Raw genomic sequence first — 62,597 nt, 5'->3', positions numbered from 1 at the left:
TAAAATATCAATAAGGTAAATAATATATATAGTGTGTACACTTCTACATGCACTTATGAATTATATATTTATAGCATATGCCAAATGTGTAGTTAAACACTTCAGCTTTCCACACAGGCTAATTTGAAGTGTGTTGGCATCGGATTAAAATTTAACATTTCAGCTGCAAACAATCAAAAATTCCTATTGCAAAATGTTGATATTACTGATAGTGAAAACATCATCAAGCTTCACTTACTCCTCAGAAACATAGGATGCTGGTATTTTCTGGAAGTGGAAAAAGGAACTTCCAAACTCTTCATTACTTATCAAAAACATCCTGGTTTCCCTAAAGAAAACCACAAAAGGGTTTTGAAGGGAAGGGATTTGAAGGAAAGGGTTGGGAAGGGAAAGGGGAAAATAAAGATGAAAAGGGAAAAGGTGAAAAGGGCAAAGGGAAGGGGAAAAGAGGAAAATGGCAAGGGCAAAAAAGGGGGAAAAGGGGAAAGTGGGAAAGGAAAGAGAAAGAGGAATGGAGGTGGGGGGAAGGGGAAAATAAGGGGAAAAAGGGGGAAAAAAGGGGGAAAGGGAGAGGCTGCTCCTCCTGAAGGGGAGGTGGAGGTGAGCTCCTCGTGCTGGATCAGGTAGGACATTTGAAGCCTTCCCCCCCTCCCTGTGCCATCCCCAGAGGTGACACCACCACTCTCTTGTCACAGCCCAGCCCACGCTCCCGCTGTGTTGCCAGATGTTTCCAACCAGCTGCTGCTTCCAGGTTCCAAGGGAAAAACCCAATTAACTGCACAAGTGTGGCAGCTTCATTAAAACAGGCACAGCCAAGTGTGATGTGGTTTTATCTTTTCCATCAGTGGAATTGTAATTTCAGGGCCGTCAACGTCTCTTCAACACAACAATATCTGCTCCACCCCATCCACTCACTCCTACAGTTGTGCCCAAGAGGAGGCCTTCAGAGTAAATGCATAATTTGGGAACCCTTTGGAGTGACACTAAAGGAACATGTGAGCTGGTTCTTCCCCATCTCCTCCCCACACCAATTAGTGGTGGTTTTCCTCTCAGCTGGCATAAGTGGGCACTCCCCTTGAGCAGGGAAGGAGCTGCTGTCAAATTGCAATAGTTCCATGGAGGAAGATCTGAGGCAAGGGAGGAGGTCTGGGAGTGAACAGCTCGCTGCTGATATCCTTCAGCCACAATGTGAGACAGGAGGAAAGGCAGTCATGGAACAGCATCTTCCAAAAGGCAAAAAAAAATGGGAGCATTTAGTCCACAAACCTCAGAAATATTTATAAAATTGTCTATTTTTGTAGCTATAAAAATCTCTTGTGGAAAGCTGCAGTTTTCTGTCTCCTTCTCGTATAGGAGTGATATCAGGAATTAACCCTGCAGCTGGAGACCTGCATCCTGACACAAAAGCATCCTGGAGATGCTGGAGTTTTATTATTTTTTCCGTAGGGTTGGAGTCAGAATGTGTTCAAGGTGAGTCACCCTCTGGTTATTACAGGACATTCCTCTGGAACACCCTCCAGCTCCTCACCTGGCAAGGGTGTGATTTAGAGCTGCCACCTCCATAGTGCTCATCCTGGGCTTGCTGTTAGAAAGAAAACTCCCAACTATTTCCAAGCTTTTCCTCCTTTGAAGGATTCTTGGATCTTCCGCTTCCCAAGCATGGGAAAGGTAATTAGGCTGGAATACCACACGTTGCTACAGTCACATAAATCACAGAACCAAGATCTTTGAGTCCAAACTACAGAATCACATAAAATACAAAGAGAAACTACTGAATGAGCAGGAGGCTGCAGAGAGGTTCAATAGTCTTGATATTAAAGAAGGAAAACAAGTGAAATGAAATCCCAGTTTTGCCTTTTTTTTTTCCTGTTTTCTCCCTCTTTCCTACCAAAAGCAGAGCTTTCCTAACAGAGGACAAAGATATTGGGTGGGAAGTCATCCAAAAAATTCACCCTGGCCTTGGAGGGATCTGCATAACCACAATAAGCTTTTAAGTGCAGTTGCTCTACACAGCCAAGTTACCCAAATCCTTTCCATGTCAAAGCTGGAGCAACTGGAAACCCAAAGTTTTAGGGATCCACCTGTGAGATCTTGGCTACTGAGCTGTTTTACCACAAAATTTTGAGGCAAAAAATAATCATTTAAATGAATGTCACAGTCATTAGAACTTACTATGACCTCTGACAGCAGTTTGTTCCCATCTAATTTAATTGTAAACGTGCTTTACCAGTCTCTTTAGATCATCTGCACTCTTGGGATACAGAGAGTCTTTAACACGAATTACTATTATAGTAAACATACAACAATGTTCCCTTCAGTGAAATAAACACTCAGAGATAAACATTCATTAGTTAACCTTGAAACTTCAGGTTTACTTTTACAGCTTCAGGTCAAAACACCAAGAAACCAAAATATCTGGCTAAAAAAAGCATACAAAAAACGCCAACTTCAAATGTCTTTTGCAAATATCTTCGTATTTTATAGATCAACAACTGGAAACATTGCTTTGTGCTAAATCAGTCATCTGAAAACATTTGCTTTATCTGGTCTTAAATACTTCTCCATGGCAGTGGCTTACATAGGTATAATTACAATTAAAGTTAAATATAGTACAGTTATGGCCCCAAGTCCATGCAGAGGTAACATCAAGTGTGTGTTTTTTACAAAACCTGGGATTCAGGAAATTGGCCACAATTCTACTCCATGAGAAAACAGAGTTTTACCTCCAGTTCTCAGTTTTGAAAGATTAAGTTAGTCTGAAGAGCCACAGTGATTAGAACACATATTTTGCTTCCCAGGGAGACACTGAGCTCAGCCTTCAACACACAGAATATACCTGAATATGAACTGACTGTACTGGTGTGTTTTTATAGTAAAAAAGTATTCTAAGATGAAAAAAAAAAAAAAAAAAGCTGCTTTGAAAATTGAAAAATTGAAAGAGAGTTTCAAAACGTGAGAAGATTCAGTGTTGTGGTCGACGTTGTTTTACAGGCATTTCAGCTCCATTGCAGGGTGTAGTTCTGGCCTAATTTCAGCTCAAGCCCAGTGATTGTCAGGAGCTGGGAATAAAACAGACAAAATGGACAATTAGTAACTTTGCCCTGAACATCCACAGTGTTTTCTGTGTTCCACAGAGATACTGGCTTCTCTCGTTTTAAACTACGATTTATTCCCCTTCCTTTGCCTTTGTGTTTGTATCACTATAAACAGAATTTAAGCAGCACAGAATTAGGAGTCTGACCGTGGTGCTCTGATCCCTTCCTTCATTCAGAGGCTCTTTCAGAACTGAGGTTCCTTTTATTTTTAAAATAAAGGAATTTTTGAAAGGTAGCAAAACTTGGAACGTGCTGTAATTCAACCATGCATGTGGATTTTTTTCCATCCAAAAGTCAATGGCAGAACAAAACACTTCCATTCCCTTTTGCATTTTTAGCTCTCTTTTTTTGTTGTTTTGTTTTGGGTTGGTTCTGTACAACACTTCTATAGCTCTGGCTTTCCACTGAAAGAGAGGAAGAACTAAGTCTTAACAGAATGCTGAATTTTAAAGGAAGGGGAGGAAAATCCCAGTAACTCTCCCTCTGTCAGAAAACCAGAAAGACAACATCTCAGCAGTTCTGTTCATATTTGGAAGATGTTCCAGAGAAGTTGCATCTCAAACAACAATAGTTAAACAGATTGCTTTCAGCTGCCTTTAGAAGTGTTGGATTTTATTGTCTGGGAAGGTAAGAGATGATGCCTTGGACAGGCACAGCCCATGGAGATAGAAACCCCAGCACTCAGAAGCTGGTGGAAGGTTTGTCAGTAACTTTAGAAGAAGTGGGATTTGTCATCTATGGTGTAGGAATGTCTACAGCTGAAATGGGACCTGACAGAACAAGAAACAGTGGGAGGCAAACAGGGCTGGGAAATGGAACTGTTGTCAGACAAGACTGACAATAACAGGGTCGTGTAGAGACTCTGAAAATACCTGGAGATGCTTTTCCTTCTCTCAAATCTCACAGGTTGCAAGTAAAGGTATTGTGAAGAGTGGAAATCAAGCACAGACCAAAATCCACCACTTTTCCACCTCCGGAAGTGGTTTGGGTTCCTCAACAGGAATTTCTGTGCTTAAGGGCTCTACCACACCCAGTATTTCCTATATCCATTATCTGATGGTAGATTATGTATCTTGTTGAAATGTATTTCAAATCTGGTATTCCAGCTGAATCTCCAAAGGTTTAGGAGCACAAATGCAGGTGTGAAGGTGGCATTACCCTGCAAACATCATCTCACCTGCTTGGTGCTGTTGTAATTCGAGGCATGAGGTGATTGGATTGTCCCACTGTTCTGCAACACAGTCACCTGAGTGACACTGCTGGGCACCCCCAGGACTTTAATGTCAGTAAAATTTAAGTTATTTGGGTCAGTGTAGCCGTTGTGCAAAACCCTGATATCTAAAACATTCTGAAAAGAAAAGGAAAAAAACAAATATCAGAGACTGCGATTAGATTGGTACAAGTCCAGAGAAGCTGTGGCTGCTCCATCCCTGGAGGTGTCCCAGGCCAGGTTGGAGCAACCTGGGCTAGTGGAAGGTGTCCCTGCCCAGGGCAGGGGGTGGGACTGGATGAGCTTTAAGCTCCCTTGCAACCCAAACCAATTTATGATTTTATGAAGTCCACTTGAGCTTTTCACTTGCTGTTCTCACTGCCAACTTTTTAAACTTTGTTTTTCTAATACCTGTGTATTATTATTATTTATTTTTCAAATGCTGAACCCTTCAGTTTTCTTCACATTGATAAATCTGGCCAAATCCTGGGCTCTGCTGTGCCTTTAATTGCCACTCAGCTGAATGATGTGAAGCAACACGAAACTTTTAACCCCTGCCACGGGCAGCAAGTGCTGCAGGACAAACCCCTCCTGCACTTCCAGCTTCTGGGAGAGCTGCTCCAGGCTCTGCTCTCCCTGCTTTGTGCCCTCCCAGAAGACCTCCTGCACTCCCATCACCCCCTCAGCACTCACAGGTCCCCTCTCATTCCCAGTCACTGTGATTTTAAGTATATTCCAGGCACACAATTCCTTTAGGATGTGCCCAGATCCCATGCAAATGTGCTGTGACACAATTCTGCATATTTAGTGCTTAGAATTACTTTTACTGTGAGTGGTTTTCATTGTTGGTTGATTCAAGACCTTTTTAATTAAGCTTTTTCTTACCAAGTTTTTGTAAAAAAAAAAAAAGAGAAAGGTGCATTTACTTTCTAATCTCCTTACAACTGCAAATACTGAGTATTAGCAAAACAAACTTCTCTTCCTGAGCGATTAACACCCTTTTATTTGACAAAGAGAGAATTAAATGAGAAGAAAGAACAGTGTGGATAAAATTAGAAGGCATTCTGACATCCTGGAAAGCTAATGAAATAAGAAAGTGTGTTTTCTACTACAATAGAAAGAGCATTTCTTTAAAATCAAAAGTCCATATAATTAGAGTCTAATTTTATTCCAGTTATTCACATAATAAAAATTGAAATCTGACAATGCCATAAATGTACAGCCTACTTAACAAAACACTATAATTTATAATTCAGAATCATTCCTAAATTCATTCTCAGCACAGTTTAATCATATAATTTGTAATTCATTCAATTATGAGCACAATTTAATGTTGGGGGGATATATAGGTACTATAAAGATCCAAATTAAAATACCCATAGTTAAAATACAATAATAATCACCTAAAGTGATTATTCAAATAATGTGAGCTGATGTGACTTACCTGATTAGCAGTGAATGATGTCAGCAGATATTGACCATTTTCATATGCATCTGTTAGAAAGAAAGAATAAAGTAAAATGTATTTTCTAACCTCCTTATTATCAAAATTTCAGTTCAAGAATTGTGTCCATATATTACACACAATTATATGGTATGTATCTATATGTAAATAAAGAGAAGTTGTGCATTTCCAGAAGATATATTAGATATCAAATACTTTCAGGATTTAATGTGTGCTGTTTAAATGAGGCCAAAAGAACATTTTAGAGGTAAGTATATATAAAAAAAGCAATGAAACAGCATTAGGAAGATCAGGGATGTTTAGACTAGAAGGAGAAAGACGTTTCTTTCTCACTGAAGATTCATTTCCCACACCCACCTCTATTCCCTGTCCAATTCCATGTGACACATGACCAGGATAAAGGCTGATCCATCTCTGAAATTGTTGTTGCATATTTTACCACTCCTATTATTCAGCCTTAAAGGCACTCGGAGTAGTGCTGAGAATCACTGGAATGAGGTTCCTGCCTCTCCTGACTACTGAAAACAGATCACAGGCACCTGCTGAGATGCACCTTGTAACCTGAGTGAATTCATTTGGTCATCAGACTTCCATAAGTGTGGCCATCATTTCTGAATTCCAGTGCTGACAGGAATGTTGGGTGTTGTGAAGCCCCTCAGGATGCACCAACAGCATCCTGCAAACTTCCCTCCACATCATCATGCAAAACAACCCCATTTTCTGCATTCCTTGCAGTAATTTTGGGTGGCAGTTTATTGTTATTAGAGGGGTGATGCTCTCTGGATGGAAAGGACAAATGATATTTAAATATCTCTTATCTGAAATTTAGTGGTGTCGAGGAAATTAGCTAAAGCTCCCACATAATCTCTGGTTATGGCTCCCATAGGTTTGAGGATGAATCTTTGTTATCTGTGCTGCCTTAGACCCAGGGTACAATTTCATTTATACAACATATTAATTCTGTAAATCGTAGCATTATGTGGAATAAATCGGGAAAAATCATGTTTCTATAATGGTTTAATTTCAGTTTTGCCTCTGAAGGCAGGTTCAAGTATGTCCTCCAGAAATGTGATGGCTTTGTCCAGAGTCCATCATTTCCCTCTGCTCCTAAAGCTTCTCCTCAAACACCCCACACCACTGCAGAGTTTGTTTCCTGTCTCCTCACTTCTCATCCTCGGGTTTTGTTTTATCTGTTTTACTTTGGGTTTTGAATATCTCCAAGGGTGGAGGCTCCACAGCCTCTCTGGGCAACCCGTTGCAGTATTTGACCATTCTCACAGAAAAAAAAAAAAATAAAAAAATAAAAAGGGTTTTATGAAGGCAAGAAGCACCAGACATACCAATCATAACCCCATCATCCCAGTAAAGGTGTCCTTCTGCAAACAGACTGTCATCCAATGCCACCGTGAGTCCCATTGGGTTTTGCCGGCTGTGGAAAACACAATAATTTTCCCTCCGTTTCCTCAGCAAATCACATTTCAGATTTCTCTGATGTTACAATTTGTAAAGGGATACTGCACAGCACCCAGTTCACCTCCCGTAACCATCTTCCCAAGCCCCATGCTATCAAATTTCAGGGAGAAGAGCAAAGAGAAAAAAAAAAACAAATTTAAAAATTTTCGGTTGATCTTACCTGTAAAAAGTTGTCCTGGCAGGATTTTGCCAAGGAAGGATGTGTCCACCTCGGATATGCAGGTTGATATGATCCAAAGGAGCTGGGAAAACTTGGTATTGTCCCCCCCCAAAGCCAACATATTCATCCTATGTACAAAAAAGAAGTTTTACAGGTGGTTGTGTTTTTTTTGATTTTGGTGGTTTTTTTTAGAATGAAAAGATAATGTTCTTCTAGACAGATTAATTAGTAGTTGTTACTGCAGGAGCAACTACTAATGCTTTTAAGAGAAATTCTGAAATTTTTGGCTGTATGAAAGACTTGGCTGGAGGTGCAGCAGCTGAACCAAAGGGGCCAGTCAGGTGAAATCCAAACCTGTGGTTAATGAAGTTTGATCCCTGCTCTTTCTATGACCAAATCTTTTATTATTTTCCAAGAAAGATGATGAAGCTAAACCTACTTTGTCTTTCTATGTTCCAGGATTCCATTACAAAGATATTCTGTGTATAATCTGAAGGTTAAAAAAGTCAATTTGGCTCTAAATTAAAGGTATTATTTCACTTTTTAACTTACCCTAACCCTGGGCAAGTTATTATACAGGAATCAAGGATTTATTTTTAATCAGCTAAGTAGATTTTATATTTCTAGGAACTTATGTTAAATGCAAATTAAGCAGGAGAGTGTTCCCACCTCCCACCACCCTCAGCACTGGGAAGAAGACATAAAATATAGTTTTTAAGTGACTTACAGTGTAGTAATCATACCAGCGGGCACGGGGCAAGTAACCCGTCACTGTTACAGCATTCTGGAATTAAACACACGTGTTTTAGGCACCTTAAATCAAAAAGTGAAGCTTTAATATTTTCATAACTGCTTAAAATCAACCTACCTGTTGCAACACAGGGGTGATGAGCAGGGCAGGCCCCCAGAGGAACTGCTCATGTATGTCCCAGGTTGTTCTGTCGTCCACAAACCTGTCACAATTAGACATTGAGAGGTGAACTTTTCCAAGGTGTTCCTTCTTTAAGACATTTTTGTCAGCCATTGAACCTACTCCTCCTACTATCTACCATTTCCTCATCTTTATTTTAGCATTAATAATGCACAGATTAATTAATGGTTGCCAGGAATGCATAAAGATCCTAATGTGAGCCTCATTATTGAAATGCTAGTACTTAGCTTTATTTTTTTTTCCATTTCTTTGCTTTGGCTTTTTGGTGGATTTAGACAATAAAACTCTGAAGGTTTGTTGTGCCTGCCTGGTATGTGCAATAATAATCATGGGAACCACTTTTTAATTTGTGCCACTGTTTTCTTGGACAGTTGCTTTGGAAAAATCAGGTCACCACGTGCAAACAAATCAGTGTTCCTCAGTCAACACTTGTTTTTTAATGAAGGGGAAAATGCTGAAATGAAGAGAAAACTTAGAGGGGTCTTCACTGAGGAAGTTTTAATGGGAATTCCTGATAAGGAGAGCAGAGGAGTTGCACTTACTCATGCAATACAGGACGGACCACAGTGCTGCCGTTGGCATGGGCATCATGCATTAGAGTGTAGAGATAAGGTAACAGGGTGTATCTGACATTCAGCACCTTCTTGGAAGCCTCAGCAAATGTTGAATTCCAGGCAGCAGGATCTTGCCTCTGGAAAAGAGGAAACCATTGTTAGTGAAGCTGGATTTTCTGTTGGGAACAGCTGGAAATAAAGTATCAACAGAGCAAGATAAATCCAAGGATATTTCTCCAACAAACGCAAGTACTTTTGTTTATTTTTTCTTAAATATGGAACAAGTGATGCTAAAAACTGTAGGATTCACTGTCAGCCCTAAGAGGGAAGCTAGGGGAAATACTATAAAGAATGTTTAATACCAAGTGTCCCCAAGGTGGGACACATCCCAATGCACAGAATTTATCATCCCTCTTTTCCACAGGGCAGCTCTCTGGACTTGCAAGGGGACACCAAGCACGGAGCACTGATGGCAGGGAGCACTTCCAGTCTTTATTAAACGTAGGGAACAATACCTTGGCAAATTGGGGAAGACTGGGAGCAGCATGATAACCCTGAATCTGCATTTTTAAGGCTTTAACGGGCCTATCCAAAGGTGTGTCACTGCGAGATAAAGCCCAGGGGGTTTGAAAAGGAGACTTTAATCCATTAGATATATTCCATATAAATAGCTCTGCTCTCCTAGACCTCAAGCTTTAACTGGAATAGAAGTGCTGTTTCCACTGTTTTTTCTTTTCCCAGTTATCTTGTTTTACAGCTTTCTCCACCCTAGTCCTTAGCCAGCACAGACCTACATTTAGGCAATTATTTCCCTTTCCTTTGAGCAGAAATACAATATCTGATGGTGGCAAATGTGCAAAGCACAGACATTTCCGAGTCTTACTCCAGCATCTTATTACACTGCTCCATTTTCTCATTTGTTGGGTAATTATGGGCAATTAGGGCTGAGAGCACCAAGGTCAGTTTTACTCCTTGAAGCTCTATTTTAGTCTTGATGTAGCACATTCAAATCCAAAAGGCATAGAGGGGAAAACATGCAGGAGTTTGGTTCAGTCAAATTTAGAATGGGCTTCTTTCCAGTGATCCCAGTCCCAGAGCAGCCCCTCTGTGGGCATTGAACCATGATTGACACTCACCTTGCTCCCCTCTGGTTGGGACTGCTGGAGTTTGGGTAAAACACACCCAGGTGGATCCAGCAAAGACAAAGCTCATACTCCGAGTCTTGGGAGAAGCCACAGATATCAGCTCCTGTGTGAAAGTTTAAAAACTGTCATTGCAATGCTATAAAATCATTTACAGCATCAAGATAAGATATGGAAGGTCATAACTCATGAGCTTGCACAAGGTATTTCAAAGACATGGAACTGCATCACAGCTGAAAGGAAAAACAAGTTATTACATTCCTCCCCGTTTTGGTGTGCTGAAAATACACGTTCAACAATTGGCTCCACTCCTCAAATAACTGAATATATTTCTCAGTCCAGGGGAATTTGTGCTTCCCAGTTGCTCCATCAAGGACACAAACACCTTTCTCTGCTGTGCATCCTCTTCCTGAGAACAATCCCTTTGCAGTCGTGCACTGGGAATCACCACAGCAAATCCTACACCACAATACTGGTCAGAAACCTGCCCTGATTAAGTCCCACTGCTCTCTAGTTAAAGATCCACCTTAATTGCTTAAAGAGTTGCTTTATAAAGCACTATTTACTTATTTTTCTATAGGATTTGCAGCTTTAGTGCCACTGTAATTACAGCGAAGATACACAAGTCACTTAAATTACTGGAGCAATTAAATGAACTAATGTGCCACAATTATTTCTTCCAAGACAAACAGTAAGTTTTCCAGGCTTTTTTATTTCTTTGCAACACAGTGCACAACATTTTCATTCCCTCTTTGGTTTCCCTGTGTCAATAAAGCTTTGGAAATGGCAGCTAAAATTTGAAAAGAAAAGACATAGTATGTCATGTTTAGAACTGCTCAATGATGAGCACAGATCAAGTATGTTGCTGTTGCTCCAGGACTGAGCCAAAGTATCCATAAAAAGCAATTTCTCATGTCATAAAGCCTGAATTTACCTCCAGACAGTTCCTGTGTTCACTAGTAAAGGGTTCTGGCACTGCAAAAGCCTCCTTACAAAAGAACAGCATTAAGGTAACATCCAGAAGTTCCTCTGTCTCATGGATGGAGAACTGAAATGACACCAAGTTACATAAAAAAATTGATGTTCACTTTCCATTTACAGGGTTTTATCTGTTTTGCATGCAAATGCTCTTCCTGTTAGAAAGGTTTAGTAGTAGAATAAATTATTATTACAACATGTCTTCAGCTGCACAAGTGCTTCTTCACTTAGTAGCAAAGAATAGATATATATGAGATATATATATGATGATATAAATACATTTTTTCCAAACTCATATTTTTCTAGAAAATTTAAGTGCAGGAATATCTGTACAAGGTGGGTAATTTATCACAGTGGTTTCTGTCATGGTATCCCTCCAAACAGAAGGAAATTTTTCACTACATTTCAGTTCATACATAATACACAGAAAAGGTGGTAATATTCCTCTCAGTGTTAAATTATTTTCTACTTACAATGCCCAAATCCCATGGGACTGGGCTGACAGCAGAGGGATCAGACATTCCTTCCCGTCCTGTCAGCAGCTTCACTCCTACCTTGACTGTCAAGCAGCCAAACAGAACATCCACTCCAAAATTCAAGCAGCCTTGATATTTTCTTTATGGTAATATCAAAGTTACCAAGGGCTGTAAAGTCATTTAGACTTATAGAGAAACGCTGTTCCTTGCTTACTCCTGGAATTGTAAATGAAAGAGCACAGAGACTTTATCATTAGATCAGACCTTATCTAAAGCAGGCTGGGGGACTGTTCAGAGGAACAGATATTGCCTTAGAACTGGGAAAATAAATGCTTGGAAGTAAAGCTTTATGCACACACTTTGCATTTTAAAAGTCACTGTTCCATCTTTTCACTTGTACTTGATTTGTTTTAGAGAACATAAGTGAGCCCTTCTTAAATTAATAGGACTGAAAAACTATCTTCATTTTTCCTCACTGGATGTAAAGTGTAAGGAAAAATCAGCATCAGCCCAGGAATAAACCAGGGAATCACAGCAAAACCTAGAGACAATAAGTATGTTCTATTTTAATTACAGTAATTATGTGAGTCTCTCATTGAGCAATTGCTGTTCCCCACAGCTGATCCAAACCCTGTTCTGTGCCCTGGGAATGAACACCCGAGTTGGTGGGTCTCCTGCTCTCACTTACAATGCAGAGCATCACCCTGGGGAGCCCTCAGAACAGACACCTCTTGGTGTTTTCACATGTCTTGGAATGTGTTGGGGTAAGGAAACACTTGATGGAGAGTAATTCCATCCAAATTAAGGTATCTGAGCAATAGCACTGTGACCACCTTATTTCATAATGCAGGTCAGCAGTGCAGCTTGCCCAGCAGATCATTGATATGGATGAGGCCCTCAGAAAGGATATACCAAGAATTCCTCCCCAGCCAGGTGAAAAATAAGTTTCTTTAGTACCAGACTTGAGTAAACTGTCTTTAAAATGTACCTTGTAAATCGTGCCTGCTCAGGGTCAGTGATTTTAAAGCTGCTAAACTCAAAATAAAGTCTCTGCTTGCTTGTCCTGAGACAGTTAGGGATGTGGCGGCAGCTCTATGAGTTGGGGGTGGGTTTTTTCCCTTCTCCCTGGCTCCAAGTGCAGAAAGGATTTATTGCAGTGAAATCATGGAAGCAAAGCTGCAGCTCAGACCTGCCCAGACCCATCTCCCCTTCTGCTGCAGCTCAGGTTTCCCCCACCCTTCCTGTGACATGACTGGAATAACACCAACTTCTGACCAGAGAATCAAAGATGTTATTACGCAAACCCTTCTAAGGCATCTTAAATAAAATGATAAAAGTTTTGGTCATAAGAATGTTGACACAGAATATTCATTTGTACCATATTTGGGGGACAGCAGGAAATGTGCAAAGTCCACTTACTCTAAGGTAGGTCTTGCCTGCGACCACCCGTAAAGGCTGTGGACATCGAAGTGTCTGACTGCAGTCCCATCTGGGAGATACTGTACACCTTCCATGCATGGAGTTTTGACAATTAATCCCTCTGACCTGAATCCCAAATCTTGTGGAAAAGGAAGAAAAATATTTGTTTGTTAATAATAAGCGTGCAATAATGTGGTTTTTTTTTCTTAATTTTCATAATCTATTAGGCTTTCAATCTCTATCAGGCATTTAGTTATTTATTCATTTATAATTATAAAAATAGCATTTCCAAAATGGAATATTTCCAATATTCCTATGTAGGCATCTGGGTCTGTAAATGTTTTAATAGTGCAGTTACAGATGTTCTTACTGAGGAAGCTCAAAGAGTAAACAAAATACATCAGAAAATATTCCAAATCTTTGTAAACATCATCATAACACCCATACAAACAGAAAAATGGGTTTGGTGGGGGTGTGGTCTGTGTCTGACTATTAATTTCTTGAAAATTCCTGAGAAACTATTCATAAAAATGGAATACAACAGTAAGCAACAAGAGTATGCTAATAAACCATTGATAAATAATTCCTAATTAGTACTACTTTATACCAGTTCTTCAGTGAAACCAAGCTAAGAAAGCAAAGCATTTCAAGCATTTGACTGCACAGATAAATGGTAATTAGAGGAGACACATGGATATTTTCTAAATTTTTAATTAATTGCATTATTCATCTGAGAAAACTGCAAAACACAGAGCTACATTCTGTGCCATGCCTCAAGCAAAGCACTTAGATATTAAATAGGTATCAAAATCCATATTCAGGCAAGGAGCTGAAAATAACTTTAAGAAGTGCCACAGAGTTGCTGCTCCTGCTGAAACAGCTGCCCAGAATCTCAGAAATAAAGGGGCTGTGGGTTTATATTCCCATCTTTATTTAGGTTTTTGCACCTCATGTAAGAGGTAAGAAATTATGTGGTAACAGAACAACCTAAAACTGATTTAAGGAGAGATCAGACTTACGAGGCATGTAGGGTGGGTTGTTTAGGAGGTCGTCTCTGCAGCCATCAAGAGCACCGTTATAAAAAGTTGCTGGTTCATTCATGTCCTAAAAACAAAGAGCAAAACCCCATTGTATTGGTTTCAAGCCTACAGAACCCATTTCACCCTGAATTACAAAGAAGAGCGTTGTAGAATTCCTCAGGAGACCCTGCAGCTGCAGGTTTAGTCTGATTTTTCATGTTCCATGAAGGGGGATTACAGGGAGGCTGGAGAGGGACTTTTCACAGGGGCATGAAGTGACAGGACAAGGGGAATGGCCTTGATCTGAAGGAGGGCAGGGATATTGGGAAGGAATCCTTCCCTGTGAGGGAGGTGAGGCCCTGGCACAGGTTGCCCAGAGAAGCTGTGGCTGCCCCATCCCTGGAAGTGTCCAAAGTCAGGTTGGACGGGGCTTGGAGCAACCTGGGCTAGTGGAAGGTGTCCCTATGTTTTTATTTTACTTATCATAGAATCATTAATGGAAAAGGCCTCCAAGATCATCCAGTCCAAACTCTACTTAATGGGAATTTAACACCAGAAACATCTGAGCTGCAGCATCAGATGCTGGGAATTGTGTCCCTCTCCACCAATGAATGGCAGAGAAAAACAATCCAGAAATCAGATGGATTTCTACACTTACAGTCCACAGGCCATCGAACTTGACACTGTTCTCGGGATTGTTGGTATTGTTGTAGTACTCCAGGATTTCTCTCTTCCACCACTCAGCTGCAGAAGGGCGGAAGAAATCTGGGAAAGCAACATGTGCTCCATAGAGCTGGAAAAATAGAAGGAACGAGACAGATACAAGATTAAAAGCATACTACTGTTAAAATGTTGGAATTTTATAAAAAAATAAAATAAGAAGGGTAAAAAATAATTACTTGTTGGCTAATTTTTTTGCCTATTAGGAAGGTTGACCAGTTTCTGACAGTTATTCCTTCCATGAGATTAATCAATTAGTTTGCTGTTATTTTTATTAATTAACATCTAATTTGAGTCCCAAATCAAACCTTATCAATACTTACCTGTATCTGGGTTTGCTCAGGCAGGGACTCATTAACTACTACATTAGGAAGGAATGGCCAGACCTAATAGGAAAAAGAATATTTCAAAGAATCAAATCACACTGAATGAAATCTGAGCATCAGGAACAGACAGAAAGAACTGTTCTTCCCTGTACAGTACCTTGGAATATATAATTTCATCGGAATTAGGCCGTTTTATGAAGACATCATTGTCCACACCTCTTTGGAATGTAGGATAATTGGTTTCATTTCCAGAAATGGTTGGATCCTACAATAAAAAACCACTTTTACACTCAAACCCCAAGTTTATAAAGCTGTTGAATATATTCTGCATTCTACAATGCTGTACTGAAATTTAAAAGTACTGTTCCAAACTGACCAGGATGATGATGAATCTCATTCCATCTGCTTTGATTCTGTTAATCAGAGCTGGTAATCCAGCAAAGCGTGTGCCAAGGGTGAAGTCCAGTTGCCTCTCCATGTAGTCAATATCTACATATTGGACATCCTGCAGTTCAAAAAACAAAACAAAAACCAACAAAAAAATTAATTTAAATTAATTTCTCTCTTTTCATTTTTTTTTTTTTGCTAAATATTGAAAATCTGCCAAAATAAGTAAAATACTGAACGTTTGATCTGTAAAATTGGAAGCAGTGGTAACTTGAGACGAAGGCTGTTAAATGAATATTACACAACTTATCAGCAAGTCCAATTCAAAATAAGTCCTTCACTGCTGCATCCAGTCTGAGGGTAGAAATTGATACATGATAGAGAAAAAAATTCCTGGATTTGTATATATATGTATGTACACAGAAACTGCACATGTGCTTCTGTATCTATAAGAAAACAGTGGAAATAGTTGTTCTATATCGAAACCTTGATATTAACTGCAGTTAAAATGGAGTCGTATTCAATTTATAATATAATTTTGTTAGGTCTATGTGCTATTCCAACCTTCCTAGCAACCTGTGATGAATCACAGTAGACATGACACAGAGTACTATGGAAAGCTGCTTCTTTTTTTTCCCCTGATTGCTTTCCTTGTTGATCTCTGCTCCTTCGTGCTGCTTTGGTAGGAATGATAAAGAAAATAAAGCAGCCTAAGGCCCACATTTAACAAGGCTCAGAGTCTGCAGAGGTGTTCAGCTGTGGCATAAAATCTGCTCTACTCTACCATGGCGGGTTTTTTTTTTGGTTGATCTCTGATTTTGTGTTTAAAATAGGTCCTAGTTAATGCTATGAAGCCAAAATTGCAGGAATGAGCTCAGCTATGAATTGTTCCCAGCGTACATGGGGAATGTCAGCTGCCTTCATCTCCTCCACCACCTGGGAGACCTCTGAGTCGTTCCTGTATCCGTAGCGGCACAACTGGAATCCCAAGGACCAGTAGGCTGGCATGACCGGCCGTCCAATCAGCTGGAGGGGAGGAAAAATATTTGTGGTGAGCAGGTGAAGAGAGAACAAAGCAACCAACCCAAACCCAGCATCAGTTTGTACGAGAACAAGGATCCTACTGCTGTGTACTGCTGGACAACCATCTCCGGCGTTGGGCCCAAAAACACGTAGAAGTCGAGAACTCCTCCGGTTGTCCGGTAGGTCAGGGCAGGGGTTGGCTGGAAAGTCACATCTGGGAATGGAGGAGAGGAAATGAGTAAAGGGCACCTGGATCTGCCACTGCTGCAAAACACTGTCCATAAAAATAAAACCCATTAAGGAAGAGGGAATGAGTCTGTTTACAAGGGCCTGGAGCGACGGGACAAGGGGTAATGATCTTAAACTGAGAGTAGTTTTAGATTGGATTTTAGGAAGAAATTCTTCCCTGTGAGGGAGGTGAGGCATAGGTTGCCCAGAGAAGCCGTGGCTGCCCCATCTCTGGAAGTGTCCAAGGCCAGGCTGGAGCAACCTGAGTTAGTGGAAGGTGCCCCTGCCCAGGGCACGGGGGTTGGAATGAAATGAGCTTTAAGGTCCCTTCCAACCCAAACCATTCCATGCTTCTGTGAAATAAAGTGAAAGTTTCCTTACCCATTGCATTGCTGTTAAGCAACAAAACCCCGTGGGCATTACCATCTTCTTCAAGAGCCATGTAAAATGGATGATAACCATAGGAATTCAACTGGTACTGCAAATAAAATAAACCACATTTTACTGGGGAAACATCACAAACATTTGCTTATTTACATTTAGTAATACATTTAATAAAAGACGAGGCACAACTGCCAAAGACATAACAAAGAAACTTCAAAATTATATACCTAAACTCTACACACCTACAAAACATATTTACCTTCCAGCTTCACAACTCCATTCAGCCTTGTTCAGGCTGCCCAGGCAGGAAGGAAAGCAAAGGTGTTACTGCCCTTAAAACTCACTAATGAGAAGGCCCTTCCTCAGGACAAAACTTTCCCTTTTCAAACAAGATCAGCTGTTTACGTGCTCAGGAGAAGCTGCTGACATTCTGATATCTTTCATTTTCTCAAAGATATATTCAAACCTGACCTGGGAATTAGAGCTATAATTAACCACCACTTCCATTGGTCATTCTCAGCAAATTGCCAATGTGGCATCTTGTAGGAAATAACAGCAACAGACAAAAGATTGCGGAATTACCCCTGTGGGTACTAAATTAATCCCAAAATAGTAGGAGTTGCCCTGACTCGTGTCTAACTTTTAGAATAATAAAAAAGGAGGAATGTGCTGTTATTTCTAAGCCATTTGTCATCTTCTAACACCAGCTCAAGGTCTGAGCTCCACACGTTGGTCCAGCAGACCATGAAGGACAGTTTTACACAAGACCTTTACCATTGAGACCGTTCAAATTACAAGCCCTGACAAATATGATCAAAGCCAATGGGTGTGTCCAGTACCGGACTTTAAAATCCTACTGAACAACTCTGAGCATTGGACTCATTGGCCCAAAAGTCGTGTTTTCTGGTACTTACAGTAGGAGGCTGATCCCTGGTGAACATCCCCCAGGTTTGCCAGTTGATGTCGTTTCGGAATGTGGGTTTTTCAGACTCCCCTAATCCATAGATGTACTCGGATGCCAAGCGGGTGGAAATCTGGATGAACATGTCGCTGAAGGTGAAGGTGGGCAGGGCTGAATTCCAGCTGAAAAGGGAAGAGGAAAAGAAGAGTGGAGTGTGGCCTCGGTGCTGTGTTGAGCCGGCAGATGCTTTTTTTAGGTTACTCTTCCTCTGAAATTCCCGCTCTTCAGTAAAAAGGGAATAGAACCGTTGTGGTTCTCAAGAAAACTTAAAGCACATGAAATGGGGGTGTATAAGAACTGATAAACAGTTTAGAGACACAAAGCCTCTCAGAGAGAGATATATTATGCACAGGTATCATGGTCATCAAGTTACACTGTATTTTGGCAATTTAGTGACAAAATGTGTTTCAGGACAGTATTTGCCTCCCACACTGAGCACTGGTGCCAAATGGGATAGAGAAAGTAAGGTGCTTTTTACAGTTCACTGAACTTTTTGTGCAGATTATACTGAAATTGCATTCACAGGTCACATTTGTTGTAAATCAGCATCTTTAGAGTTAGAAATCAAGCTGTAACCTCACGGTGCTCTGCCAAAGAATTACATTGCTCCAGGAGCTTGAACTGCGGGTTGGATTATTACTCTGGTTGGCAAAAGGGAACCCAGTTTCCAATTAAGTCTTAAGAACTTTAAAAATTGAAATAACTGAATTTTTTTAATAAAAACCATAACACACAGCTGCTAACATCATTGCTTTCTGTTTTCTAGCTCTGAACTAATCAAAGAGAGAAGTGAAGCTCCTGTCATGTACCAAAACCCATCTATAAGTTAGTCGAGACATTACTTCCTTCTATGTACTTTTTTTTTCCTAACCATTCCCCAAAACTGAACGAAATGGTCAATCCTTAATGTTCAGTGCTGTGGTCACCTAAGGAATATTTTAGGAAGTGTAGGAAATCGCTGTGCCCCCCCCACCCCCAAAAGCTGGGAATTACACAAGGAACACCCATTGGGAGCTGTCAGTGTCCCTAACTCCAGCACAAGAAAACAGTTTGGCTTGAAAAGAGTTAAAAAACCACAAGTGAAATAAAATAAAATAGCATAAAGTGACAGTGACTTACATGATTGTCCCTGTGCTCCTGCGCTGGATTCGTATTCCAAAGGGTTTTATCTGAAGGGATGTTTCATAAAGTCGGCTCTGGCTTGAGCTTGTTGGGGAGCTGGGGAGATCTAGTGGGATTGGGACCTCATATCGTGGGTTTTCAGAATCATAGATCTGTGAAGGAGAAATCAATTTATTCCAATAAGCAACATGTTTGAAATCTTACCTATAATAGTGAGAGAAATCTGATATGATTTTTAAAACACTTGCTGTGATTTTGTAACACTTGCTGACTAGTTTCTTTCAATACATTTTCTTTACAATTATTTCACAGTATTTTGCTTGGGAAAAAAAAAAATCCTTAAGGATTCATTTTAGATCAGGAATGGTTTGTCTAATTATCTATATGAATGTAAAGCATGTACTTATATTGAAAATATTCATACTTTCTGTGTGTGGTAAATATCTCTCTAATTAATCTTTTTCTCAACTTTTAGAAAGTTTTTTTAACGATTCCTGTATTCTGAAAGTTGAAATAAGTTAGTTTTTGATGTCTGATCATTTTATGACATCACACTTAGTTCAGTATTGTGAAATGTATGGCCATAGATTACAGTTAAACAACAGTGTATTGAAAAATTTAGAACAGAAGTAGAATGATGGATGTAAAAACCAGGTGTAGAGTCATGATAACGTTTATAGATATATTTACCTGTATATTAACAAAATACTTTCAGTTTCAAAGTTTCTGGTTGACATTACACATTATACCTTTGATTCATTTCGTTGTAAAACTGAGCACAAAATTCCACGATGAAAAAAAGATGCGAGCAAAGAGCAACAACAAATAATTGCTTAGAAGGAGAAACATATTTAGACAAAGGTGCTGCTGCCTGCGTAACATAAACCTGACTATAGAAAGCTGTCATAATTTCCATAACCAAGGTTATTTTTAACAACTCCTGGAAGTCCTGGGGTGGGATTACCTTGAACTGCAGCATGTTGTCGAGGTGATATATGACCTCCACGCGTAGGGTGCTGATGGGAGTAATGTAAGCCTCGTTAGCTCTGATCCTGGCACTGTCCAAAGTCAGGTCAGCCACAACCCCTGTGGAGGAGTATTGGATGTTCTCTAGGTAGTAAGGGCTGTCAGAGCTGAAGTAGCAGGAAGGGGCGTCCGCATTTTGTGTTTCCTGATGCAAACAGAAAGAAGTTACAGGTTAAGGAGCCAGATTGTTTTATTCCTTACAGCATGGAATCCCGGTTTTATCAGACATCCATCAAATGTAGGATTTGAGGGAAAGCTTAATGCAACTACCAACAATAAAGAAATATCACAGAATTCATTGATCTCTACACTAAATCAGATAGAATAAAACAATTCAATGAAGACTGTACAAATAGTTCAGTCAGGAAACTGAAGCCTTGGTGGATTTAATTTCCCTGTCTCTCTGATCTTCAGCTCATGGTTTAATCCTGGCTTGTTGAAATTCCTAAAGCTTCCTCACTCTCAGTCCCAAAGCTTCCTCCCTTTCAATCCCGCTGCTCTCTGGTCTCCAACTGCCTTCGAGGGGATGTGCCTCAAACTCATCAAATATTGAGGCAACATCAGAGATCTTTCCATTGGCTTTTTTCTACAAATTATCCTTAAAACATCCACTGAAAATTGCACCCTACTTATCTAACATCTCCTAACACTTCTGAATGTCCAAAATTACAAAAAAAAAAACCAAAAAACTCTTAATAGTACAATAAAACCAGGAGAGTTCATCAGCCCCTTCAGCTGTTGCTGGTTCAAAAGCACCAGCAGAGAAATTTGGTCATCATTCCTGGGGGATAAGCCCAAGATGTACATTTTGGATTTAGAGGAGCATGGAGTAATTTAGTTGGAGGGACCCTCTGAAGCTCAGTTTAGAGCTGTGGGATATTAATAAATGAAACAGTGTGTTAAACAACTCCACGTTGGAGACTGTGATTTGGAAAGAGCTCCTTGACATGGGTTTAAACAATTAAGGTCACATCAGAGTCAAAATTTCCGGGAGATTCAAGGGTTTCCCCTCAAACTGAGATCCAGAGGAACTGATTTGATTTAAAATGTCCCTCACTGCCTGTGAAGGTGAGACAAAGGGGATGAGCCTTTCAGGTCACGGTGCCAGTGAAGCAGAAGAGGCAGCTGCAGGTGTTATTATCCTTTTTCATGACTCTAATACTATTTCTTTCCATCTTTCAAAAAATACCACATTTTTCCTCAATTTCTGATGCACTTTGGGAGAGTTTACCCCATTGCCAACTAGTGAGGAGAACAAAACCCAGCAATACAGGCCAGCTGAGATCTGCACCCCATTTTATTTAAAGCTGACAAATCTACCAAACTACTTTTTATTCCGTAATAACCACAAAGAAAAAGCTCTGACTCTGGAAATCTTTCTGTCTCATTAGTTTAGAGAAAATAATTACTTACTTCCCAGGTACAGCCAAGTTGTTCACATTTTTCTCTTGTTGGATCAAGACTGGGATAACAATCAAACCTTTCCTCGAGAGTTGTGTTTTGCTGCCATTGTACTGTGTAAGATCTTCCCAGTTCAAGCTGAAGTCCTGTTATAGTGGCAGTCTATAAATATTAAACAATAAAGAGTTATTAAATGTCACATCCCATCCATCTTTCCTTCAGTCAGCAGAGGTGCTGGTGCTCAAGGATAATGCACTCTGTGACTTGACAGCTCACAAAACCCCCTGTCCTGTAGTATTTGATCCAGTCTCACTTTTACAAACACACACAACTGATATTCTTGCAGACAAAAATCAGAAAAATTAGGAATCTAAAAAAATTGAATTAATCCCACAGCTTCCTTGGAAGCAAACCGAAATAAATACACGAGTTAATATAAATAATAATAAATAATAAACTGTTTGCTGCACTGAGGGTGTGAGACCACAACTTAGATGCACTTTTATGCAGTAGAGTTGAATGCAATTTTTCTTTCATTCTGCAATAAAATTCACATTATATTTTACTGAAATGGCACTAGCACTGAGGACTGTCCTTTGTAATACACAAAACAAAACCCATGTAATTTGAAATATGTTTACTTTCCATATTCCTGTTATTGTTTTACCTGGTATAAAGAACTATAGTTGATATTAAGTGGATAATTTTGCACAACATTGTTTTCATACACAGTGACTGATGTTACTTCCTGGCGCACTCCGAATATCCTGATTTCTTCAAACATCAAGTTGTTTGGATCACTGTAGTTGTTGAATGCAACATTGATGTGCAGAGTATTCTGAAAAATAGTGGACACATTCTCATGAAGAAAAAAAGTCTGCCAAAAGTCCTCTTGATTTAACTATTTCTTTCTGATCAGATTTTCATATTATAGCATAAAGTAAGCCAATCTAAGTTTCCTAACATAATAATTCTTGCTCTGCTTTTTGTTATCACAATAATGCTTTTCTCCTGTCTGTATAATGTGCTTCAGAGTTGTGTTTCAACTTCCTTTTTTTGTTTGGTTTTTTGAGCAATAAAAAAGGCTGGGGTGTGTCTGTGACAGGGCAGGTAAATGTCACTCAGCTGTGATCTCACTGGGTTTTAGCAAGCAAAGGTTCTTATTCGCTTTTCCTATTATAAAAATACCATTTCCTATTCAATGTTCTTAATTATTCTTAGATTAAGAGGCCAAAGTGTACCATGGCTGTCACACGTGCCAGTGTAGAACGTCCTCCATGTGACACTTGAGGTTAATTTTTAATTCAATGTCATTACAGTCAAGAGATGATTTGCTTACTGGAGTTTCAAACTCCAACAGCAACTGAGGTTTCTTATCTACAAATGATTCTTTGATTACTTATGATTAAAAAAAAATTACTAAACTATGTTCTTCCACTCATGTTCCTCTACATTCTCTCACTTCTCTCGTGATATTCCATCATGGCAAAGGAATGAATTCCTTTAGTAGATATTTATTATTATTATTATTATTATTATTATTATTATTGTACAAATAATATGTTATCATGTTTCGTCCAAATCCCTTGTTATATGATAACTCCTGTCAATATTGAATAGAAACACTCTCAGGACTTCACCCTGGTGTAAAATAACCCTGACCAGGCAATTTCAGCTTAAACAAATAACACAATAAAACTTAATCATGATGGAGTTTCCAGGGGTTCAGAGAATGTGTGGGTTTTCCTCACTCTTTGGAGTCATTCAGCTGTACAAAAAAAAACCTATTTTTTTTTTAAATTTCCACAATTTTTAGAATCAAAACCACTACATGCACCTCCTTTTTGACTCTGTTTTAACTACCACTGATGCTTCATAATTTTCTCTCTCAATAGACATCACTGCTGAGTTTATTATGTGAAAGGAAATAGGAGTTCTTTACCTACTTATATTAACTAGTAGAAAAAAAGACAAAAGATTTCATCCCCGTTAAATTACAGTATTTTGAACATGATTCCTCTTTGACTTTGTCGAATATTTTGTTTCTCAGAGGAAAAAAAGGAAGGAGAAGAGAACGCTCTTGGAAGACACTCGATAGAAATCAAAACTTGAAAATAAGATCATTTAAAATAAAATACTTACATCGGAACATATAAACTCATAGAGAAGGTAGTTTCTATTCTCAATGGTACCTAAAAGGTAAAGAAAGAAATTACACTTACACTGCAGAACAGAATTAAAACCAGGACTGTGCCACTGCTAGAGACCAATAAATTGTTAATTATTATCATTACTGTGTTCAGAAGCTGCACTAAGCAACTCAAATATTTGCTAATGTTTCTTGAGGAACTGAAATTTCTCTTTTTCTTTTTTCCCCTGGGTCAGCCTCTCAGGAGATCTGCTATTCCCAAATTTTTCAAAAATTCGTTGAAATCAGCTTTTCAAAAATGGACCAATTTTTATTTTACTGGTGTTCCTTCTTATCTTAAATACAGATGTTTGGGTGAAAACCAACCCTTTAAAATACCCCGTAACAATGATGACAGTGATGATAGTAGTAAAGACCATGGAACCATAAGAGAGGAAATAACCCATGAGCAGGAAAAAGAAATACAAAAGTTGAGCCAATCTGGCCTTTCTTTTCCCACTTTATGGAAAAAAAAAATACTGTCATCACAAGTAAATTGTAAATGGTTTCCCTGAAAGATTAAAACCTGTAGGTTTGGGGCAGGAAATAAAATCATAAGATGTTTTAGTGCTTTGTTTGCCAACAGCAGTGAGTACAGTAATAGCTGCATTATTTTAGGCCCTGCCAAAGGAGTCCATCGAGTTGTCACCCACATGTACAGCAGCCACCCAAAGCCTTCTGTATTTATGGCAGCAATAAGCAGCTGAATCACAGCTCTATTTCTTAAAAACATCCCTAAATTCCACAACATTTCAAAAAGCAGAGGCTTGGAAGTTTTCCTGAGAGATGGGATTGATTTGGTTAACAAGAAAAAGGAGTTACAGACGTTGAAGGTGTAAATGTGGAGGACGAGGGAGTTGTGCAATTAGGAAAGGGGGATGCAGTTGGGAACCACCAATTTCAGATATCACCCATGGATGGACAGTATTTTGGCTAAATCACCTGGGAAAATCTCTGTCATCTCCTGAACACCTAAAGAGTAGATACCTAGCATATCAAATAATTCCATGAATCACCATCTGCACAATCTCTATTTAATTCCCAGAATTATAAATGAAACATGCAGCTAATATTGCAGCATTCATCCTTTTTTTTTTTTACCAAGTGGTAATATTACTCTGACTTCACTCTTGTCTCTCCATTGCTCCAGGATGAGCTCTGCTTTCCTTACACATGCATGGATTCCAAAAGCATGAACTTCACTGGAAGCCAAAACCACAAACTAGAGGTTTAACCTCAAATTAGAGGTTTGTGTCTTTTTTTTCTTTACTTGTGTGGAATTCAGTTATGACTTTAATCTTACAATTAGTACTTTCAGTTTTCTACTTAAAAATGATGAAAAACTATTGACATATGAGCAAGCAGTAGCAGAGTGCTACATCATCCTTTTTTTTTCTCCATGAAACCAGCAGGAACACTGAAACTTGTGCTTTTTAATGCTTTGTTAATCATACTTATTCCACTATTGATAACTGCTCACCTGTAGATTCCCCATCATCCCAGAACAAGTCCCCAGTAGCATTATTATTATCATCCAGGGCAATTATAAGTCCCATTGGATTCGTGCGACTGTGGAAAGAGAGACTTACATGTAAAACAAATATCCAAACAATCTTAAAACATTAACACAAATTGCTATGCAAATAAACCTACAATTCACCACTGAACCTGTAACATGAACAGGTGTGGAAGTGAGGTGTGGCTCACACTATTCCCAGATTTCAAGGTGAAAATGCTAAATACAATGAGAGCTGCTACTTATTTGTAACCTAAAATTCCTCAACCCAGTCTTGGAAAAATAAAACAAACCATCAAAGCTTTCAGTTTTGAAGAATACCTTGCAACTGTCGTGGTGCCTGGGTTTTGGAAAGGGAAAATGTATCCTCCTCTCAAATGGACTCCGATTTTGTCTGCTGGTGTTGATAAAGTGTACCATAGTTTCCTCGAATAGAGTGGATAGCCCTTTTTGACAGAGATGGAAAAGAGAACAGGTTATGTTGTCACTCACTGCTAGGAGTGCTTTCTTAAGTGCTGAGTTTCATCAAAATTCTTCCCTTCAGAAAGAGCTGGAGTTCTGTAAGTATCTCTGGGCTAATGGGGATGCAAAGATCAAACACCTGCATATCATTATGATCCAATGTCCTGTATCTGAGTCCTTTCTCGAGATGTTGATTCATGAGCTCACTCCACCACCTTTCATCCCTTGTCTCACCATCTCCTTCCCACAAGCTTTACTTTTGGTAGCCCTGCTGTGGTGACAGAGACCTATCTAATTTAGTCCCATTGCCATTTAGGAAACACCCCCACGGCGTCCTCTGCATTTCCTTACCGTCTCAAACTCGTACCACATTGCATCAGGTAAGTAGATATCAGTGTAACTCACACCCTGGAAGGTGAACAAAGAAACAACACTCAGATTTCAGGGCAACTTAATCAAATAAACTCAATATTCCAATAAAACTAAAGTTCACTGGGAGAAAATCATTGATACTTGTGCATTCCTGGTTTTCAGGGTGATGCCCAAAAAGGAGGAGAGCAACCCAAATACAGTATTTGCAAAGCCACTGGGAGACAACTAAATCACTGCTCTACCAAGTGGCAGCTCATTGCAAGCCACCCAAAGTCACAATGCTTCTAACCCAGTGAACCAGATCATATCCACAAGTATCTCTATATCTTCTTTATTTCCACATTTTTCAGATCTGGCCTCTTTCAGATTTTTGCTTTCCCTTTATGTATTTAACAAATGATTTGTGCTTCTCCGTGGCAATCGTGTTGCTGGAATGGACAATCATTATCTACAGCATTCTGCCATAGAACAAGTCATGATCTTTTGGGTCTCTTGTTGTGCCACAGACAGGCTGAAATGCAGCAAGAGAAACTGATTCCAAAGGAAATTCAGAGATGATCTGAAGCTGAGGTAAAGTAGAATATCACACCAAGATGCCTTGGACTCCCGAGAGGACTGGAATATAGGAGTGGGGTAAGTGTAAGATTTTCCATTCCAGCAGGGATAAAATTATTTCTCATTGGGAGCAATAAATTAAGGGGGAAAAGTGGTGACTCAACATGTCCCTGTGCCTTGTCATGTGCTTACAAGACAGATCCCAAAACAGCCAAACCTACTGGATAAAGCACGGGGGAAATCAGCAGCCCAGGACCCCAGAGGAACTGCTCGCTGATGTCCCACGTTGCTTCGTCGCTGTAGAACCTGGACACATGGGAAGGATAGAGCAGTGACTGGGTTTTTTTGTGATCTGTACCATCAGCAGCAGTCCCAAGGTATCAGGGTATTGATTGTCTAGGATCTTAACTAAAGGGTGTCATGTAAAAACTGCCTTCTTATTACCCCAAAGCGGAATTTCACGTCTTGGGAAGCTGTCTATAGACATTCCAGTGTCCATTTTCACAGGGTACATGGGTGTCAAAGTCTCTAACAGCATCTGATGTGCCTAACTCTTTTTACAAAACTGTCCCACAGGCTGATGAGCAAACTTACTCGTGCAGAAGTGGCCGCACCACTGTGTCTCCTCGGGTGTGAGCTTTGTAAAAGAGCGTGTACAGGTAGGGTAGCAGTGTGTAGCGAATGTTCAGGTAGTGCTTGGAGCTGTTCACCAGCACCGAGTCAGCTCCAAACACAGCTGGGTCTTGAGACTGAAAACAAACAACAACTTGTTATTTGCAGCACCTAGAAAATGCTCTGTGAAAGCTGGGAGAAGTGGCTGCTGTTTCAGAGAGGTTGGAATTTAACGGTGCGGCTCCGCACTGGGTTTTCCTTCCTGGTGGTGTGGCCTCAGGTCCTGCCCCTCTGGGCTCCCCCTGCACATCCCTCCTTCCCCATCAGCAAAGAGGGAACTTCAGGGTTAGTCCAGGTTTTATCCTGATAGCCAGGCTGGTGCCAAGGGGCTCCCGAGAGTCACACAGCCCTCAATAGTCAGAATTACTGAAGACACTGTAGCCAAATTAGTGTATCCTCAATCAACCTTTACGAAGCTGAACCTCTCAGATGTGAGAGTTCATAAAGAAAACTTAAGGTTCTGCTGTGTTCAAACTGGCCAGTGATAGGAATGATTAAAAATGATATTAAAGGAAGTGTGGTTGTGTAACACAAAGCAATTTTTAAGCAAAAGCACAACTTACTATGTATCCTTCAGAATTGTGATTCCTGGAGAAGGGGTAAAATGCTCCCACTTGCATCCAGCGTCTGCAAAGTTCTTCTGTGGTGTCGTCAAAGAAGCCACAAATGTCTGCTCCAATCTTTAAATAAAAGCAGAATGTGTTGGAAGCACAGGATGCTGCATCTCAGATCTCTGCACAAGGTGCATTAATTCAATCTTAATTGATAATCATGGGGACTGAGCCACTCAACACATTCGGGTTGCCTTTTTTCTTCCAAATTCAATTATGTTGTCCAAAAAATTAAACTGACAACTAGCTAACACTACCCATCATTCCAAATCTTTACCTTCCTGATTGGTGCTAATATGCAGACATTAGGACAAAAATCTCCAAAGTCATGCAAATTTAAATCATAGAAAGGAATTTGGCTATTTACCTCATAAATGGATGTCACTATTTAATTTGAAATTATAAGAAAACCAGCGTTTTACATCTCTCACTAGTGTTAGGTAGCTTGAGATGTATAAAATAGTAAATTTGTTACCCACATTTATCTCACCACAGACACACAGTAATCAAAATAATAGCCTGAACCAAAAATCAATGATTGGGAAAAATAAAAAAGCTAAAACCAGATTCCTAAGGAGGGTTAATTTGGAGCTGCAAATGTAGGATGGTTAACTGGATAGTGCTTGATCAGATAAAGTGCTATCACAGGGCTGGAGTTACTGCTTGTCCCTGGGTTTTGAAAGGATGGCACAAAATGATGTCATACATAAGGAATTCCAAAGAGGTTGAACTCCAGCATTCCAGGTATTGCCCATTTTAAGTGATCCCACGTTGCTGCATTATCTCCCAGCCAGTGTCCTGTTTGCTTTCCTGATCCCATAAAAGTAGACCTTGAAATCATGAAGCTCCTCTTTCCAGGAAACACAGTCTCGATGGCTCTTAAAAGGAAATGAGACTGGAATTATACAAAGACAACTCAGACATTCATAGTTCCACATAAGGTAGATTTACACTGATTTATACTAATTATTCATCCCAGGGATGTGGGATCCTTTACGTTTTGCAAGGTGTATTTTAGCAAAGTTCAGGATGTTTATTTTAAATAATCTTTTTACACAGCTCTGACAAACAATTTGTGGCTTTTCCCACCAACTCAAGTCAGCAGGTTTTGCCTTATCTGAGTTGGTTTAAACATAATACAATAGTTCCCAGGAATTGTGTTCCTTTAGCAGTCAAATCCCTTGGTGTTTTGGAAAATGTAGGTCATATGCTGCTCTGAAACCCCTTTTGTGAAGATTTTAGGATGCATTTCTTACTTCTGTGTTGCTATGCCCATGGAATATCCATAAAGATTGTGGACATCATAATGCTTCCCCCAATTCTGCACTGCATCCATGCACAACGTCTTGGAAAACATCATCCTGTCAACAATTCCTCAAAGAAAGGAAGAAAAACATTATTTGTAAGGTATATTCTTATTTTTAATATTTCCAATCTTTTCTTTCATGCACAGTCATGGTGTTCAAAAGCCCCTTTTTCCTCTGATAGTGTCATATTATCAGACATAAATAAGGCAGTGACAATATTCAGAAATAATTTGACAAGAGGAAAAATGCATTTGTAAAAACTACACCTAAATTAGACATAGATTTTCCATCAATAGGAATGTTCAAACTAAAATCATGTTGTATTCTTGAAGATAATTTCACAATAATTCATAATTTATTTTTTTATAAATATATTTTACTTCCCGATTAAAGACTTACTGGGAGTGTAAGGAGGGTAGTTTAAGTCATTCTGTTCACAACCATTTATTGAGCCTTGAACGAAGCTGGATATTTCATTCATATCCTGAAAAGGAAAGACACAGGATATAATAAAATTTTCATAAGAATATTTTCCTAAAAAAGTCTTCCATTGTATTTCTTCCATTGTATTCTCTTATCCTTTAAGGAATTATTACTTGGTATTCTTAAACCTCTCCTTTATGAGATTTTCCAAGTCACTAAATTTCAAACTTTGCCGTCTCCTTCCATGAACATTTTGTTTAACAGTGGAATAAATGCATTTCTATGTGCATCCCAGAATGTGCTGCAGGGAAAGCATGGAATGAGAGAGCAAATCCATCCTGGAGATGCTGCAGTCAAGTGACCAATTTGCTTCACTCCAACTATTTGCTCTTTGTAAGAGAGCTGTGCAGCCTTACACTTCATGGTTGAACTTGATGGAACCACAGACTCAGCAAAAATAAGTGAGAAAAACTCATTCTGGGACATTTTGTTGAGTCCTCAATGTACCACAGCAGGAGGAAGCAGAGAAAATTGGGAGTGAGGTTAAGTCCGGGAAGACCGGAGGGGTCAGGGGAAAGGGTTTTAAGAACTGATTTTATTTCTCATCACCTGTTCTGATCTGATTGGTAAGAAATGAAATTAATTTTTTCCCCAAATTGAGACTGTTTTGCCAGTGATGGGAATCCCAGAGTCACAGAATCCCAGAGTCATCAAGGCTGGAAAAGACCTCTGAGATCACGGAGTCCATCCCGTGACTGATTCCCACCTTGTCACTGAGTGCCACATCCAGTCATTCCTTGAACACCTCCCGGGATGGGGACTCCACCACCTCCCTGTCCTTAGTTTGATCCACAAACCTTTTGCTATATTTTTTTCTCCCCTATATTTTCTTTCCAGCTGAGAAGGACTGTGATGGAGCAGCTTTGCCGCCCACCCTGGGCCACCCCACCACACACAGGGCAGCTGAGGGACTCGAGTTTGATTTTAAACTGATGCAGCTTCTTAAAATGCATGGCAAAACATTCAGTAGATTCTTGTTTTCTTCCAGAGTATTTATTTATTTTTAAATAAAAGGCAGCAGAACAATCAGAAAAACAGAGTAGAAGGAAGAAGGTGCTGAGGTAGGGATTGAGTAGTTTAAGTACAAATTTCCTTCAGGCACCCACTTTGAGCAGCTTTATTACAGGCTATTCCTTAAAATATACCCAAAACTAATCTGACCAGTCAAAAGGGTTCTTAATCTCATCTGATTTCTGTGAGTTGTATCTAAAATCCACCATGCCAGCCTGTATTTTAGCCTTTTTGTGGAAAAACTTGTCTAGGAAGCCTGAATTTTCCAAAGCCTCCTCTGGAATAGCAACTGCAGATTCCCTAAGTGGGAATTCTATGAGCTACTTGGAGCACAAACCCATAGTTTATATGGATTCTATTCTGTATTCAGGATCTATTTAGCACATGTTCACTGAGCAGGGATGCAGGTCCCCAAATATTGCCATTCCAAAAACAGGAATGAACTAGCTTTCGGCAATGGTTCATCAATTGAAGCATTTAAGTGTCACTGAACATCCCAAACCCAGCATTTAAATGCCACAATTCACGACTCAAAATTTAAAATTCAAATCTGAACTCAAAGTTTGACACCAGCAGACAGACACATCCTGCACAGATTTCAGGTTCCTAAGAGTAAGAATCCCTTTCAAATTCAGGGCAAATTGAATTTAATATTCATCTGCCCTTGACTGTTTTGGAAAGGAAAAATAAAAATGACAATCCTGGGTTACTTACAATCCAGATTCCATCGTATGGCACCGTGTCATGAAACAATCTGCATTCCTCCACCCACCAGTTGGTGCACTCTGGGTTAGTGAAGTCTGGGAATACAGTTTCCCCTGGCCACACCTGCAAATATTAAAAGGGAATTAATTAATTAAATTATGATATTAACTACATATTATTATATGATATAAACGAAATTATATTAAAAAGTGTTCACAGAATCACAGAACTGATGATGACAGAAGGGACCTTGAAGGGAGAGAGAGAATGAATTTCTTAGATCTAGAGTTGTCAGTAATTCTTCTTGTCAGTCATAAAAGGAACAATACACAGCTGAAAAGTTTCTCAATATAAGATAAAATTTTAAATTAAAAGGGTAATATGGGAGCTGGGTCTTCAGTTATTACTGAAAATGAATAGGAGCTGGTTGATTGTCCCTTGAGCCTTCAAACTACCATTCAATGTGGAAAAAATTTGGGGTTAACATGAAAAAATGTAATTTTAATTGTAATGTAAATTTAATTGTAATGTAACTTTAATTGTAGTGTAATTTTATTTCTACCGAAAAAATAAACTTAAAATTTAAAAATGAGAAGAAAGTAATTCATTTTAATGCAAAAAAAATTTAATGTCAAAAACCACCTTTATAATGTAAAAAATTGGGGAAAAAAAAAAAAAAGAAAAAAGAAAGGTTGAGAATTTTTGTACCCCGAGTGCTCTCACTGGTAGTAATTTTACTGAAAGAAGCAACTTAGAAATGAGAGTTTTAAAGGAGTCCCCTGCCCTAAATTAAACTGTAATAGTGAAAACATACGGAGTTCAAATGCATAAAACCACAATTACCTCCCCGACTAAGGGTGTTACTCCGTCTGATCCATTAATCCAGACTTTTCTCTCTGTTCCTCTGACGTAGCTTCCATATGCACTTCCATTCAATAGATTTTGTGTGCTAATGGCAGGATCCTAAAAAAATCAGGAAACAGAAAAAAAAAAAAAAAAGAAGAAACCAGCACACACTCCATTAATTATTGTAGGTAAGAAATGCAATAATTACAGAGAATAACAAAGTATAATAATAGTTATAATATTAGTGTTTGAAGGGGGAAAGGAGGTCATTAAATGCTTACCAATATGATAATATATTTTTGTCCATAGTTGTGCATATACTCTGCAAAGTTAGGGAGATCTGTAAAGTTCTCTCCATCATAGGTGAAATCTTTCCTTGCCTCCATGTAATCAATGTCAGTGACCTGGGCATCCTGAAAGAGCAGGAATTCATCTTTTACACATGGAGTGAGATGTAAAGATTTTTCTGTTAGTCCAAAATAATTTCTTCTGACAATTCCTTCTTGTTTTATACTGAATTTACTGTTGGGACTTCATTGCAGTCTGGTAGAAAGTTTGCTGTCAGGACAACTTGGAAGCAATATCTCACCTTGGATTTACAGCCCTAATTAACTGTTCTGACACATCTTTCATGCCTAAAAAGAGCTGCATTTAAATTAACAGAATTTAAATGAATGCATATATTTGCATCCTTTCAAATAACCCCTGGACTTGTGGCTGTGTCATTGCAGCTGCCTGACTTCAAGAGCTATTCCCTTAAATCCAAACATTCCTTCCTTAACTCTTGGCTTAATATTAGGATATTTTTATTCTATTAAGACATCAGGTTAATGCCATCTAAAATCTAATTTTACAAGTTAATTGTACTTTACCTTTGACTGTCCACTAAGAATAATATATGGTTCCAGAGAACAATAAAAAATTTATTTCATGGACTAGGTGACATGAGAAGAAAAGTGGATATGGTTGGGTGGATATATAAAAATATTACAATACAGTGTTCAAGTTACACTTTCTCATAATGGGTCTACCATTAAAATGCACAAAACCCCCAGAAATGTCCTAATTTCAACTGAGTTGCCCAACAGCTCTCTGGGTCCTTCCTCCTGCCCCCCTCAACCCATACTCACGTAGGGGAGTCCAATGGCCCTGTTCCTCTCCACCACATTCACCACCTCCTCCAGGGAGCCGTAATTATAGCGGCTCAGCTGGAAGCCCAGGCTCCAGTAGGAGGGAAACATTGGCAATCCCACGAACTGCAAGGGGAGAGAAAACATCCCAAGTGCCATCAGTGCCCGTTTCCCTAAACCCACATTCCTCAAATCTGCTTGAATAATACACACTAAATGAGCCTTCACTCCCAAATGCAATATTTTTTCTTGGTTGTTTTTTTTTTTTTTTTTTTAATTATTATTTTTTAATCATTATTTATTTTAATAAACAAAAATATCTGGGGACAAGGACCATTCCTTACAATGTCACTGAAACCTAAGTAGATCTTGAGAAGTACAAAAGATACCAGTGATATTTCATGATCATAAAATCATGGCATGCTTGTAAGCACACTGTCTATGCTATAAAATTGCCTTATGCACAGGAATTTGTCCTGTGATTTACAGGAGTAAGTCACATTATTGAGATATTAGAGGTTATTCTTAGTTAGATATATACTGAGTCATGCCTTCAGTTAATAGGTCAACACACACTGTCATACAAAGAGACAACAAAACTGAAATAAATCCCAAGAACTTTAAACAATCTGTTCAATGCACAACCTCTGTAGGTAAAGATACCTGCAGGTACTCCTGCACCACTTGCTCTGGAGTGTCCCCCAGGAAGATGTAGAAATCCAGGATCCCACCAATGGTTCTGTAGGTCACTGCTGGAGCAGGCTGCACCACAAACTCTGCCAGACAAGAGTGCACAAAACTGAACCTGAAGACCATCTCACTCTAAAATAACTTCTTAATTTTCCAGATTAGCAAATTTACTAAAGTAAAAAACACAAACCACAAATACCCAAAGAACCCAAAGCCATTAATTGAACTTTCTAATAAGAATAAATGTATTCAGATAACTCTTTTAAATGTCCAGGTTTCCATTCCTTTACATCCTACAGAGAAGAGAATCAAAAGAAATCCAATTGTTCAAGCTTTTATCTTTTAATTTTTACAAAGATTTCTTACCCATGGCATTGCTATTCATTAAGAAAACACCAAAGGAGGCTCCAGTGTTGTCTTCCAAACACAGGAAGAAAGTGTGAACTCCATATAAGTTACGCACTTCCTAAAATGATAAAAAGAACATGTAAGATGACTAAAATCTAAACAACAATCTCTGTTCTGCAATAGTTCAAAATGTACCACAGGTAGAACCCGAAACTTAAAATGGAGTAAACAGCAAACATTTTAATCCTGACGCTTCCCTACAGTTCTGTTTTCTCTTTCCTGGCATTATTCTCCTTTATGAGAACATTTTCCATTAAAACAAAGGTTCCTCAATAAATAGACAATACAAGTGAGCAGATGTGATGGATCTGCAGGCAGGCAGCACATATTGCAGCACTATTTCTGGGTAATAGATGTGCACATCAAGCCAGTAGGAGAACTTGAAAGGTGCTTTCATCACCTTTGACCGTAGATCTATATTTCTATTAATCCTGAAAGCTAATAATTTTATATCTAATCTATGGAAATAAGAGTGCTTTGCTTCTTTTTTTTTTTTTCCTTTCCAATGTGTTGTTGTTCTTTGTTTGTTTGTTTTTCCCTGTTGTTATTATTAGCAACAAAAACCCTTAGAGATGTTGGCAAGTGTTGCAATAGTTGTGCTTCTTCTTCTGAAAAGAAAACCCAGGTCTAATTAAGAACCAGAACCTGAGTGTTTTAAACTCAGCCTAACTTGATTCTGTTCACTGTTAGTTAAACTTAATGAGTTTACACTCGGTGGAGCCTCAGCTGAGAACTATCTTAAACCAGAGATAATGGTGAGAAGGAGTCTCAAGGTAAAGGATACATATTCCAAATCATTAATTAACTACATATAGTCATCTCACCCTCTAATTTCTGTTAGTGCAACTCCCATTTCAGTGACACACTGAAGTTCTCTCTTAAGTTAAAGCATATGGGTTGTTGCTTCATGAAATTGAGGTAATGGCAACAAATAGTCTCACAATTACTGAGAAATGGGTGCCCCAGAAATTTTTTCATAAAAAGACAGCCAGAAAAACTAAAGGAAGAAATCACAGCTAACAGGCATATTTTATCTTGGAAAGAAACAGCTGTTAAAGAGAATTTTTCCATCGTTTGGTGAGCTACAAGGATGTTACCAAAGCAGTATCTGAACTGAACTCTGCACACATTGCATTATTATCCTATGCATTAGGACATACTAATTATTTATTATTCTGTTATTTATTTTACTTGTCAGTAGGAGCTGAAGACTCTCATCTAATAATATTTATCAACTGGTTATCAACTACAAGGCGACACAAAAATCAGAAATGGGGGAACGTTCATCAGCACCATCGAGTGTGTCAGTGACAACACACAGTGCCCGAGAAGTCTTTTGGGAAAAACCCGGTGGATACGTTAATGCCTAACAGGTTTGGGTTACAGAACTGCAAAGAATGAGGAGAAATACAACCAGACTTACTCCAGAGGGGGGGATGTCCCTGGCCAACATGGGCCAGGTTTTCCAGTTGACGTCGTGCCGATACTGCTTGTGCACGTGCTCCCCCACCCCGTAAATGTTGCTGCTGGGCAGTTGGATTGAGAGCTGTAAGAACTGGTCAGCATATATCAGGGGGCCTATGGTGGTGTCAAACCTGGTGAAACAACACAAAAATAATCAATCAATGGGAAAGTGTTTCAGCGAGGATCGCTGCAAGAACTGTTCAGTTGTTTCAGCTGGGTCTGGATGGCTCAGGTGTCCACCCAGATCATTCAGGTTTTCTTGCAGTCGGTGATAGCAGCAGATATCTGTCAGAACTCTGATCCTTCTGGGGTCTCCAGTGTGACAAATTATGATAGAAGTTCACAGATTTTATAAATATCTGGACAATCAGGATTTTGGTAATGAAATGTAACGGTACATTGGTTCCCACTTTACTTTTTCAAAGAGGCCTCCCTTGTGCAAACAAATTTATCAAGGATTTATCTCTGAGGGGCTGCCCTTACCCCATGATAACATCGGTTTCCTTTAGATACTCAGAGTCCAGTATCATTGTATCTTTCTTTTTCTCTAGAGACCAAAACTTTTATGAAATTAAACAAAAGCCTAAGGAAAATTTAGACAATGTTCCAGAGCACTGCTTCAACACAGTTCCATTGGACTGGGTTTGTTATTCCCCCTCCATACACCTGTTTAATCAGTCATGCACTACTGAGTACCAAGTCCATCTTCTGTGCCCTCTATAATTGCAAATCAATCATTGCAGAGGAATTCTAAGCAAGCAAACAATACTAATAAGAGCAAAAAGTAACCCCTAATTAATTAAACTTGAAACCTGGGTAATCCAAGTGACCTGGCCCTGTGACAGGTAATCATTGCTGGGCTGGTTTAATCACCAGGTTCATCCTGACACTTTCCCTCTTTAATGGTCACTGGGTTGGGTTATTTATTTATTTTTGGAATGCAAATGGGATGAGAGAATCCAATGTACAAGTCCATCAAATATCTAACTTACAGCTTATATGACCAGCTCAGCAGTTCTGGACACAGTTCTATGACACAGCTATTCTGGATATCACAGGTCTAAAGGGCAGCCTGGCTTTGGTGATTCAGGGATTCAACATGATTGCAACAAAGGAGATAAAAGATGCAATCAGGAGTTTTCCCACATGGTTTGCATGTGCAAGGAGTCCTTCAGGTAATAAAAACTTGCCCAAATTGATGGAATAAAGCAGCTGTAGAGATTTCCCCCTGTTGGAGGGAAGTGAAGAGAGAGCCAGAACTGAAACCTTTTGGACAGAGCTCTCCATAGCACAGACTTTGCTTCCAAAGACCTCTCAGGACTCCTTGCAGAATATCCATCAGTCAAAAGAAGAGAAGACTACTGTGTGGCAACACCAGCTTTCAGAGAACACCAATGGCACCCCTGTCACCCAGCAGAGCACCACAGTTACTCACAGCACTTTGCCATTGCTCACTCTGGTCACCACGAGGCCAAAGGGGTTCTGCTGTAGTGTCACCTGGTACTTCAGGTTGGAGGCTGCAGATCCAGTGAATGCTTTCACATGCTCGTGAGGGACTTCAAACCTTTGTCTTTTAGGATCAGTGATCTGCAAATATTTAAACAGAAGTGTTGGGCCTTTATAAACTAATCCCCAATTCAAATATTTTTCAGCATAAGCACGTAGTTCTGACTCAGGGTACTTCCACCCTTACCCCAGTCTCCTCTTCTGCTTTCATTGTTATTCACTTCCAAATTCAATTACTAATTTTTGACCATTTTCCTCATAATACTTGACTCTGTCTCCCTGGATCAGCAGGAACCCACCATAAGATGAAGTCTACCACAGAAGAAGCTCCTCAAGCCCAGAACTCATTGACATCCCACATTCATGGCATGGACTGTTGAGTTTTCCAAAGAAAACAGGAATAATTGGAAAAGTTAATGTTGTCTGCTAAAATGATTGAGAGGTATGGCCAGGCCACAAATAAAAAGCAAGTAAAATATGTTTAAACCCAATTTTTTCCTGTGATGAGGACAAATGGTGGATAATATAAAAATTGAGATTTCCAAAGTCTCCAATTTTTCGTGCAGAAATCCCACTGTGGTAAAGTTGATGCACTGAGCAGAGAGGACAGAGAAAGGAGACAGGGATTTCAGTGGGAACCATGAGGGTGCCTCAGAGGGATCAATCCAGCCCTCCAACCTCACGCCTTGCAGAGAACACGAGCCTTGGAGCAGCAGAGAAAAAGGATTAACCTTGAATCGGAAGCGATTTGGTGTCTGATACTCCCCCGTGAGCAGAACAGTCTGGATGTCGTTCCCAAAGAGGGAAGGTGATGGCAGCCTCTTCAACGTAGCCTCAAATCCTTGGGAGGAAAACACAAGTTAACGTGTTGTTCTGGCCATCAGCACACGCAGCAGTGGGGGAGCCCAGCCCACAGCTCACCTGCTGTGGTTGATTTTTGTGACTGCACTTTGTACCCGTGTTTTGGGGAGAAGAAGCACCAGGGCACGCTGGTGTCGGCCAGGGGGCTCCAGCAGCAGCCACGGCGGGAGCAGGTCGCCTGAGATAAGGACATGGGAGGCACAAATGAGCTGGTGTTACACAAATAAATCCACACTAAAGCCATTAAAAAAGCACATTTTACCCCAAACACCAGTAATCTTAATAACATCTGCAATCGGATCAGCTCCTTCTTTGAAACTCTGTTGAGGGAACTCAGTGGCACAGAACACACTAAGGAGGATTCTTTCTGGATTCAGAGTAAATTTGCTTATAAAACATATGTCCTTTCTTAAAACCACAAGATCCACAGGCAAAATGAACATTTAAAAATAATTACCGAACGTTTAAAAATAATTATTGAACATTTAAAAATAATTATTGAACATTTAAAAATAACTATTGAAAATTTAAAAATAATTATTGAACATTTAAAAATAATTATTGAACATTTAAAAATAATTATTGAAACATTTGAGCTGTGTAGTATAGTGTCACACTATAGTACACACAGTTGAGATGCAGTATAGTGTGACCAAAAGGAGGAAAGGAGCAGAGTTCACCAAAGACACTGGGGAGGTTGTTATAAAAGCTATCATTGAGTATAAACAAAGATGTGATCCTGGCCTCAGAGCTATAAAACCAGCACAAGAGATACCATCATCCAATAAAACCAAAGTCAAAGCTTAATTAGGAATAATCCTGGATACGAGGAAACAGTTTATGTTGGGGTACAGTGTGAACTGAGCACCGAGGATTAAAAGAAGAGCTTGTCTCTGCTGTTGCATGAACTCAAACAGACCTTTACCAGCAGGATATTTTGGGAGAACAAAAACAGAAGCCAAAACAACAATACACTAGCTCTGCTCACTGGAATTCAGATTTCACTGGTGTGTTCTGCGTGTCTAATCAAAGTTCATGAAAATTCTCCACAGCACCAAATAGCTAATAAATATTTGCTTTCTTTCATCAACCTTAAGATCAGCTAATAAATTAATTTCTCCCTTTCTTCCTTTGTTTCTCCCATTCTGTCTTCCTCCTGTTCTCTCATTTTTGCTTCTATTTGTTTCTCTCCTCTGCAATCCTACTCGTTTTCTGGTTTCATCTTGAGCATATTCCGTGAATAAGGGAAGCAAGGCAGACAATACATGAGCTTCAGCAAATCATGGTTTTCCCAGCTGCTGTTTATTGTAAAACCATTTGTGCAAACCACTACAGAAGAGTGATGTTATTCTAAGCAGGTACCTGTGGTTTTCCAGCTCTGCTGGTTGCTGTGTCAGAATAACCTAAAGGACAACCTGATTGCTTCCAGGAGGGAATGTCTACAGGAATGAATGGAATCACTGGGCTGGGACTCTGCTGGGGAAACCTGACAGCTTTCCTCAGGGCACGGGTTAAAGGTGAGATTTCTCTCTGAAATTATCCATGAAATTCGCTGCCTGGTCTTTCTCCACTGAGGAAAGAACAGATTCAGGAATCATTTATTTTACCTCTAATTCCAGAGCAGGTCCCCCCAGTGCTCCAATGTGCACCTGGCCCTACGTTTCTGCTGGGATCTGTAATTTGATTATTTTTAATTCTTTCTCACAGTTGCAACCAGAGCAACACTGTTTCCCTCCCTGTATGATGAGTGCAGCACTTAATGTGGGGTGACTGGTTCAAAGGTAGTAATTAAAGATTAAAGTGATCTGCATGACTTCCACAGTGCTGTGCATGTTCCTGGGGCAGGGAAGGAACAGCAAGAGCAGAGGAACAGGCTGTGATTTGAACCTTTCCTAACCTGTCCCCCACAGGGCTTGATTGAACTATATATCATAACAAAACCCATGGCATGACAGCAGCTTTGCAACTGTCATATCTGGAATTAAACTGGGAATTCCCTCAGAGATTGAGACAGCTGGCTAATAATTTTTTATGCTTCTGTGACTGACAGAAATGTCACACATCACACTGGTTTTTTTCTCCTAAGCTGCCCCTGCCCCCAATAAAAAGAAGATTCCAGGCATCCACCAGCTTCCATCAGAAGATGAGAACATAATAAAGATGAAAAATAATAATTATTATAATTATAATACTCTTTCAAGGCTAACTATTACAGAATGTTTCTGAATGTGAGAGCACTGAAAAACAGAAGTCATGATAGAATCATGGAATGGTTTGGGTTGGAAGAGACCTTGAAACTCATCTCATGGTCAGAGAAACCTTCCACTAGACCAAGTTGCTCCAAGTTTGAGATGATACTTTTCACTGGGAATTTTCATTGAGTTGTTTTTAAGCCAAAATATCATTTCCATACTCTCCACTCCCAGATGGGAGACACTCAACCAGGAGAGGAAGATGCTGAGGTTCAAAGTGCTTCTGAAAAGAAACTGTGGCCCTGTGTCTCACATTTCACAAGCCTTGCACATCTGAGCAAAGCCCATCTTCACCTGCTTTTTCTGAACTATTACAAAGGCTAGTTTTTGACCATCACACAAAATGAAGTTGTTCAGGCAAAGTTGTTAAAATGAAGAGTGACTTTTTTTAACTGCTTGATGTCTGGCTAATTTTGCTTACACCCGTCCCAAACCCAAACTGCTGGGGAGAATATTTTCGTTAGTAAGCATGAGGTTTTGTGGGAGAAAGAGTATTTTTTAGCATTTTCTAGAATATTTTCAGACCTTTGTTGCCAGTTCATCCGGGATGCAGTCAATCCTCTCCTCGTTTCGTATACTCGAGCATTGTGGGTAAAAATCTGTTTGGGAAACAAAAGAATGGGTTATTTACCAGCATCCCCAAACTGCAGGAATAACTGGAATACCTCTTAACACACTCACTTCTCCCGCTGGCTCCATCTTGAACTTCTAAAATAGACTAGAAGGAGTATAAATTATTGCTTGTATGGTTTATATTTACCTTTGAAAAATTGCTCACGACTATTTCAGACGGGACAACTTCACTTTAAAGTTTTGTAACATGGGGGTAATATTGACAATATTGATGCTTGTATTTCTTAAGGTGCGCATTAATCCCATTTTTCTGTGGGTCTATATGCATTGCTTCTTGTGAAAAGAAGTGCAAAATTAAAATGAGAAGGAATTTTCTCTTTCCTAAATGTCCCTGTGGTGCTCTCATGGTGCTCCTTCCCCTGAACCACTGTTTTGCACAGGAGTTGGAATTAGAGCATCAGGTAAAAACACCTTAAAGCTCCATTAAGATGCTCCATTAAGATTTCAAGTTTGTCAGACTGCATTTAAGGTGACCTCTGGGCAGCTTTAGCTGACAGAAGGTTGCACTGAATGTTACTTTACATATTTGGGAACATTGTTCATGTCTGGAATGAGGACCACAAAGTGTAGAAGCGTGGCCTGGGGCTGACAAGCACACACATCCCCAGACTTGCCTCTTTGCATTATCTGCACTTGTTCTTTTTGCTCAGAGAAACTCCTACTCGTGACAGAAACAGGAAAAAATATGCAGGTATTGGCCTGAAAGGACAGTTTTATTAAAGCACGGAAATGTTTGCTTTGTAAAAGCAATTATTTTTTGTTTTTCTGCCATTTTCACCTTCAAGCTTTTCGCTTCAGTCCCTGTATGTAAATGAAATTACTCAAAATGGAACTGTGAGTAAAGCAGGTGCTCTAAATCACAGCCCTATAGCACAAGAGGATTCTAATATACCAACACATTAGCAAGAAATACTGTTGGGTTTTAGGGTCATATCTCCCTGATCCCTTTTTTTTTTTTTCCCAGAGTTACCTTGTTTCATACTCACAAATTTTGAAATTATATGAGTTCTATGCTCATAAAGAAAGTCCAGCCACGGGAGGAAGAGGTAAAACTTTTTTCATGACTATAAATTCTGAGTCACGCTATTTATTACATTCATAACTGGTAATTTTACTCAAATTATCCGTAGGAAGGACTGACCATGATCCACCTTTGGATAATGGTAAGCACAGAACAGTGACACTGAGTCAGGCAGCTCCCACTCCGGGGTTTTGCTCTGGCCCTACAACATCCATAGGAAGCCCTTACCTGGATCTTTGACTCCAGTATGTCCTGTTGCAAAAAGCCCAATGAAGACACAGAGTATGACTGTTACTATGCAGAAGAGGACGATCAAGCTGATCTCCAGCCCACTGAACTTCTTTTTGCCCATCTACACCCAAAGAAACACAGTTGGTAAAAGGAAAACACAAGCAACGGCTTTGAAAACCCTAAAAATTGCATTACCAATTCATTAAATTTGCAAAATTTTGAAGTGATTCAGGTTGTAAACCACATCATCTAATCCTGAGGTTTAAACAAAACACTCCTTAAGGACTATATACAATAAATTTCCAAGTCAGGACAATTCACACAGCACAGATTATGGTTTTATTACACAAGAGGGCAATCACTGAGAAATGTATTTTGCTCCCTGAAAACCACTTTACACTCGGAGAACAACTTTCTCCTGAGATTAACTATGGAGTTTCCTACCTCTTACTAAAATTTTTGAAACTGGAAACAAAAAAAATCTTCTTTCTTTTTATCCTTTTTTTTTTTTTTTTTAAAAAGCTTTCTTTCCTGCTTTAGTACAAACACAGGTTATCTTACAAAGGAGCAAGTTGATTAACACTGTACTTGACAAAGCCTCTAATAAACTCTGATAGTGTGTCCATGACACGTGGGAAAGGCAAGACAGAGGTAACAGGGTGAATTATTTACACAGCGGAAGAACAGATCATGTGTACAAGCTCATGGTACTGTGGTTGCTGCTGAAATCACCACTTGAATGCAGGAGAGTGTGCTGATGGAGTCAGTGCCTTAAACTGCTGTAAAACTTACAGTTTTCCCAGAATTTTGAGGGTTTTTTTGTTGGACAGAGTGGAAACAGTTGCTCAGCCCCAGTCACAGAACACCCCAGTGCTGTTAACACTGAACTGTGCACCAGCAATAAAACTAATTAAAATTAATCTCCAGCGTCCAGATCAATAGCCATTGGCAGCTCCTACTGCATTTAGCATTTGGTTAAGAACATTCAAGCTTATAACACAACCTTAAATGCAGGGAAATTGGCTCTTTTTAGTTAAATCAAGGAAGTGTGGGAATACACGTGCATTGTGCTGGCACAGCAGAACACTCCTACGTGTTTTAGTGATGACCCAAAGCAGCGAAAGATACTTTAAAAGAAACTTTTTTGTGTGTGAAATCACAGTTTAAGTCATTTTAGTCTCCTGCCTGCCATTTCTTCAAAGTACAACCCGTTGCCCTACAAGTATCCTCATCTCAAAAACCTCTGTTGCTGTGTCACCCCACATGACATCAACCAGCAGTCCTAAAAAACTAATGGTCATTTTTCTGAAAACCAGGATCTTATTCAAGTTCTTGTCATCCAGACCTCTCCCCCAACCGAATCACTGCATTTCAGTTCTTTCCTTCTCATGGTCTTCCCCCTGAGACCCAATACTCAGGAAATAAAGCTTTATAATTTATAAATATAAATCCTGTTGTGTGATGTGCGCATTCATTCAGCTCTCCAGAAACTTAGATGCAATCAAACGAGTGACATACCTCAAAGTCCCTCTGGTTCCTTCATGTGCTGCTCTTGGCTGTAAAGGTCAAGATGAAAACTGAAGCTTTATGTTCTGTGTTATCAGTTTTCTGCCTTGTTTGCAAACCCATCAGCCAATGGCAGGTACAACATAATTACAGGCACATTGCACACACTTTGGACTGAGCAGTCACTGAGATTATTGCAGGAATGGCTGGTTAATTATAAATATTTTGGGTTCAATATAAAGCATCAGATTCTGCAATGAGGAAAAAACCAGCCATAAAATGCATAACTCCTGGTTTCTATTGTCTCCTTTTCCCATATCTTTGTTACAGAACCTCCAGAGAACCTTCACGTGATTTGTCACTCATATGTGCTTTAAGCACCACAAGAAGTCATTAAACATTCCCAAATCAGGAAAAGAGCTATTTCAATAGTTGCAGGAGAGAACTAAATTAAAATCAAGATTAATTTTAAAATATTAATTTTAATAGTAAACAGATTTCATGGCATGCTAAAAATAAATGTCAAAAGCAGAAGGAAAAGATGAAAGGTTAATATGGAAAAGAGTTTATAGAGAAGAGGTTTCAATCATAATCTTAATATGAAACCTTCACATTTAACTGAGTTTTGTGTTTTTATCATAACAGATATTATATGACCTTAACATTAGGTCTTTGTTTTCCAAAGGAAAGCTTTCATGCTATTAAGTGTTCACAGGTTATTTTTCAATAATAAAGAAATAGCTGAGAAGTGCCACTCGTATTTTTTTTTGAACCGTTCACAGACTTGTTCCTCTTCCACAACCTCACCTCTGACTGGGGAAGCGCAGGAATGAGACGTTTCCTCTGGGAGCACAGAGGGAATGGTCCTCTTTTCCTCAGTCAGCACTTCAAAGAAAGGAAATCAATGGCACACAAAGAGCACTGGGGCTCTCCTGCAACCATCCATCTTTGCACAGATCAATGCCACCAGACTGCTTTTGGAATGCTGCCTGTTACTGAGCCACCCCTCCCTCTCCTGTTTACTGGAACAACATGTGTGTCCCCACATGTCCAAGCAAACTGGAAATATTGCTCAAAAAACGGCTAAATATGCTGCTTTATGAGTGCATATTGAGGTAAAAATAATAGCTTCCTGTGGATCATGAAGATGATAACGGTGAGGGAGGCCTGAGGGGATTGTTTGACGTAAATCTCTTTTCCAAGGTGTGTATTTCATTTCAGTGTTCCAGGAAAGTGCTCCATCCAGCCCAGCAGCTGTCCACAGGTTTCATTTAACCCTGCCATCAATAAAACAATTTGCTTAAGTGCTTTCCTGAATTCACAGTGCTGCAAACTTTTATTATCCATCACCTGGTGAACGTTCCCCGTGCCACATAAAAGCACGAAACAAAAAGGCCTCGCAAGAGGGTTCAACCAGCAGGATTCCCAGCTGAGGGTATTTTCATTAGTCTCCAAAGGACATCAACAACAGGGCTCTCAGGGCAAAAGGTGGGATATTGAACTCCAAGAAGGAGGAATGGGAAAGGCTCTTCAGTCAGGGACACTGAGAGGCCTCGAAGACAACCAAGAGCTCCATTAAATCAAGAGCTGGAGCAGAGTGGTCTCCGCTGTGTCCTGCTCTGGCTTCCAGGAATTAAGAGCTGATTCATTCCTGACAGCTGGGAAGAAGAATTACTGGAAGCCCAGGAGGATAGGCTAGATTGGAGAGAATAGTGTAGGAAAACAAGGCAGGAAATTAGGCACCGCTAAAATGCAGTAATTTAAAAAGAGACATTTATCTCTTCTCTCGTAACAGGTACATTTTAATTAAATCATGTACAACTTGACAAACTTGTTAGCTGGTCAGAGCCAGCTCCCTGGTTGTATTCCTTCAGTCAGCTGTGCTAATAATTGGGATTTCAGCTAAGGGACTGTGTTAGGAAAAAGAGCGAGCTTAGAATTTTTTTTTCCATGAGATTTGTTGGTTTTTAGGCATCAAATATTTAATATAACTTCTAGTTAAGTTGCAGCTCTTAATTCCTGTAACAATTTGCTTGTGGATTATCAGTTCAGCCAGGAACATTACTATTATATTGTGGAAGGACATCACTCACAGATTCAGTGGGAACCCACTCCCCCCATGCCATGTTTGCATGGTTGAAACCACTCTGAGATCCCAGTTCAGCACACTGGGAGCTCTCCAGGGCAGCTTTTTTCAGTCACAAAGCTGAGCAGTTTTCAGAGTCCTGGAGTCTCCTCCAGACACCAAACTGAGCAAGACAAAGAACTGAGAAGCCTCACAAGTGCTTTGCAAACAGGTTTTTTTTTTCCCCCCCAAAGAGACTCTGGAGAGAATGAATTTGGATTCATCTTGTGTTGAGTCATTTTCCCCAAACACCCCACAATTCAGGGTCAGGTGCTCTGAGCTTTGCCTCAGACAAAATTAGTTTTCATTTTATAGCAACTGACGGCCAAAATATTTTGATTTTGTTTACCAACCAGATTCAGAAAAAAAGTCAACTGAGTAATTTCATTGCAATGGAGAAGTAGAACATATTCAAAGTTCATTTTCAAAGTTGGTGTAGCTTTTCTAAAAGGAATGCAATTAAACATTGTATAGAAAAGATTTTTTGGAGGTAAATACTTTTCCATATGTCTAAGTGATGGAGTTTTGTCTCCATTCAAATGTCATGAAGTATGGTAGAAATAATAAACATATTTTAAAATTGACTCCCAGCATTATTTATGAATTTTTATGAGGTCAAATTGGAGACCAGTACTAATTATGACAGTTATTACAAAGATAAGAATTCCAATGGAATATATGGTGTATAAAAAGAGGAAATTTTGCAGTTCTTAGTGCAAATTGAGGAAAATACTTGCTGTGAATCCCTAAAATACAGCTCAAAGTCTTAGTGCAGCCAGTGCAGTACACGTTGCTCAGGTGTTTGTGATGGTTCAGTGGGTAAGACCTGAAATCAGAGGAAAAATGTTATAAAATACTTCTAAAAAACCCCCAAACCCTCTCATTCTTATTTTAATAACTGCTGAACACAAGAAGCTGAAAGCGAGAAGGCCTCTGATGTAGAAAGAACAAGTGTCATGATGGTTTGAACCATAATCATGAATATAAATCACTTGATTATGTCTGAAAATTAATAACTGCTGCTCTCCAAGATAGTACATGGGAGGTCTTTGTAGAGCCAAGTCTTATGTATTGCCAGTATTTATTATCTACCTTTTCAGCTGAGAAAAATTCCAAGTTTGCATGAAAAAAACCACTTTTTCTTTGGCCATTCATGCATCAACATGTGGAGATATCAAAATGTGGTTGATACAATTACTTGATCAAAATCTCTTGCCTGCTTTTTGATTTTTTTAAGCTGTAATAAGAGAGTATTGGGGATATTCCAAAATGCAAAGTGCTCTGCAAGCGATTTGAACCTGTCATTTGTGGTTGACAGTATTAATTTTAGGAGAGAGTTCACTGCCTATGAACAAAGGGGGAAAGGAGATTAACATTTGTTTCCATCTAATTTCCAGCTCCTGATAATGCATCATTTTCAAAGAATACCACCAGTAATTCAGGTACATCCTCACAGCTCTGCCTTTGTGCTTTGGGCAAAATGCAGAGGAGAGAAAACCATTCTTGAGTTGAAATTTGATAGAAACACCACTAAGAGCAAAACTGAAAAAAAAAACCAACCAAAAAAACAAAGAAAATTTTAATTAATTAGCACATCTTCCTCCTCCTCGAATACAAATTCACAGCTTGCTGACTTTTCACACCAAACCCACTGTGGGTGCCTGTTTTGGAGCCTTTTTGCAGGGAATTGCTGACAGGTTTTACTTTCAATTCTTCTCTCGATTTCCTCAGCTTTATGTGACTTTCTTTTCCCTGCTCCTTCCTACCTGAAACGCAGCAGCAGAAAGGAATTTTCACTTCTACCAGGAGATTTAGAGACAGAGACATTTTCTGAACGTGGACATGTCAAGGTTAACCTCCAAGTCCAATTTTAGTGCTGTGAATAAAAAATGAGTATTCCCCCACATGAAACCTAATTGGTGAAAAGCTGAAGAACTTGTTTCAGGGAAGAAAAAAGCCTATTTCAGGTTTTAAACCTCCTTAAAAAGACATCCTCCTCCTTCTGATTCCTCATAAAACAGGAAAAACTGTCCCTTAAACCTCCCAAGGCATGTCATTAATTTTTTACCTTCTAGAAATGGATAAATTCACATATGATGTGCTCAGCTAAAGCACATACTTTCTAATAATTCAGCTATAGGCAAATGAGATTCTTGGATTTAAGAGCCCGAATCACCCCAGTCTGTATTTAGGTTGTCAAAATGCTCACTAACATAAAATAAATATTTATACAACTACCTATTTGTGCCTGTTTGAAGACACATATGCACAGACCACCAGGAAGCCCAAAAGTCTGCCAGCTCCAGAGATTCTTGAGTCATCCCTCAGGCAGATCCAAACCAGTGTTTGATGTACTTTCTAATGCTATTTAAGTAAAAACACAAAAAAATTGAGGACTCGAAATTTCTCACTTACAGAAGCATATTTTTTTTACAACCAGGAACACCATAACTTTTAGGTATAATTTTAAAAATAAGATTATCCTCTACATTAGTAATTATAATAGTAATAATTGTAAAAAGCTACCAATAATCTTAAGGGGAAGTTACAGAGCTGCAATACTGACAATAATCTAAAAGCAATAAAAAACTCCAGTTACTAAACAGCGCCCAAAATACACCTTATCAAGTCCTAACTTCATAGTCCACAATTCCTAATCACTTTTTTTTTTTAATATATTTTTACTGAGCAAGAGCTGAAATGACAGATTGTGTCCCAGCTTTTGGAGGGAGGAAACGATAATGCTGAAAGTGGTTGCTTAATGAAATCAGTGTTTTGACCCTTTGCATTTGTTGTCAGAGCTTGTCTGGTGCCTTTTTCCATGACTTTCCCTGTCCTTGCTGCAGATGGTCCTCCAGCCACTCCTGTGCTTCTTGCTGCTACTGAGCAGGAAAAAAAGCAAAGCCACCATTATTATACACTGATTCCTTGCCAGCTTTTTGCCTATTTAGACATTATATTGCAGGGTATTATTCAGCTTTGCATTTCTTTCCAGTAAAAATAATAGATGTATAATAATAACAAAATAATAACAAAAGGATTAAAGGCTCTGGAGCTTTTTTCAAGGAAATGGTGAATATTTAATAGTCAGATGTTTGTAATAATAACTGAAAAATATGAATAACACCAATCTTACTCCTCCATTTTTATGTGATAATTTAGCAACCACTCAGCAGGGAGGGCTGGTCTGGGTAAGGGTCAGTCCTGCAGGAAGGACTGATCAGCTCTTCCATCATTCCAGAGCTGGGAAACCTCAAAGTTCAAAGACATGTGACCTCTACTACCACAGACACCTCCAGGTAATCACAACTACACAGTGACCTCTAAAATTGCACCCAGGGCTGATGTTTGTATTGATGAAGGATTCAAATCCTAAAATGTTAAATAAAGCCCTCAGACACTTCTGTTTGACAAGCATTGCTCACAAATCTTTACAGATTCTGATCATGCTGATTTTGGGGTTTTCTCTCTAAACACAGCAGCTGGAAGGTTTGTTTGGAAGGATTTCTTCATGATATTTTTGCAGTCACTTGTAATCTCAAGTGAGAGTGGGAAGGAAAACATCAAACAGTGCCAGACCTTGCCCAAAGCCTTGGGGTGCCAGCAGAGTTGCCAGAGTTGTGCAGGTATTGAGCATCCCACCTCCAACCAGGAGTGCCCAGGGAGCTGCACCCACACCCACCACAGAGGAACCTCAGCCCTCCTCTGGTGGAAATCTGTGTGCACTGACTGACTTTGCTTTCTGATCACTGAAGATCTCACTAGAAGGTTGCTGTTGGTTTTCCCTCTTCCAGATGTCCAGATAAGATGTGATCCTGCTCTTCAGCCTGCTGGATTTTCCTCTGCAGGTTCCACTTATCCTTCCTTGAGTCCTGAGTTCAGAGACAGAGGCATCAAACAACACAAATGTACTCAGTGCAGAGCATTTGCTGGGCTGATGTTCTGTCACATCATGAGGACAGCAAACACCACAGAAAACCTCATCAAGGTACAGCAGCTGATAATTTTTAGAAGTGGCTCCAAAAATCAGCAGGTACAGGTTTTCCATTCTTTTTTTATTTCCCATTCTCCTTTTTTTTCCCCTCATTTTTTCCCTTCCCTCTATGCCTGGAGGTGTTAACACCATCAGTCATTAACCAGCAGACTTGTGTGTGTCTTGAAAATCATTGGAGGTTCTTTGGTGTCACTGTCACCACAAGGCCCATCAACACACATTGGCTTTTTAACCTTGTCCTTCAGGTGAGTTTACAACTCCCCATGTGGTAAACTCCCAGCACTTGTGGCCAATTTATTTCCATGCTAAGATGCTCTCTCAACCCATCTCCTCTCCCTTAAACACCACTGCAAAAGCCTTGCTTTGAATTCTTGTCATTATTTAATGAAATACGGAGGAAAACACCTTGGTGACTCAATCTGGGGTAGAAAACTACTTGGATCAGGCACTGCTGTCCTCTTGGATGGCTGCTGGGAGAGCAAAGATCCCTGTCCATCCTGCAGTTAAATGATTTTACAGCTTGAGTGCACAGGAGGGTCTGAGTAGAGCCATGATCTGCAGAGAATCGAACACAAGTGTCCCACGAGAGCAGGAGCAGAAAGAGAAACACTCAGGTGAGAGAATGGAAAGACAGGAGTAGGGAACTGGCCAAACCAAGGGGAAAAACCTCAATGCCATGATTTTTGTAGGCTAAAATTGGTGACTCCACAGGATGCAGAAGTGGCCACAGAACACACTGATAACTTTTCCTAAGGGTAGGATAACTTTGATGACAAGTGCTTGGGAGCCAAGGTTGCTGCCAAGGGCTGTCTGCAACAACTCTGGGCAAACAGAAAAACTGTGGGTTATGCTAAAAGTAAGATGTGTTGGCAATGACTTCCATAATGACCAGCACACAAAAAACACCCTACAAAACACTTCTTAAATTCCTAAATAACAAAAAAAAGCTCTGCAGAGCCTTGGCAAATAGTTATCCTTACAGTTAATATTGAATTGCATTATTAAGGAAATATGGATAAAGAAGGAATCTTTTACTAACTCTTTAGATTTACCAGTGCATCACTCCCTCCAGGAAAACTTTACTCCAGGGAAGGAACAACTTTAGTACCAGAATGACCTTGGGCTGTCTGTAAATTTTACTAGAGCTGAATAAAGAAATTTGTTTCAGTTGATAATACACTTTCAGAGACATAGAATTAATCAAAAGCAATACTAAGAACAATCAATACATTGGAAAATTAAAGCAAATGAATTTGTTACTATGGCAGTATAAAACTTCACATAACAGTCCTAATTTATTGCGAAGGAATATGAAAGACAATGAAAGTAGTGATGAAGAGATAGATGTTACAGACTGTTGGATCTAAATTAGTATAAAATAAGCACCTTGTTAAGTGAAACATTTCTCTGTCCGATTTGGAAGAAGTGGAGCCATGTGTCCAAAGGGAATGGAACACAATCCCAAAAGCAAAACAATAATTAAAATGCCAAAAAAACCCCCTGGTGTGATAATATTGAGAGAAAAATTATTATTCACCCACAGGAAAGCATCTCAGGATGATCAAAAAATGAGCTGAGCATTTGTGGCCACAAGTGTTCAGGTGGAGGTACAGAGGTGACAAATAACAAAGAGAAAATAATGTTGTGGAGAAGAAATGTGTGAGATAGATATAAATGTCTCGAAAATTTGATGAAGAGGGGTTATGTAATGCCATTAAAATGGGGAATAATAAGGCAAAGGGCAATTGGATACTGTCAGACAATGATGACTCATGGATATAAGGAATTTTTGATCTCCTTTGGCTAGGAAAAAAATGAGTGGACCTGATTTAAAATATACTGGTTGTCTGATGTCTGTATTTGCACCAGGTTGAAGTAATGCAGTGATAGCCATTTTACTGCATAATTTAAGCTTTTCTGTCTGAGGCAAAAAGTGGAGGTATTGTCAAATCCATATCAGCACCTGGGTGATTATTGCAATTACAATGAGGTAAATGCTCAATGGAAAAGGGTTGGACTGGGGAATGAGCTGATTTTAAACTAATTTTTTTTTCTGTTCAAAAGTCAATGTGCGTTGTCTTTTACATTTTCAATTACTTTGTTTTGGTTCTGTACAAAACTTCTATAATTCTGGCTTTCTAGTAAGAGGGAGGGAGAAGTAAGACCTGACAGAATGCTGAATTTCAAAGGATGGGCAGGAAGATCCCAGGGAAAGAAGAGGTTGGAGACTCTCAGCAGTTCTGTTCATATTTGGAAGGTGCCCCACAGGAGTGACATCTTGAACAGCAACAGTTATACACTTATTTAATCTGTCTTTAGGATGTTTGACTGGGGACATGCCCTGGTCAGGCACGAACCATGTAGAGTGAAATCCATGCAGAGAACTTTGGAAGAAGTGACACTATCAAAATGTCAGCTCAAGAAATTATTTAAGCACCTTCAGTTATTTATCCTTCAATTAAGGACTGACACTAAAAACAGTAGGTACGACCCAGGAGGGGAACTACAAAGAGAAAAGTGGATAAAAACACAGGGGAAATACTATGAAGAATGTTTAATACCAAGTGTCCCCAAGGTGGGACACATCCCAGTGCACAGAATTTATCATCCCTCTTTTCCACAGGGCAGCTCTCTGGACTTGCAAGGGGACACCAAGCACGGAGCACTGATGGCAGGGAGCACTTCCAGTCTTTATTAAACGTAGGGAACAATACCTTGGCAAACTGGGTAAGACTGGGAGCAGCATGATAACCCTGAATCTGCATTTTTAAAGCTTTAACGGGCCTATCCAAAGGTGTGTCACTGTGAGATAAAGTCCAGGAGGTTTGAAAAGGAGACTTTAATCCATTAGATATATTCCATATAAATAGCTCTGCTCTCCTAGACCTCAAGCTTTAACTGGAATAGAAGTGCTGTTTCCACTGTTTTTTCTTCTCCCAGTTATCTTGTTTTACAGCTTTCTCCACCCTAGTCCTTAGCCAGCACAGACCTACATTTAGGCAATTATTTCCCTTTCCTTTGAGCAGAAATACAATATCTGATGGTGGCAAATGTGCAAAATACAGACATTTCTGAGTCTTACTCCAGCATCTTATTACACTGCTCCATTTTCTCATTTGTTGGGTAATTATGGGCAATTAGGGCTGAGAGCACCAAGGTCAGTTTTACTCCTTGAAGCTCTATTTTAGTCTTGATGTAGCACATTCAAATCCAAAAGGCATAGAGGGGAAAACATGCAGGAGTTTGGTTCAGTCAAATTTAGAATGGGCTTCTTTCCAGTGATCCCAGTCCCAGAGCAGCCCCTCTGTGGGCATTGAACCATGATTGACACTCACCTTGCTCCCCTCTGGTTGGGACTGCTGGAGTTTGGGTAAAACACACCCAGGTGGATCCAGCAAAGACAAAGCTCATACTCCGAGTCTTGGGAGAAGCCACAGATATCAGCTCCTGTGTGAAAGTTTAAAAACTGTCATTGCAATGCTATAAAATCATTTACAGCATCAAGATAAGATATGGAAGGTCATAACTCATGAGCTTGCACAAGGTATTTCAAAGACATGGAACTGCATCACAGCTGAAAGGAAAAACAAGTTATTACATTCCTCCCCGTTTTGGTGTGCTGAAAATACACGTTCAACAATTGGCTCCACTCCTCAAATAACTGAATATATTTCTCAGTCCAGGGGAATTTGTGCTTCCCAGTTGCTCCATCAAGGACACAAACACCTTTCTCTGCTGTGCATCCTCTTCCTGAGAACAATCCCTTTGCAGTCGTGCACTGGGAATCACCACAGCAAATCCTACACCACAATACTGGTCAGAAACCTGCCCTGATTAAGTCCCACTGCTCTCTAGTTAAAGATCCACCTTAATTGCTTAAAGAGTTGCTTTATAAAGCACTATTTACTTATTTTTCTATAGGATTTGCAGCTTTAGTGCCACTGTAATTACAGCGAAGATACACAAGTCACTTAAATTACTGGAGCAATTAAATGAACTAATGTGCCACAATTATTTCTTCCAAGACAAACAGTAAGTTTTCCAGGCTCTTTTATTTCTTTGCAACACAGTGCACAACATTTTCATTCCCTCTTTGGTTTCCCTGTGTCAATAAAGCTTTGGAAATGGCAGCTAAAATTTGAAAAGAAAAGACATAGTATGTCATGTTTAGAACTGCTCAATGATGAGCACAGATCAAGTATGTTGCTGTTGCTCCAGGACTGAGCCAAAGTATCCATAAAAAGCAATTTCTCATGTCATAAAGCCTGAATTTACCTCCAGACAGTTCCTGTGTTCACTAGTAAAGGGTTCTGGCACTGCAAAAGCCTCCTTACAAAAGAACAGCATTAAGGTAACATCCAGAAGTTCCTCTGTCTCATGGATGGAGAACTGAAATGACACCAAGTTACATAAAAAAATTGATGTTCACTTTCCATTTACAGGGTTTTATCTGTTTTGCATGCAAATGCTCTTCCTGTGAGAAAGGTTTAGTAGTAGAATAAATTATTATTACAACATGTCTTCAGCTGCACAAGTGCTTCTTCACTTAGTAGCAAAGAATAGATATATATGAGATATATATATGATGATATAAATACATTTTTTCCAAACTCATATTTTTCTAGAAAATTTAAGTGCAGGAATATCTGTACAAGGTGGGTAATTTATCACAGTGGTTTCTGTCATGGTATCCCTCCAAACAGAAGGAAATTTTTCACTACATTTCAGTTCATACATAATACACAGAAAAGGTAGTAATATTCCTCTCAGTGTTAAATTATTTTCTACTTACAATGCCCAAATCCCATGGGACTGGGCTGACAGCAGAGGGATCAGACATTCCTTCCCGTCCTGTCAGCAGCTTCACTCCTACCTTGACTGGCAAGCAGCCAAACAGAACATCCACTCCAAAATTCAAGCAGCCTTGATATTTTCTTTATGGTAATATCAAAGTTACCAAGGGCTGTAAAGTCATTTAGACTTATAGAGAAACGCTGTTCCTTGCTTACTCCTGGAATTGTAAATGAAAGAGCACAGAGACTTTATCATTAGATCAGACCTTATCTAAAGCAGGCTGGGGGACTGTTCAGAGGAACAGATATTGCCTTAGAACTGGGAAAATAAATGCTTGGAAGTAAAGCTTTATGCACACACTTTGCATTTTAAAAGTCACTGTTCCACCTTTTCACTCATTCTTGATTTGTTTTAACAGAGAACATAAATGAGCCCTTCTTAAATTAACAGGATTGAAAAACTGTATTCATTTTTACTTAGTGGATGTAAAGTGTAAGGGAAAACCAGCATCAGCCCTGGGAATAAACCAGGGAATCACAGCAAAACCTAGAAATAACAAATATTTTATATTTTAATTACAGTAATTATCTGAGGCTCTCATTGAGCAATTACTGCTCCCAACAGTTGATCCAAAGCCTGTTCTGTGCTCTGCCCTGGGAATGAACACCTGAGCTTGTGGGTCTCCTGCTCTCATTTGCAATGCAGAGCATCCCCCTGGGGAGCCCTCGGTGGTGTCTTCACATATCTTGGGATGTGTTGGGACAAGAAAACACTTGATGGAGAGTAATTACATTCAAATTAAAGTATCTGAGCAATAGCACTGTGACCACCTTATTTCATAATGCAGGTCAGCAGTGCAGCTTGCCCAGCAGAACATTGATATGGATGAAGCACTCGGAAAGGATATACCAAAAATTCCTCCCCAGCCAGGTGAAAAATAAGTTTCTTTAGTGTCAGACTTGGGTGAACTGTCTTTAAAATGTAACTTGTAAATTGTGTCTGCTCAGGGTCAGTGATTTTAAAGCTGCTAAACTCAAAATCAAGACTCTGTCATGTTGTCCCGAGAGAGCCGGGGATGCAATGGCAGCTCTGTCAAGTGGGTGAGAGTTTTTTCCTCTCCCTGGTTCCAAGTGCAGAAGGGATTTATTGCAGTGAAATCGTGGAAGCAAAGCTGCAGCTCAGACCTGCCCAGACCCACCTCCCCTTCTCCTGCAGCTCAGGTTCCCACCACAGATCCCTGTGACTGAAATATCCCCACGTGCCAGAGCTGTGCTCAGCCCTTGGAACACCCAAATCCACTGGACTGGAGAATCAAAGATATCAGAATGAAGAGAAAGATGTTCAGGTATCTTAAATGATCTGCTGAAAGTTTCAGCCATAGGAGTGTAGACACAGAGTATTCATTTGCTACATGTTATTATACCAAGGTGATATATAGAGAGAATTTCATTTAGAAGATACTGCAAATCTTTTGGAACACTGTCACATCATCCATACAAACACAAATCCAGGTGGGGCAGGGGAAGATCCATGTCTGAATATTAACTTCCCAACAACTCCTGAGAAACTGTTCATATTAACTGAATACAACAGTGGGGAATTGGAGTACTTTAATAAAGCATGAATAAATAATTGCTAATTAGTACTTTATACCAGTACTTAAAAAAAGCCAAGCTAAGAAAGAAATATTTCAAGTATTTTACTCTATAGATAAATGCTAATGAGAGGATAACAAAGGGATGTACCCAAAACCCATTAGATATCCAAGCAACATCAGATGAGACCTCTCCATTGGCTTTGTTCATACAAATTATCCTTAAAATACCCACTGAGAATTACATCCTATTTATCTAAGATCTCCTGACAGCAAGATCAAAATGACTTTGGGTTTCCTGCTACAGTTGAGTAGAAACACTCACACAAGGTATCCTGGGGTTAGAGGAGCTGATGTAGGTTAATGCATCAGCCTTCCACCTCTGGATAATTCCCATCAGTCCTGCCTCATTCTCCAAATTAATCTGTACCTGCTCCACACAGCTTAATTGCTGTCCTCAACAAAATCAAAGCAACCTCTCAACTGGAGCAAGTGTTTAAAACATGCCCAGACCGTGACAGGTCCAGAGCCTAAATTCACAAGAAAAGTAATTTCCAAATGTCCAAAATGCTAAAAAAAAAAAAAAAAAAAAAAAAGTATTCTTAATAATGCAAAAACTCCCAGGACAGTTCATCATTCATTCATGGCTTCAGTTGGTTCAAGAGCAGCCAGTGGGGAATTTTGTCTTCATGCAAAAATGAAAGGCCCAAGCTGGAAATTTTAGATTTAGAGGAACACAGAGTAGTTTAGTTGGAGGGACCCTCTGAAGTTCAACTCTGCCAGGGCACATTGCTCCCCCATGTTTAGAGCTGTGGGATATTAATAAATAAAACAGTGTGTCAAACAACTCCATGTCGGAGACTGTGATTTGGAAAGAGCTCCTTGACATGGATTTAAACAATTAAGGTCACATCAGAATCAAATTTTCCAGGAGATTCGAGGATATCCTCTCAAACTGAGATCCAGAAGAACTGATTTGATTTACAATGTCCTTCAGTGACTGAGGGAGAGACAAAGGGGATGAGCCTTGCAGGTCACGGTGCCAGGGAAGCAGAAGAGGCAGCTGAAGCTGATATTCTACTTTTTCATAACTCTAATATTATTTCTTTCCATCTCTCAGGAAATACACATTTTTCCTCACGTTCTGATATAATTTGGAAGAGTTTACATGGTTGTAAGCCCTACTACTGACATACTTTATCATTCATTACCCTAACCCTTGTGGTAGAGGATTTCCCTTTTCCAACAGAAAACAGTTGAAGCCTTTTCTTTCTCCCTGTTCATTTGGAATGTGGGAGCTTATTTGACATTGCAGCATTGTCAGACCCTCTTAAGTCTTTCCTGTCCTCTCTTGCAGTTTAAATAACACATTCTCTACACCTGTAACTTCTCTTTCTGCTCTCTGCTGGTCTCCAATTTACCCAGATCTGTGCAGAGCACTGACATCTGTCAGCAGATTGATCTCTCTAACTAAGGCTCACCAAAGTTAGGAGGAAAGATTACTCACTGCTTTTCCAATATAACCCCAAGAACAGATTTTCTGGCCCCAAGAACCTTTTTTCCTAGGAATGAAGAATGGAAATTATACCTAAATTTATAAAGGTTAAGTATATCTCATAGTAGCTTGAGTTGGTTCTGCTCATACCATTTTCTCTTACACTCCTCTATTCTTAGGTCAGTCTCCCAAGAGATCCAAATTTTCCCTTTATTATCCCATAAAATTTATGGATATAAACTTCTCCAAAATGCACTAATCTTTTATTTTACAGTTATTCCCTCTTAGCTTCTCTTAAAAGTTGATATACAACTCAAAGTTAATCCTTGAAATGCTGAATAAGGACTTTTAATCATCATCATTATCATCATCTATGCCATGAAACCATAAGAGAGGAAACAACAGCAATGAGAACCAGAAATACAAAAGTTAAGTCGAGTAATCTGACAATTTTTTTCCACATATGAAAAGAAAAAATACTGTCACCACAAGTAAATTGCAAACATTTTCCCTGAAAAGACAATAACCTGTAAGTTTTGGGCAGGAAATAAAATCATAAGATGTTTTAGTGCTTTGTTTGCCAACAGCAGTGAGTACAGTAATAGCTGCATTATTTTAGGCCCTGCCAAAGGAGTCCATCGAGCTGTCACCCACATGTACAGCAGCCACCCAAGGCCTTCTGTATTTATGGCAGCAATAAGCAGCTGAATCACAGCTCTATTTCTTAAAAGCATCCCTAAATTCCACAAATTTAAAAAGCAGAGGCTTGAAAGTTTTCCTGAGAGATATGATTGGTTTGGTTCACAAGAAAAAGGAGTTTTACAAGTAGAATACATAAAGTTTTCTAAGGGTTTCTTTCCTTTCCAATTAATTTTCCAATATTGCCACCACTTCACCTCTGGAGAACAAGAATGGTACTTTTTTGACATTTTCTGTAGTTGTCCCACTAATAGACTGCACAACAACCTCCCTCAGCATCTCCTGCAGGGTGGAGCTGTCTGAGCTGAGATTTCTGATGTCCATGTCCTGCTAGGAAATATCTGACAGGGAGTTTGGGACTCCAAAGAGACCAAGGAGTGAAGCTGAAGGCTTTGGGTGGATGGAGTTGAGAGTTTCCCTGCCTTACCCCTTCCAGCTGCCTGTCCTGACCTTTTCCCAGTGAAATGTGGAAATGTGGAAAGGGAAATAGTCCTATTTTCCTTTCTGCTGCCTCTGTTAGAAGGGTTGGGACCTCCAGCAGAGGATAAAGTAACTAGGAAATCAGAAAAAGAGGAGTGAAGTTTGGAATCCCAAGAGTGGTTTGCTTTAAAGGAGATTTAGTCAGAGCCCTGGACCCTGAACAAATGAAAAAAAAATTGTGAATAAGGGTAATTTTCAGAAACAGGAGGATAAACTAGAGAAATGGGACTGCTTAAGGATCTAGAAGATAGTTTGTTGTACCAGAAAACAGGTAAAAACGCACAAATTCAGATACTATACTTGCACCTGTTTGATTAGACAAAATACCTCCAGATCCTGTCTGCAGGCTCTCTACCTAATTTTCAGAATTATAAATTAAACATGCACATAACGTAGTATTATTTATTTTTGCATCAAAGGTGGTGTTACTCTGACTGGATTCTTGTCACAGTCTTATTATTTAAACTATAGGAAAACACCAAAGAAGGTTCCAGTGTTGTCCTCCAAAGACAGGAAGAAAGTTTGAACTCCATAGAAGCTAAAAGAACAAGTAGGATGATTAAAATCTAATAATAAATCTCTGTTCTGGAATAGTTCAAAATATATCACAGGTAGAACCTGAAACTTCTCAAAAGAGAGCGAACAGCAAACATTTCAATCCTGACACTTGCCTATAATTCTGTTTTCTCTTTCCTGGCGTTATTCTCCTTTATGAGAACATTTTCCATTAAAACAAAGTTCCCCCCCAATAAACAGATAATATAAGTGAGCAGATGTGATGGATCTGCAGGCAGGCAGCACATATTGCAGCACTATTTCTGGGTAATAGATGTGCACATCAAGAGAACAGGAGAACTTGAAAGGTGCTTTCATCACCCTTCAACACAGATTTTACATCTAATCTATATTTCCATTAATCCTGCAAGGTAATAATTTTATACATAATCTATGGAAATAAGAGTGTCTTGCTTCTTTTTCATTTCCTTTCTCATTTTTTTTCCCCTTCTGTTGTTATTATTAGCAACAAAACCCCTTAGAGATGTTGACAATTGTTGCAATAGTTGTGCTTCTTCTTCTAAAGGAGAAAATTCAGTTCAAATCAACAATAAACAGAATTTGAGTAATTTGAAACCAGCCCAACTCGATTCTGTTTTCTGTTAGTTTAACTTAATGAGTCTGCAAAGAGCCATCAGCTGAGAACTATCTTCAAACCCCAACACACTAATTATTAAGAAGAGGCAGTTTGTAAGAGGAATATTTAGTAGGGATAGAAAATAAACGGGATTATTTCTATAATAGAGCTTGTTTATGGCGAGACAAATGTGAGATAATTCAGATTTTGGTCCCGAAATCAAAAACGAGCTTCACGACATTTCACCGGCCCAAACCACCCTCTGTGTTGCCTTCTCTGGTAATTGTATCTTGACAGTGCCTAATTAATTCCTCAAGTCAAATTCCCCCACAACAATCAAAGAAAATTTAAAAAAAATACACTGCAAACACAGAGCAGGTAGAAGGCTCAGAAGGCACAGGAAACAGCAGTGGGGGTGTGTGGAATGTGTGCGTTGAGTTCAGTGGCTGATACAGAACTGCAGTTGTCTGAACTCCAGCTGGATGCAGACAAGAACCAGGAGGTCCTGTTGAGTCCCTGGGTGTCCCCCCAGCAGAGCCAGGAACATCCATCCTGCCAAAGGAGGAGGCTGAGGAGCAGCAATTTTTATCCTGGTCTTAGGTGTGCTCTAATATTCCTGCTCTCTTAGCCCAGACCTTCCTCTCTCTGACCCCTCCTGTGACAAACAAGTACCACAAGCACAGGAAGGACAGTTTAAAGAGTAAGAAATCCCCATGAACCACTAGCAGGAGTATCTTTAGATGCCTGATTCATTAACAACTTAGCTCATAATGCTGTTCAACGCTACAGTTCTCCCCAGGGAGCTCCACCTCACCCCACATAAAACCAGTGTTTCAACCTCTTCTGAGGAAAAACTCCCAGAGCATGTGTTTGAGGTAAGGGGTATGAATTCCAAATTATTGATTATATGCAGAGGTCTAAGTAGGCTGAGAGAATTGGGATTGTTCAGCCTGGAGAACAGAAGAATTTGGGGAGATCTAATTGTGGCCTTCCAGGACCTGAAGGGAGCCAACAAGAAAAATCGAGAGAGACTTTGGACAAGGCTTCAAAGTGAGAGTAAGTTTAGACAGAATATTAAGAAAAAAACCCTCTCCTGTGAGGGTGGGGAGGCCCTGGCAGAGGTTGTCCAGAGAAGCTGTGGCTGCCCCTGGATCCCTGGAAGTGTCCAAGGCCAGGTTGGACAGGGCTTGGAGCAACCTGTGGAAGGCATCCCTGCTCATGGCAGGGCATGGAAGTAGAAGATCTTCAAGGTCCTTTCCAACCCAAATAATTCTGGGATTCTGTGTCTACCTCTAGTTCCTGTTGCACACCTATTTCAGCAAAACACTGAAGTGCCCTCTCAAAGTAAAGCAAGTGGATTGTTACTTTATGAAGCTGAGATAACAGTGACAAATGGTGCTTATTTGAGAGTTATTAATTAATCATAAATAAACTACTTTAGGAACGCCAACAAAAATATTTAAGAAATCATATTCACAAATATTCTGTTATTGATTCTCTACATTGATTTCTTTCTCCAGAATGTGTTGGTTACATCCTGGATATGTAGGGTTTTCAATGGGTTTTGTACAGCATTAGCACAAGTGAGTGCTTACAAGCCTCAGCAAATATCCTCCTGTTCAAAGCAGGAGCTATTTGTGAACAGAGCAATAAGATCTGATTGTTTACATCCCCAAACTGCAGAAAGTACTTTCTCTGGGAATAAGAAGTTGGAAAAAGCAACAAGGAGAAAATGAGTATTGTTGTTTGAATTGGCACCTCAGCTGACTTTAACCCACCTACCCTCAGGGTGCCTCTGCCAGCAAATCATTACAAGGAGGAACAGGCAGAGCAACAGCAGGTACCTCTGTGCACAACTGTTCAGAGAACTTGGATCAAAGCCTGAGGAATTCTCCATGCAGGTAAAAGAGTCTTCTCCCACAGTTATGGAAAATTGGGTGCCCTGGAAAATGTTTTGGAAAGAGACAGCCAAAAAAAGTATGGAAATAAATAACAGCTAACAGACACATTTTGTCTTGGAAAGACACAGCTGGTAAAGAACTTACTCATCATTTGATGAGCTACAGGGATGTCACTGAAGCAGCATCAGAACTCTGCACACACCAATGCATTAGGACATACCAATTATTTACTGCTATGTTATTTATTTTGTTTATCAGCAGAAAGTGAAGACTCGCCTATTAGTGTTTATCAACTGGTTTTCAACTGCACACCAACACAAAAATCAGAAGTTGGGGAGCATTCCTCAGCGCCATGGAGCTTGGAGTAATAAAACCTCAGTGGATATCTTAGTGTATCTACTGCATAATAGGCTTGGGTTCCAGAACAGGGGGACATTTGCACTCCCCTCTCCC

General features: G+C 39.6%; 1 protein-coding gene across 1 annotated transcript; it reads right to left on the bottom strand.

Annotated features, from left to right (window-relative positions):
- Nucleotides 1-2,287: 2,287 nt before the first annotated feature.
- On the bottom strand, nucleotides 2,288-42,545 carry SI (sucrase-isomaltase). Its single transcript, XM_027647659.1, is given in 46 exon segments — nucleotides 2,288-3,059; nucleotides 4,273-4,443; nucleotides 5,750-5,799; nucleotides 7,111-7,199; nucleotides 7,404-7,531; nucleotides 8,131-8,187; nucleotides 8,272-8,356; nucleotides 8,877-9,025; nucleotides 10,021-10,155; nucleotides 10,965-11,078; nucleotides 12,921-13,042; nucleotides 13,923-14,007; nucleotides 14,581-14,715; nucleotides 14,966-15,028; nucleotides 15,126-15,233; nucleotides 15,345-15,473; nucleotides 16,256-16,381; nucleotides 16,480-16,592; nucleotides 16,988-17,084; nucleotides 17,905-18,073; nucleotides 19,071-19,225; nucleotides 20,038-20,244; nucleotides 21,513-21,662; nucleotides 22,168-22,338; nucleotides 23,643-23,692; nucleotides 25,169-25,257; nucleotides 25,526-25,650; nucleotides 26,018-26,074; nucleotides 26,815-26,899; nucleotides 27,188-27,342; nucleotides 27,829-27,945; nucleotides 28,583-28,754; nucleotides 29,133-29,250; nucleotides 29,583-29,667; nucleotides 31,392-31,505; nucleotides 32,226-32,345; nucleotides 32,510-32,641; nucleotides 33,359-33,484; nucleotides 34,022-34,134; nucleotides 34,415-34,514; nucleotides 35,880-36,051; nucleotides 37,356-37,507; nucleotides 38,158-38,267; nucleotides 38,348-38,465; nucleotides 41,065-41,138; nucleotides 42,422-42,545. Coding segments are annotated over 46 exon segments (5,379 nt in total). The 3' UTR covers nucleotides 2,288-2,996.
- Between the last annotated feature and the right edge of the window lie 20,052 nt (nucleotides 42,546-62,597).

The sequence above is a fragment of the Corapipo altera genome, unplaced genomic scaffold, assembly GCF_003945725.1.
Source record: "Corapipo altera isolate COAL_440 unplaced genomic scaffold, ASM394572v1 113, whole genome shotgun sequence".
Lineage (NCBI taxonomy): Eukaryota > Metazoa > Chordata > Aves > Passeriformes > Pipridae > Corapipo > Corapipo altera.
The sequence above is the reverse complement of the archived record's forward strand: the minus strand, read 5'-3'. Positions and strand labels throughout refer to the sequence as shown.